We start from the raw sequence: 72,089 nt of genomic DNA, 5'->3' as shown, positions 1-72,089 counted from the left end.
CTTTGTTGCTTTGTCTTCCTTTATCTCCAGGTCAAAGGAATCATGCTGTATATTATAAGAGCAGCACTGCTTTCATTTTCTCAAAATCTATGCTCAGGCCATGCCTTAAAAAAAGACGAATTTATCTTGTGACTCTCTGCTCTGTGACATGTTATATAATTTGATGTATATTTATATCTCTTCATTGCAAAGAATGACAGTTCTCACCAAAAGAAAACAAGACATTCATTCTCATTTGTTTGGGGATCCAAGATGTATCTTAGCAAACAATTTCCCTGCACTGTTTGCTTCAAGATTGAGAACAGAAAATATAGATCTGAGATGGAGAATATGACAAAGCATGTGGCACTGGAGCTAATCTGTTATAATAAAGGTTGGCCCATGCTAGGCTGTGCCTGAAATTGCCATGCATTTATGCTTTTCTGATGTGTTAAGAAGCAAGTATACAACCACTCTAAATTGATATTTGGCAGGTTTGTTAATATGCAGACCTTTGCAACATAATCAAGAGGGGGCTTAGGAAGTATTGCAATAATAAATTTCTTAGAACAGATGTTCCTTAGATTTTCTGTGTCATTTCAGCAATCAGTCCTTCTGACTTCTTAACCTTTAACTAAAGTTACACGTTTACCTTTGGTTGTGAGAAAGAAAAGGAACTGATAAGAATTTTATAAAATGGGTTTGATTTGTTCAGAAGTCAGTGAATCTATACCAATGAAAAAAGTTGCCCCTAAATTTACTGTGAGGAGGAATAAAGATTAAAAAATGTGCAAAACAGTAAAATCATTGGGTCTTATATTGTGAATTCTCCAAGTTCTTGTCTCAAGCTCTTCTTGCAAAGTATTAAGTCAAAGGTGTTAATCTAATCTTCCTAAAGCATATTGCCCCCCATACATTTTTTATTCAGATTTGGTTGTGGCCTCACAGATGGATTAGATGTGGAATTCATGTCACCTAATTTTAATCATCTAAAATTATGGTATATACACCAAACTAGTCATCAAGACTGTCTTTATAACTGATAGAGAAGACCTCTCCTAAAGGGGAACTTACCTTGCATGCCTTACATATATTAGGTATTTATCTTAGCACAGGATGAGTCATATCTGAAGTTGTCACACTTCCTGTGGCTTAGTAGCAGAAGAACTACAAGGTCAGTTTTGGCATTAATCCTAGCTGCAGGCTTTGTCCACAGAAAGAAAACATGTTCCGTTTGCTTGGGTTCTAACCTCAACTGGGTTTAAAGTCCTTTCTGCCCATAGACTTCCTTGGTGAATAAACGTAAACCTAGGTCTTTGAAGATGTGAGCATTACATACCTGAATGCTTTTGAGAAAGTAAGCATTATTTTCCTTGTGCTCTTACAAAGCATAATTTGTTCTCTTCCTCCCACCCTAAACTGAAATTCAATAGATTAAATATTGAGAGATGGTTAGATACTGTCACTGCATCTCTACTAGAAAATTAAACAATACCAGGAAATGTTTTAACTGTAATGCCAGGTGGCATGATCTGGCTATATCCATAAGGTTAAACTCTCTTCCCCTCTCAAACAGTGTGGCCAAACTGCCTGTTGAAAGGGTCCTCAGCCTGTGTTAACAGCCAACATGCACTGAGAGTTATTTGAGTTACAGCTAGTTGGCCCTGGCCATAACCACACTAGAGATGATTTGAACATCATGGAAAATCACATTTCCATGTCAAGAACATTCCTGGCATTTTTTAATTTTACTACTATCATTGTTGTCTGTGGATATGGAGGACATGTAAGTACTTTAATAAGGGCATCTTGATTATACTTGCCTTGGCAAGTAGAGCTGTGTGAACCTCTTATTAGCAAAATAAAACTTTGAAGATGATGTAGATATGGCTGAAATTGTTTCTTCAGTCTTTGCTGTGGCACTGGGAGTCATTAGGAAAGACTCTGCAGTCTGGAAGCCTTTCCACAATACAGTGTGAAGAGAGTCTATAAAACAGTGGAAGAGTTAGTTAGCAGGAAGATGCAGTGTTTGTCCTTCCATCACATCAGGGTGGTGAGACACCAGTGGCAAAGAAAGAGGAGACAATAGAAAAACAGTGGAAAATTGTAGCGTTTGTAGGCCTCTGCCCCTCTTCAGCTTAGAAGAACTAGGAGGGGACAAGAGCTGGACCACAGCCATTCCTGAGGGGCTGCAGTGATGATGCTCGGAAGATGCCAAGCCGTTATGGAAACGATGTGGAGTCTGCATGCCATGCTGAGTTGGGCCAATGTGGACTGTATTCCTTTTAGCCTTTGCTATTTCCCCGTAAATGTATGTATCAGCAAACTTAGGATGGGAGATAAGTTAATTGGATGGTTTCCTGTAACACTTCCAGAGGAAAACATGGTAGCTATTTGTTAATGATGCTAAGAGAAAAAAGATGCATGTGGGAAAGGGCAGTGGGAACTAGTTCACATCTGTCCCTTCCTCAGAAGGTGTTTAAGGCACCCCAAGGGCATAGGAGTATAGACATGCCTGAAGTCTTTCAGTGTGTCTTACCAGATTTTTCAAGGTTTCACTCTGAATGAACCTGAAATGCAATCAAAACTTGTTTGCAATCAAAACTTACAAGAAGCCCTGCCAGCAGCCAGAGCTGCTTCAAACAAACAAAGCCAGTTTATAGGCTCATAAATATCAAATGCAGTGCTTCAAAAACTGTATCAAGCAGCCCCAAATGCCATTGTGGCAGCTGAGCAAAGATTAAGAGAGTAATGCAGGGGGAAAAAAAATCCAAACACCTGGGTTTGTGGGGAAGCAAAACCAGAAAACAATATAAGCATAAGCATAGTTTGTGAATAGTACATTCAAGAACGTATACAATTTACCTCACAGCTGGATTTCTTTATTCTGAGAGAATGAAGTGGATCCCTAAGAATAAAGCTCCTTAGAGCTGACAGAACAGAGGAAGCAGCCAATGCATTAGGGTGTCAATAAATACTTATCCCAAGAATGAATACATTTGTCACAGGCTCAGTGCTTATTTTCAGTCTTGTTAATAACACAAGCAATATGCCTTTTGTTGGCTGTGTAGCAGAGCTGAAAAAAGAGCAGATGATGCATCAAGGCACTTGAAATCGATATTCAAGGTAAGAGGGGTAGAGGAATGGTTGGCTTGTGCCTATTGTTGAGTATTGCTGTGGGCATGGTTATTCGATAAGAAAAAGTGTAAGTACTTTCTTATACCGCCGTTTGATACGGCTGTCTCCCAGGCTACCCCTGCTCTCCCAGAGAGGAGGGTGTAGCAGATTTCGCTTCTCTGACTGCGACTGCTGTTGCTCCAGTGCGACTTGATCCCAGAGGTGGTGGACTTGGGTATCAGAAGCTAAGAAGAGCCTTCTTTCTCTGTCATGACCAACATGAATTATAGTTACCTGGCTACTTCCATACCTAGTGGCTTTCACATCACAATTTCTGTGGGTAGAAATGTTACAGGCTCATCTAGGAAAAATTTAGAACCTGGAGAGGATACTAGCCAAAATTTCATGAAATGATTTTCACTGGTTTTATTATCTGTGATTCAGTGTAGTTCACAGTCTCAATATCAGTCCATCCCTCTTCAAATAAACACTTTCCCCATCACATTTAAAATGCAAAAGTAAGGGAAGGGACAGAGAATTGGCATGAACTAAGAATGTGAAATCTTTGGGATTTGGATTTATTTGAACTCAGGTTAATTTTAAGATGCGTTGTGCTTGGGTTTGTAATACAAGGCTGAACTGAGGTTGGAGTTCAAAGATTTGATTGGATTCTGGTTGATTTCCCTGAATAGTTCTCGCACATTTTTGTGTTTTATTTGCACACTAACAACACTTGTCCCTGTTCAGGAGCCATGCCAGAACCATGGAGTAGACTTTCGATCTTGGCTTTCAGTTAAATTCCTGTTAATCCTCAAATCTGAACAAGTTCAGATCTGAAGTCTGGGCTTTCAAATAGTTATTTCTCTGTAGGTATATATATTTTTAAAAATTACTCTTAGAAGGGAATGTGCCTACATTTGTTGACATTTATGATACTCTTACACTTGAGTCATTCACTTTATTGGGAATCGACACTGTATCCTGACACACTGGGAATTGTACTGAAATAGGTTAACTTTGGAGACAGGGTGTCTGAAGAAGAGCAAGGCAGAAGCCATGTCCTGTTTTGCAGAGACAGTGGAAGTTGCTTTCTGAATTACTTCCCCTGTTAAAGTTCTTCAGTCTGGTGAGATCCATGGGTGCCATAAACTAAAGTATACTACACTCAGAGTAGCTTTGCTGTAGTCTATGGGTCTGTTTGGTATGAGTAAAGGCAAGTGACTGATTTTGTGTAACTCATAGGCAATTATAGCAGTGAAGGTAAGAATGGGACTGTAAATAATCAAAGTAAATGAGAAGGCAGATGCTCTTGGGCTTTTCTCACCTAACATCGCAGAAGTGAAGGGCAAGGGTAAAGCAGTTTGCACTACTTGAGGAAACTTATTAACTTATTCATTGAGAAGCAAAAGCAAGCGAAAGGGCACCTTCCACATCAGTATTTGAAGCAGGTTGTAATAGCATTTTTAATGAGGATGAGACATAGGCAGAAAGAAGGGTTCATCTTTCAGGAGAAATCATCAAGCAAGATTGCATGGCTCATCGCATACTGCAGAGACAGTCTGTCAGGCAGGGAGGTAAGTTAGCGTGACTCCTGGCAGAGATGCAGCCACCGAGCCAGGCACAGCTCTTTGTCACTGCCCTGCATGTCATTGCCTCCTTTTAATGAGTTGATCTGAGCAGGAGGCAATGTTTGCCCATGTAAAGTAGGACTGCTATTTTGGGCAGTACTTAGACTCTACCCTGGGTCACATAGTTGTGTCCTAGTCCAGCTTGCCAGCTCTGATGTGGTCCTGCCAATGACTTGCAGTGTGATCCAAGAGAGCTTTGGCATCCTGTTTGAGTTCAGAGCTGTCTGTAAAATGGGGAGAATATATTTACCCATTGTACAGTCACTCATGTTATTAAAATAGCTAAATATTGATAATGGCTCTATTTATGGCAAAATAACACATAATTTCCTGATAATTTCCTAGTAAGTATCAGTTCCTGTCTTAGTGATTTTAAACTTCACTAGTGTGAATCTGCGTTTGAAAATGTTTGCTTTCTTGTGAGAGTCAGACTTGAGCAAGGGTCGGGGTTTGGCTCAGAAGCTTTTTATTGCCACATATATAGACAAGAAGGGATGTTTGGAGAGAGGGAGAGGGGGAGATTGCTGGTGAAGAAGATAATTGTCAATACATCATATCAAGTGGGTGGTTCAGAGGTTCCTAACTGTGGTCTGTCAGTCACTGGTGGGTTTCAAGGCTGCTACAGATGCCTAAAAAAACCATATTACTTATATATATTGCTTATATTTTTTCAAGTAAATTTGATACTACAGCTTCACAGTGATCTGTGAGAAGTTTGCTCTGGGCAGTGAGCAATTCTGAAGCATGACTGTAGTCCGTTGTTACAGAACTGGCCCCTTGTTTAAATATATCCGGTCTTCTGCAGCCACTCCTTCAAATGATGGAGCAGAAGGTAAAAGAATTACTGGAATGAACATTAAGGAGATAATGTGCTTAAAAGAGACATTTCTTCTAAACAGTACACAATTAAGATTTTCCCCAAAGTGCAAGGATTTTCATCTCTTGTTTTCTTCCAGTCTGATTTAATTGTGGATGATTTATGTATTCAAATGCCCAATTCTTAAATGTTTTATTAAAACTAAATACGTGGCTCTTGTAATACCTTATGAAGAACAGCTCAGCTGGTTAATTAAATGCACTCTTAAGAAGCATCCAGGGAATGTTTTGGATTTGCAAAGCATTTGTCCCAAAATAATGAAAGAAGGAATTGGACAAAGTAATGAACTCGTGTTGCATGGGAATTTGGATTCTGGATTCTGCAGTTTAATGTTTTGCTTGTCCTTGTAAGATGAATGGAAATGCTTGCTATCAAACCCTTCCTCAGTTTTATGGAACAGAGTGGGGATTGCTTGCTCCGGTCCATGTATCGGCTAGGGGAGAGATGCAGTGGGGCAATGGAGTGAATGCAATCCAGGACATGGCCGGAGATGGTACATGACGATAATCTTATGGGAAGGAACTAAAAGATCTTGCCTGGTCTGACAGCAAAAGGAAGGCTGAAGGGAGATATGATGGTCAGTCAGTATTTCAGGTTTAGAGGAGGAGCTAAATGCAGGAATGGAGATGAGTTGCTTAAGCTAAAGGGCAAACATTGGCATTAAAACAAATGGGTCTGAATGACTGTGAGTGCATTTAATCTGGAAATAAGAAGAAAGTTTATAATCATGCGAGAAAGAAAGGTCTGGAACTGGCTCTTAATAAGAATAATAGCGGCCAAAAACATCCAATTATTTTTTAAAATGGGAAATTATGAGAGGGATTATAGGGTGTGAGCAGTTAGGAACTGAGGGACTGGATTTGACGTGTGAGGAGGTCACTGCTGACTCAGTGTTTCTTTGTGGTGGCCAATTAACTCTGTTTAGCGTTTTAAATGGTTGAGCTGGAGACAGAAGGATATCTGGGACGTGGGGGGCCAGTCAATCAAACACCTGTGTGCAGACAGTTTAGGCAACTGTTTAAGATGTTGTGACTTTGAAACTATCCTAATTCATACCTGTTGAGAATCTGGCTGTAAATATCACACTGAGATAATGAAAATATAAGGCATCCCACTCTGGAAGTCTGACCTGTGAAGCCCCCAGTGCAAGGAGTTCCCTGGCATTGAAGGCTGTGATTATATAGCTTGGCTAACACTGAGTGAGGATGCCAGAATTGGGCCAAAAGCAATTACGGCCAGCAAAAGGCACAGTTCATCCATAGACTTTGTTAAGAAAAAAATAACACGTTTCTTCTTTCTTTACACCCTAGAAGAAAACCTGCTGCTTGAAAATCAGTGGCTATTTGCCAACCTTCTTCCTGAATTTTATTTGTCTATTGTTATCCTGTCTTAAAACTGAGGGTTTTCCTTTTAGAAAATAGTTTGGCTGCTTGCATTTGCTGAAGAAAAATCCTGAGAGAAATAGCAGCTTTTTCAACTTAGCTTAATTGCCTAGTGAATAAATACATTGCACAGAAATTCCCTTGTCTTTCCATTTCTTTTGAATTTTGTAGAAAAAACGAAAAACATCGGTAGGCCACGATCATGCAGATAAAACTTTGTTAGTTGTTATTAGTGTGTGCTAGCAACATAATGGGAATCATTCATGAGTGCTGGAAACCATTGCACAGACCTGTGATTTTATGGAATACAATTTCATAAACATATTTAAGTTACAGTACAAAGTCACACTAAGTCAAAGATTTAATAGTGTTCCTTGTTTAACTTTTTAGGTATCAGACTTCGTTGTTTTGTTTTAAAACTTTTGCACGAAACTTAAAGCACCTTTAAAAAAAGTAAAATAATCAGTGTATTAAAGAAGTACAATTTCTTGTTTTTGCGTTCTCCATGATAAAACACCTGCTGTTACTCAGCTACCCCAGCACGGCTTGTTCATTCTTGTTCTATTTCTTTGCCTTTTTTCCCCAGCTACATTATGCAACAGTCAAGTATCTAACAAATAAGGTGGCCGCTTCAGGGTACATGAGTAAATTAAAATTTTGTGGCCTGCCTTTGTATCTGTCATTACTTTAAGCTTTTCACTGATAGTTCACATACGTCATAGGAAGAGATTTGTTCAACTTGCCATTCATGTAAAACTTACCGATATTGTGCATTTCAGGATTACAGGCATTCATCATTTCCTGTACACCTTAAGCAAAGATAATGGAACATTGCTAAGGAGTGTTGATTCTGCAGTGAACTTTCCAGCTCACATTAAGTCAGATTAGCCCATGCAGTTTCACCAGATTTCAATCTGGATTTCTTGCATAATGAAGAAATTGCTCAATGAAATAAACCAGTGCTGTATGTATATATGGATGTACATGCCCACATTCATTTCTGATTTAGTTCCACTGACTTCTTTCGACTCATGCCATAGATGAATTTGGCATGTTCAGTGTAGCCTATCTCCATTTTCCATATTAATTTTAATGGAATAGCCACAATATCTTGCTTTGTCTTCTTGCATTATAATTATGCACTCAAAGAATAAAATACAGAATTGCAAGGATAAACAACAAACATTTGCATGTGTATGTATCCTTTGTACACAGAAAATGTTGACATTTCATTGTGTTTGCTTGAGGATAATTTTATAATATGTGAATAACAACAGGATCTCATTCTTTAATTAAGCGTCTAGTTTTTTGTATGAAATGATGTAAAAATATGTTTAAATCTTTATTGGAGGACAAACTTAGATCTGCAGATCTGAGCAAATTTAGAATCAGAAGAGGAAAATCATGTTAATATTTAGATCTTAACTAATGTCTTTTTCTGGGGAAAAAACATGAAGAGTTGCTGAACAGTTCTATTCATTTTTCTCCCTTAAAGTCAAATACATAGTGTTGGCAAATCAGTGACACCCTGTGAGTGCTGGAAAGTAGAGTTTTTTGTAGAAAGAGAGAACATGGAGAACAGCAAGGAAGCTTCCCACCGCAGCCTCTTCGGGTTGCCTCAAGCCAAGGCCTAGGGCTGAGCTCTGTGCGCAGCCTTGCCTTTTTTGAATCATCACCCGTGCTGATAACATTGTAGACTCTTTTTTCACAGGAGCAAATGGAAGGCCATGAATAATCTGGCCGGTTTGCTATAGGCTTCAGATCAATACTGGAGTCAGACGGACTGACTATACCGGTCTAAAGGGAATTGCGCTTTCACAGCTGTAGGACAGCAACAGCTATCGCATAGCCATTGTTTTCATTCACAAGCTGGATAATGGTCCATTAATACTGTCCATTTCCTCAAAAAACTATTTTGTGAACTTAATTTCCTCAGATTCATTCTAGGACCACATGAACCGGTTTCGCTGCAGCAGCTTGCCAGCAGGTCAGGCTCCACTGCCAGTCTCTGGGGCCCGGGTCTCTGTCAGTGCTGTCTAGGTCCCAGCTCTTACGAAGTGATGCAAATTGCACCCTGTCAGCACAGTACATTCATTAGCTTTATTACCTTCTTCGTACAAATTGTATTAGTTGTTCATTTAGTTTTTCTTCTATGGAATTAATAAAAAATACTAAATAGTAAAAGCCCAAGGTAGGGCATGAGCATAAGGAAGCAAATTTAATTTTTTATGAGAGCTTAGAGTTATGGCATCCTCCTATCCTGTCTTCTGAGAAAAGGGGAATAGTATGGCATGACTTATCACAGAGAAACCAGGGTAGCGTCACACTTCTCCCGAGAGGAACCTGACGTGGTTTGTGCAATACTGTGTTCAAAACCAACCACCGGTTTATTTCCAGCACCTCACCTGATGACTGAATGAATAACCGTCGCACGAACAAAGAGTGCACTGTTTGCTTTATAGGCAACTCGGCTTCAGGCACTTGGGAAATAACGAAAGGTAACACCTAATAGCAATGTTAAATGGATATGACAAGCTAAAGGTTTTGAGCAGTGTGCAAGAAGGAAAAACCACTGGATTGCACATCATTCCCTGTATAGAGTTGAATGCTGTTTGATAGTGATGATTCATGAGACCTCAGAGCTGAGAGGCTGACACTTACGCAGAGTTTCTGTGCGCCAGTTAAACGTGGCATGAGTATTTTCTCCCTCCCTCTTCTCTCTGCTGCTTGTGTCTGGCCTGTTCCTGGTTTGCTTCATTCTAGCAGTTTGCATTTTACATCATGTCATGGCCTCCGCTTCATGTACTGCTTGTAATGACATACAGACTCCATTTGTATCGCACTACTTTTTCTCTCTCTTTAAACAAATACTTACATAGCTACTCCTACTGCATCTTACTGTTTTACTGAGTGAGCTTATTACTGACATCTTGCTGATCCTCCAGAGTCTTCCTTTCAGCAAGTCTTTCTCCTTTCTCCATTTTCTTCATGCAGAGTATCACAGTGCTCTTTCCCATTCCTTCCTCCATTCTAACTTCTAAAAATAATCAGCTGTAAAAGTAGCTATTGAGCTTTGCTGTTACCAGCACAGTCAGATTAATAGTGGTGAATATACTGTACTTCACTAAAAGGGTGCCTTAAATTGTTCGACACATCTCCCAGGACAATCAGGGAGTTCTGAGAAACCCCAGGGTTTCCTGTTACTCCTTCCACAGTGCTGTGGGTCTGCATTGATTTTTCCAGTAGTCTGTGCCAAACAGGAACAATTTAGCTCATAGGGAGGTAATAAAATAATCTTTACAAGCATTGAATATAGTGAAGCAGGTCAGAAATAAGATTTGTGTTTGTGGGAGAGAGAGGTCCTGGTAGCTGAATCTTTTTCAGTGAAATTCTAAATACAAAAAAAAATAATTCTCATTATTTTGATTTGGAACCCCTGAATGATTTCATTTTGGTATATCAGCAGCTTTCATTTCAAGAAGGTACAATTTATCATTTTAATATGGTTAAAACATTTCAACTTTTTTCTTTGCATATTTATTATTTTCAGTGGAATACAACACAGCCTAGTATGAATTGTAACAATGAAGTCAACATGACATGTTTTTAACATTATCAGAATGAAATTGTTTCCACTTCTAGAATGATTTGAGAAGGTTGAGGTGATTTTTCTCAACTTCTTCCTATGAAACATCTCATTGAAATCACCCCATTCTTATGAAAAATTTCAGAATACTGGTGTTTTTTCTTTTTTTTTTTTTCCCTTGAAAATGGTTGTATTCAATTCTGGAGATTTTCCAAGGAATCCAGTTTTTGAAGTGTAGCTTCTCAGGTCCCAGGCTATGCTATTTTTTTCCTCTGGCGCAATGTTAATCTTGAATTAGGTGCATATACCATCATAATCTTTTTGCTCCCCGGCCTTACTTCAGGAAAAGGTACATAGAAAAATAGCATGCATGACCTGGGCCTATACCATCGGCACTCCGGTGGCTGTGCTGTGTTACAGTGTGTGAGTATCCCGTCTGTTACTTTTTATTGGTGTATTGTAAAGAGGCCAGTGCATCAAAACTGCCACTAAGTGGAGAGTTTGCGTTCTGTTCCAGAGCTGCTTTTTCTTTTCCCTATGTTTGTGAAGGGTCAGCGCTTCTAAAAATAATTGCACGACATTTTAAAATGGAGACTGATAAGTGAAAAGCATTCAGGTGAACAATTAATTTTCTGTGAAAGTATGAACAGAGGAACATCTTCAGACATTAAATAATAAGAGCAATAAATCCTTCTGTTTGCTCAAGATATGGTTAAGGCTTGTTTTATTGACAGTGATAGCAGTATTATTGCAGGATTCCTGTGACTTTCCTCTTTGGGTGCTCCCTGAGTTGTATTCATTCCCCTGCTGTCATAAAAGTATATTTATATAGCAGAAAACTGCACTGCCTATGTCAGTGTAGTTGTTCACGGTCAGGTACAGTGTGACTTTGTGGGACTGGAAAGGAGCAGTGGAGTCAGTCAAAAACTCTAGAAGTCTCACTGTGAAGAAGGAACAGAGCATTAATCAATTTTCTGGATTTTCTTTTTAATGCCAGTAGAAGCTTCTCTCTGAATACCATGCCTAGAAAATTGTGTATCAAGGTCTCCAAAAAAAAAAAAAAAAAAAGTGCAGCATAAACATCTTCACTGTATCTCAAAGCTTATTAAGAAGGGTTGAGAGTGTCCAGTCAGCATGGGTGAGCCAATGCAGCTGCCTTCTGGATGCTTCAGAAACTCATGAGAAAAAAAGTAGCATGGAGGAGTAGGTGCTCTGCAGAGATTTTTCTATGGATTATTGGTCTCAGTATAGTTCTTGGCTCATGTCCCCCATATGTCAGCTAATTCTGCTTTGGGAGTAGTATTTGCTAGGCTCCCTTCATAGAAACAATATTTTTTTTACAAGCAACTTTTGTTTTCCATTAAAAGGAAGCATTACGTTTGCAATTATGTTGCATAGCCTTAGACGCAATCGCAGCTACGCTTATTTAAAGAATTTTAAAACATGGTTGAAAAAGTATACTGTTGTTTGATTTATTATGAATCACGTGCTATTGGAGTGCACTAAATAGCTGAACTTCTCGTGTAAAATGAAATAATTTTGCAATTTTTGTCAGGAATGGAAGCTATCAAGAGACAAGACACATGTGAAAGGCAACTCTCCTAGAAACAAATAGGCAGTATTACTGGCATGTTTTTTCCATTTGAATACAAAATCCCTCTATAGTGCGAAGCCTTTACAGATCAACTTAGCTGTTGAAATGAATAACTAAAATCATTTTACCCCTCTTTAGTCTATATCAATCAACTGATTACATAAAACAGCTGATATCAAGTGCACCATAGTCTAGATGCCAAATGTGCCCCTGAAGAGCAGAGCTTCAGCTGGTATGTGTAGATGTGATTACATTTAATTCACTGAATATGCGTAATTTTATTTTAACAGAGGCCTGGTGCAAGCATCTGTAAGCAAACTGGAGCAAGCAGAAGAGGCAGAAAATTGTCATTACCTTTTCTTCCATGAGACACTTTCCAACAGTATTGCTATATATGAAACCTATGAAGCCACCTACTGGTAAGTTTTCTATAACGACCTTATCCGTGCTATTCTCATCCTGTCAAAGTCTTACCAAAATGCTTGGAGAAGTTTTAAAAAGTCTTTTACACTTGTGAGTGTTATTAACATATGCAAGTAGCAAGTTTGTGAAGGACATGATCCATCTAGGATTTCTTTAAAACTCATGTCCCTTCCTTGCTGAAGGGTGAACTCCTGCAGAATACTTCTGAAGAAAAAGGAGTTATGTTCAAGTCAAATTTTTCCACAGCTTGTTCATGTCCTGCTGAGTTAGGTGGAAGTGATTCATGAATTGCTGCTGGTGTATGACAGTAAAGTCTATTACACTGCTCCATGGTAGGATAATGCGAATAATGACAATGATTGATAGAATTCATGGATGGCTTTTTATCAGAGCACCTCTGTGCATTTTGCAAATGTTTCACCAAGCCTCACAGTGAATTGGTTACATATGAACAAGCTGTGATAAAAGGTAGGGGACACAGGAGATTGGCAACATGACTCAAAATGGCCCTCAGGAGCCTGAACTCCCTGTCATCGGTTCCAAAGTCTCTAGCCAGTTCTGCAAGAGTTGATGGGAAGTTTCCCATACCTTCATAACTGAGGTGGTACTGACTCTGATTACATGAAGAAGCTTGTCCTTAGCCATATTACTCAAAGTTTGGATGTAAAAAAGTGTGTATATGTGTGTGCAAGTATGCATATAACCTGATGTGAAGTCATGCGTGGGCTTTTTGGTTTCATTCTAGGGTAATTCATTAATCAACTGAAGATTAATAATTAGCCTGGAGAACAGACACCTCCTGCAGAAATCCAGTCAAATTTAATTTTTCTGATCAACATAACACGCACAGCAGTCTTTTAAAAATAGTGCTAGAAACAAAACCTTCTTACTTGAAAACCATTGTCTTACCTAGAAAATAAACAAAAGTAATGATGTCAGCACTCGCTCAGTTTATCAAGCAGCTGCTTCTGGAATAGATATTTTATTGATGAAATTTATATATGTCGAACCCAAGTAAAGAAAGTTCAACTGATACAAAATGAAGTAGTTCCATGGAAATCCACTGAAATACATCCATTAATGGCAGATGGATGTCTCGGTGTTTAGAAGGTATAGATAACAAGATATTCTGTTCTTTCCCTGTCATGTATGAACCTAACCAATCAGCTAAACAGTGTAATGACTCTTTCTGCTGAATTCTCTTCTTTACCCATCTTTTTGTCCTGTAATGCTTGGCCTGTGATTCTGAAGGGGAATTTCGTCAAAGGGAATGTTACATGACAAGTCTGCTTGAAAGGTATATTTCTGTATTTGAAAAAAATTTTTTTGAATTACATTTGTCAATCGGTGGGAGAATTTATGCTCTGCCTTAATCTAACCAGTTCTTGAGGTACTTGGAAAGTGGTTGTTGATGTCGGGCTGGTGTTCTTGAAAGAAAGACTAACAGCGCTTTGTACAGGCCGGCGCTGGCTTGCTGCCAAAGCCAATACAGCCCTATTACCGCAGCATTCTTCACAGATTAATTAGCTCTGTCAAGAAGCAAGCGTCACACTGTGCTAACATGGCTACCCTTGTTCTGCAACTTAAACTAACTCATTTAGACATGACTTAGGTATCTTTAGATATCAGCAGTATCTTTATCCTTGGAATGCTTCTAGGTGAAATGACTCATTCTGTAGTGCTAATCATTTCTGGCAAGTTATGGCCAGTGTTAATCAGTAACACATAACAGATGCACTGCAATGGTATCATCTTGCTCTTACTTGCATCCACCTGTTTAGAGGAAAGCAGGTGACCTGTAAAGTCAGTTCCCAGCTCTGTCACTGCACATATGGAACATTGCTCTGAGCTGCTCGTTCCTGAACTAGAGTGTGTTCAGCAGTAGTGTAACTCTTTCTGTCTCTGGAGATTTTAACAAAAAGCAGGCTAAGTGCTAAGCAACTAATTAAAAAGAGATGTCGTTGTTCTAGAACTGCTCTCTTGTCCCTGACAACTGAAATACTGCGGTGTTGGGTATATACTTGTCAACTTGCATGGTATATGCTGAGTGTTGAGTCACTTTGTCCTTTCTTAGATTTTCATATTTCAGTCTTTCTATTATCAGCAGGACCATAACAATCTTTTTAATATTTGGCTTCAGAATTAAATTAATTTTGGACACAAGTGCTGTGGAAACCAAAGGCATGTGGGGACTGTTTATTTGTGTCTGCTCCCTGCACGGTGAAGCTTGTTGATGAAGTATTTCTGTGTATTTCTGTGTGTGTACCAAGTTTGTAATGCTGTAACAGAGAAGACAGAGCAACGTATGTGCAGGGGAGAAAGAGCAGAGCACTAGGCAAAGCACATACAGGCAGTGAACTCTGATGATAAAATGGTAACTGCTAATTGGATATAATGAGGGAAATGCCTAAGGGAAGATACCCTCACCAAACAAGTAAGTTGAGAGGCCAATCCTTGTTGGCAGGGAAGTTCTGAGTATATTAATACTCATGTAAAATAGCTGTAGGGAAATGAATCATACGACTGAAGGTTGTTTGAAAATGTCCTGTCACTGGGTGTGCTACTCTGAGACAGCTTCGTGCGCTGCACAGTGAGCTGAATTCATTTCAAGTTAGTAAAGTGAGAGGAAATTTTAGAATAATCATCACTATATAATGACCTACATGACAATGGGTAGGTTAAAAATAAGAAACACATTTTTGTGTTTCAGGGAAATGAGAGTGGCCTTCCTCTGGGAATCAGAAAAAAATTGAATGTGAGGAAAAGAATTTCCAATTTTAGATCTGATTCTCCTCTCCTCTTGCAACCTTGTGCCGTCATTAACACCATTGCAAAGGAGTGTAAAGTGCTATCGTTCAGATTTGGTAGCGTTACTGCTCATCCTCGGATTTCCCTGGAGTAAAGGAGTCTGCCCAGGTCAGCGTAACAGACTCAAAGTCTGACCTTTCTGGGTTTAGAATTGTTCCTAATATCCCCATTTTGGAGGAGGAGCAGCAAGAACCACTGTCGTGAGGATCACAGCTTCACAGCTGACTGAGAGCTGGTGCATGATGGAGAACTCGATTCCTGGGGTTTCCGTAACGCTATTTCTAGAGATCATTAAAAATATTTGCAAGCAAAACTGCTTATGAGTTGGAAAATAAAAATGACAGTTCCCAGGATATTCCGCATTATCTCTGTCCCAGTGAACAATAGGGGCATGTACTGTTTTCCCAAACAGCTGATGTTGGAAACTTTGAGAGAAGTAGGAGTACATGGAGTTACAAGGAGTCGGGTTTTCTTCTGCTCATGTCTTCCAAATTCTTTGTGTGCAGTCAGGGAAAGTGAGGAAGAAAGAATGTGAGAACCAGAGAAAGAGAGGATGTCTGCGCCTTCCGATTGTGTGGCTTGTCTAGACCGGGCCGACAGATTCCCCAGCCTGCAGGCTGAGGGGGTGAGAATGAAGGATGGGATTTTTCTGCTACTAACTGGGTGCTCATGTCAAATCCCAACTGTGATTGCTGAGAATATTAGATTAATATCATTTCATTGCAATATTTTTCAAATCAGAACTTTTGCAACTAATGTGCTTATCCACAGCAGTGAGTTGGATTTGTCACTTCCTGCCATTCTATTCGTATGAATGGGCATCCTTTCGAAACGAGGCTGTAGTCTTCAATATACAATTAAATATTATTCTGGGCATTGAAATAATAGAGAAGTTTTCTACTACCATTCACTGAGTGATTTTTACTTATTTCATGAGCTGAGGCAGGAGAGGGCAACTGGGACTCCATCTTTTGTGAAGTCTCTTTTTGAACAGATGTCACGTAATCTGGTAAATTTAAGAAATTTTTTCCCCCACCAGAAATGGCAGCTGGAAGGGAAAGAATAGCACTCTTTAAGGTTGTGGTGCTTTTTGCCTCAGGTATTGCTTCTACAGCATTGAGAGGTGGCCGGCGTGCTGAATAAGGAAGCTTTGCTTTGTTTACTTGAAAAGCTGTTAAATAACTGCAGAACTTAACAGTAATGAAAGACTGAGGATCAAAATGCTCCAGAAGGATTTACATCAGTGAACCTGAAGAATCTGGCCCAAAGCTTTAAAAATGCTTCCCTAATTAGTAAAAATATTGTTAAAAGTCTTCAAGCTATAAATGCATACCTTTCCTTTTGAGCTATGGCATCAGCTTTCACAGTAGCATAAATAATTCTCCTCCCTGGGTTTTTACTGCGTTCCCCTTTTCTGGTTTTCAAAGGCCACTGGCCATTCCCCCCAGCCTTTGTTACTGATGGAGACTGATCATGTTTCTTCCTTATCCTTAGCCTCGTGACACTGAGCATGCTTAACCTGTGAACCTCGGCTATTCTGGCTAGATGGCAATTTTGCTGAAGTTGTCATTAAGGTGTCACAGTAGATTGTAACCCAGCTAATTCGTACCCTGCCACCTTAGCTATTGCAAGCGGAGGGAGGCTCCTTGCCATAACGGCTGTCACTGTCAGGGGAAAGGTGCCACTTGCGTACTAAGATGTAGAAAGGGGTTGTCCCATAGCTTCTCATTTCCTCATATTTTAGTTTTCTGTTTGGGAATGTTGATTTTACCTAATCATAATCCCTTAAGTTCTAGCTTGTGTCCAGCTTTTGTCCAGACGTACCTAAAACTTTGGGTAATTCCATCGAACGCTTATTTCGTATAACCTGCCAAGGGCAGCTGTTCCTTAATGACCCTCAGTAAATGTTTGAAGTGTGCTTCTGACGTGTCATCTAGGGGAACCGTGTCCTTCAAGAAAGGAACTTAAAATCCGGAGTTACATCAGGAAAACTTCAGACTCAGCAAGGTTTACATCTGATACCTTCAAGTACCTATCTCGTCCCTGCCTGACCACGAGCCTGTGATGTAATTTATTTGTGACTAACACAATTACACACATTTGTGATTAACACAATTTAATTGTGACTAACACAAATGAGAGAGAAAGCCAGTGAGAGAAAAGGTTTCTCTCGGTCAAATTGTGAACAAGCTAAATTGCACCTAAAATATTTGCCAGGCTAATGTTTTCACGAATAATTATAATTAGCCCCACTAACGTCTGTGGATATTTGGTCACTAACTTTAAAGGGACCACATTTTCACCCTGCGTCTGCCAGAGACCTTTTAAACTAACATTACATTTAATCTGTTTATCAGATACCAATCCTGGGAAAGGCATATGTGTAATAACGTGTCTGCAGTTGATTTCCTCCAGAAAAAACAATTTTCCCTGAATCCATATGGCTTTTAGCAAAATGCATTGTTAGCTGAATTGCTGTATACAGTGACAATGAAAACACATGCTACAAGTTGTCATCTGTAATCATCACTGTTTCAACTGCCTGTCTGCTCCTGGCTCATATGCTGAAAGAAGGAAAGGGGAAAAAAAAGCACATGCTCTCTTGCTGTAACCTTAAAAGGACAGGATCCTGCCATCTAGCAATCACAAGAACTTGACTGCTGTTCAACTGTAAACGATATTTTTGAAAGTTCAAATTTACTAATGTGTAAGTGAAAAAAATCCATACAATTTGCAAAACAGCAAAATAATTGAAATAAATCTCTCTTCAGGGAAGATGATGAAGTTAAATTAATCTATTAATTTATATTTTCCAAAATGAGTACATCATGTTGAATTTTTAATCTGTATTAAGAGAGATTTATCCTAAATGGGAATTTTGATGTATTGACTTAAGAAAAGGAAGTTATCAAGAAAAAAATGGTTATCCATTGCTAGTCCCTGTTCTCTTTTTCCCTCCCTTTTCTATGAGCAGCTCTTCTTTCTTGTGCCATTTTATGGTAGCCCATCATAGGCACTCTCCCCAAAGGAGCTATAAATGCTCTACTTGTCCTAGCCGACGCAGCCCCCATCACTCTGAGGAGAATGACTGCAGTTCTGTCGCTCTGATTTGCTGGTGACACATTTGCAGAGGTGAGTTGGACCTGCGGGATACAGGAACAAGGATTGTGTTGGGTACCCTCCCATATCAAAGTTAAGTCAGTCTGTAAGTCATGCAGTTATACCTATGTATATCATAGATATATAATATGCTACACTTTCCCTCAGGAAAATTACAGGAAGAGATTGGGTATTTTATAATACACATATGAAAAAGATTATTTTCAATTCTGTTTACCAGTTTGCAGATAATCCCAAATCCAATTCATATCTTAGCTCTTTTATATCATGCAGTGTAAACATATTAATCAAAATAAATACATTTATGCTGCAAGGCCATGTTTTTAGTGGTGTATAGCTTCGCTATATTTAAAGTGTTTGGGCAAACATTTGTCATGCTGAATGATTGACTCAGGAAATTATTTTCTTAATAGTTTGGCCATTTCTAACAATGAAGTTAAGAAAAAATACTGTTGTTTCTTCTTTGCATCAGACAACATTTCTGAATGTATTTACTGAGAAGTTGGAGTGCTTTCAATCAATTTTATTAATCAGAATATTTGTTGCGGCGGTGGACAGATGTGTTTACCCTCTTGTTTTTGGCAGGTTCCAAGTATCTAAAAGAAGTCTGATCTCCTACATGCTGAGCAGGGGCCAGTACAGTTGGACAGTAGAGTGGTTTGAACATTCCCCTTGGACTGAGTGTATCTTAATCGCCTGTAACTCCTGAACGGTGACTGGGTAGGGTGTGCCATATCCCCAGAGCAGAACAGATTTTTTTTTCGAGGTGAAACAGGACTTATAACTATTTTTCTTTGCTAATCTGGCCACCGTACTGGCTGATAGGCACACAGCTTCTCTGATTGGACTTTTACCTTTAATTTTGTGTCAATTCTTCCCCAGTAAAGCGGAGACAATACTGTCATTTCATCTTATGTCCATTAAAGCTGAAATTCATAGAGTTCATTTCTGAATATAGCTAACTGCCTGATAATTTTGAGGGGGATTTACACCAGGAGCTGGGAGCCCATCTATCTTTTAGGCACTTACTTCACTTACTACACGTCAAAAACAGATCAAAAATATCGTAGTGAGACCAGCACAAACAAGCTGTGGAGGGAAGCAAGAATTCTGCATTCGATGCAGTTGAGCTCAGGACTGTGCCCACCTATCTAATGACAGACACAAGAAGAGAAATTCAGGGTTCGTCTGTTCTTGTGCATGGAATGAAGCAAAGTCTTTCAGAAAATAGTGAGTGATCATGTCATTAAACACTATATCGTAAACTGTGTGAATCAGTTAGTGAAATGCTCCTCATTGCCTTGTGTTGCCGTACTTGACTCTACAGCTTTTACCTTTACAGCCTTACATTGCTGATTTTTTTTGGCCTTTGTTTCTGTGTTGACATGCTATAAATAGTAAAATGTCCCTCTTCACTGATAAATTGAAATATTATATGCCACAATGTTTAATATGCACTTGTCATAATTTCTCAGGAAAATCAAAGAGTAAATGTTTTCATGATAACACATATTTATGCATTTCCTTTATATCTAGGTCTTTATCAGTTCACCAGAATTGAGTTTTCTCTGCTTCTGAAAGCCTCTATAGTGTACAACAAATCCTTTAGTTACTTAATATGTAAGGAATTTTTCAAAGATAAGAATGAATAAGTCTTCAGGTTTTTGCTGATAAACAGTGCATTGGCTATAGTGTAAACAGAAGTATTTTTTAAGCTTTTTGAGCTACCAGGCATAGTTCAACAAAGTCTCTGCAAAGTAAGTGATATTAGCTGAGGCTCTTTGAAGAAGTCTGTGTGCAGCACTCAGAGCCAAATCTTCCACCAGCTTCATCAAGCTTGTTCCTTGCTTGTATTGCTGTAAATGAAAGCAATTATGGTCTACCAGCACTTCATGAGAAGACTATCGTTTTCTGGTTTGATCCAGAGTGCCAACTGTTGACTCATTTTCATAGGTGGACACTCTGATCTCTTCCACTGACTTCAGTGAAGTTACTCGAGATTCCTGTTAATGTGGTTTGATGTCTCATCCCCTGCCAGCGAAGCCAGTGGAAAGACACTGACTGCAGTCTGGATAACACACTCAGGACAAATTGGTTTCCTCTTTCCATGGGACTGTGCAAGAAAACAAAACCTTTGTGGCTAAATATTAGGGTAGCAGTATTGAATCAAAGTCTTTCAAATTCTTCTTTCATTTTTGTGCAACATTTATTTTCCTGTATTCTGAAACTGGAGGCAGAAAATGTAGTCCATTCTTTGTGAGAAGGTTTTAAAGTTATATTCTGAGTCTAAACACTTAAATCTCTTTGTGTTCAAAGTTAGATACTTTGTTTTCAGTGTCTCAGTCTTTCCATGGGAGTTTTAGGTATAAAAACACTACATGTTTGCACTCTTCATCATTTTGGAGTTTTTTCCTGTAGCACAAATAAGAAAAAGCTAAGTCTGCCACCAGAAGCGACCACAATTTGGCATGAGATTTAGCAAATTTAGGCCCTCTAGTGCAGTATCGCTAGTTTATGTAAGACAGATCTGTGTGCAGGTAAGTAATATACCATGTGTCATACAAGTGATCCATGCTAACTGCTGTAGCAAAGCAGGCATATTTTAAGGTGCGGAATTAGTAATGCACACAGGCCGGGCCATGATAAATAAATAGTACAACTGCAGTAATGCCACAGCAGTACTGTAGCAATTCATTGGCACAGATGGACTTAGATGTAAATTACTGTAACAGTTAATTTATAGAATACTGCACATAGCAGGATTAAGTATAGGCTATGCTTTTGAAATTAGTATGCAAGTAAAATTAGTGAAACAGTGTATTTGAGAGCAGTTACAAATGTATTTTTTAGGGAAAAACAAACAAACTCATACTTACCTGGGATGGCAGTTTTTTGATTTCACAGATTTCTGTTTTATCAGTTAAGGTTGAAAGTTTAGAGGGCATGAGCAGACAAATGCACCAGGTCTGTATCTTTGTCTTCTGTCTGCCTCTGATTGTAGTGGTCATCTTAATAAATGAGTGTTGTTATCGCTGTAGGAAGGATTTTGGTGAGTCTGTGAGTCTCTGTATCAGTTATCTGAGAGTGACTAATTTGGAGGTTGAACTGTACCACATTATAATTCACTGAACTAACCAAAATTAATGAGCCAACAGTATTCTTTGACTATAGCCTGCTCTACCAGAGGGAAAAAAATGAAAGTAGGAAGGTTATAATTTAACAAATACATTTTCAGTACTTCTAGTAACACTGAAAAGAGTTTTTGCTCTCATAGTTGCTGTTTTTGTGATGCATTTTGCTGCCAGGTTCAGACCTGCACATCAGCAAAACTTTGGATGGAAGAAATTCTCCTTGTTTTGGCTTGCCTGGGGCTGGGGAATTGCACACGCTTGGGATGTTTCCCTGACTCTGAGAAGGAAGTGGATTTTAGCAAATCTATTGTTCTCTGTGAATAAAGCCAGGTAAATAAGTAAACCGGTGGCTTTAATCATGCAGAAAGAATTCTGACTAACAAGGAAGTTGTGCCTTAGGAAAAAGTAAAGGAACTTCCAAGGTGCTTTATTTACAAGGCAATTGAATGGTGAAATAAATGCTAATAGCCACGACTGGAAAGTATTCAGAACCACTGCTGTCCCTTTTGTCGGTCAGATCAGTAGATTCCCGGATCCATGACAGCATAGCAGGATTTGGCCAACTGAAAGTCATGAAGTAATAAAATGTTGATATCTGGCACAGGGAAAAGGCCTTGCTGGGCAGGAGTTAGACAAGAAAGAGGCAAACTTTCCTTTTAATTGAATGGAGGGCTACATATATATCAAAATAGCACAGTTCCTCTTACAGCAATAATAGAACCACAGGTAAAACAAGAAGAAAAGAGGAATTACTTATCTGTACTGTGTATAGCTAACCTCCTGCCCTTCTTACTAAGACTTTTCTAGGTGCTGTGCAAAGACAGGACTGAATGACTGTGTTTCCCCAAGATAGTTTATAAACTATGTAGGTAATTGTATAGGACTGTCTACAGGCTGAGGGTATTCTCTTCTCTCTCAGATCATAAATTAAAAGTTTGTGTTAATCATGAAGAAAGGTACTGAACAAAAGATGAATTCTGATTTCAGTTACATTAGTGCAAATCTAGGCAAATTTTGGCATTATCTAAAGTGTTTGGCCTGGGGATATTCCTAAGGGGACAGTTAGGACATACATACACAGCCTGACCACAAACCAGGGTGTGCGGTCGGCCTGTTTCCATGGGAGGGAAATCGGTGTGCATGGGCCAGAAGGGAACCATGGTTCGCTGTCTTTCAGTGTCTGATCTGGACAGCTGGGGACAAGAATCTCACACCATTTTGCAGTGTATAGCTGCCACTCAGCATTGCCAAAGTCTCTACTGGTTTCGTTGTCAGCTCTGTTTCTGTTAGGGCAATGTGAGCGGAGCAGTATGTGCTATAAGGTCATTTGCTCTTCTAGTTAGGAGAATTTAAATAGCAGAATTGACTTAATAGGAGGAATTCTTCTCTTTTCTGTGTAAAACCATCTTAATATTCTTTGGATTAACCATCTGTGCTTTAGGTTCAACCTGTCCAGTGTGAATTCCAGAGCAAATTATACTGCATGGTAAAATTGAAACAGAAGGTGAAAAAATGACCTGATCCTCAGCTTGTCACAATTGCAGAATCTCAGCAGGTCTAAGTAAGTGTAAACCCCCAAACAAGGGCCATTTTATACCAGCTGAAAATTCGGACTCATGTAGCCTTTTATAATTACAATGGTGTGTTGCTTTCCCACAAGGATTCATTTTGTGTCCTCCCTCAGATACATGGTTTTAACAAGACTATTGTTTAGTGCACCTTTACTAATCATGGTGCATTGTGCTGCAGTGCCTCCCACGTTGTATTAAACTGATGAATTGGACTGTGCTTCACCTTCTTCTTTTTCTTTTATGTGGTAACTGTTAATCCTTTTTAGTCTTGACTGTAGCCTCGGGGAGGCCTGCCTTTGCAGTATGTCCTTGCTTTTGGCTTAGTTTGCAGTTCCTTCACTAGGCACTCTTGCTTTTCAAGTAGGGCAAGCAAGATATGTACAACAGGTTACAACACTGCCTGGACTTTTATTCTCTGCCTAATTTGGTTACAAGTTGGCTTTGCACCAGCACGCATGGATCACAGCTCCCCACTCAGTCTTTGGCTCTGTAGCTGGCAATTGGTCAAGGAGAGTTAAATCAGGTTTTCTCAATGGCTCTGGTCTTAGTTTGAAATTGTTTATGTCCACAGCTATAATGTCTTAATTAAATTTTCAGCGAGTTATTCCATCTTTCATGAACCTGCTGTTTCATTAGCTCAGCTGCTAATGAGGCGGTATTTTACCCATCTTCTGCTTAATACTAAACTACATGTGATGTTCCCAGGTTATATTTTTTCCAAGGGCTACAGTATCACTGAGGCTTTGAATTTATTTTGCCTTCCTGAACTCACTGGCTGGGTTTGGGGATTTTCATGCCTTCTCTCTGCCATATGTAGTGATACTAAGCCTCAATGAATTCCTTCTGATGACCTCAGCAGCTCACACTACTATTACGTGTTAAACATTTGCAGCCGCCTTGCTAGATTTTATAGCGTTTCGTAACCTGTTCATTGGACTTTTTCTAAGAATTTATGATAGTTTTTAAATCTCTCAGTCATATTTTGGAAGATATTTAGATATCTTCCTCCTACTAAGGATATCTTTTGATGAAATACATCTAGTAAAACTTTAACCAGTAATGATGACAGTTAGCTTCCATGGTATTATATCTTCATAGCTTGGATGCAATGATGTCTGTAATAGTAAATCTCTCCTTTCCTTTTATTTATTTTTCAGAATTCTAAAATAATTTCAGTCAAAACTTCAAATAAAACCTTAGTAATTGTTTCTAGTGAGACTCTCCACCATTTACCATTCAGGTTTCTGTTGCATTCATCACAAAATATTGTCCAAAGTCCCTACAGTTTTATTCAGTTTTTCAAGTCAGTATCACTTTTCTAGAAATGTACATTCCTTAAAAAAAAAAAAAAAAAGAAATATCATTTTAACAATGAATAGTTGAACAGGGGCAGAAGAAAAGGGTGCTTAGGAAGAACAGTTATTAGATTAATTTATTGATGAATTTTCTTCATTTAGTACATCATATTGATTTCATTCTGGTAAATCCAAAAATTCTCTAAGAATTAAGTGTCTGCCATTAGTTATTCCTCTTAAATGGTGTCCTGTGATTCAACTTGGCATTGCTAAGCCACCTTTTGAAGCTGGCCTTTGTAATATAATTGCACCTGCGCTGTATCTTCTTCCTGCTTTCCAGAAACTAGTATAAAATAAATTAAACAGTGACTCTCTGATTAGATGAAAACCTTGTCTGCAGTCATTGATACTTCTTGTGAACTGCTTCCCAACTTTGTATGAGGAAGAATTGCAAAAGAGCCTTGGATTTACTATCCTACTCTGCCACATTTTAACTGAAAGGAACTGTCTTGGGATTTGGTGTTTTGGGCAGCCTTTGAGGCAGCAAAAATTGAGGGGCTGAATTCTTTCAGTCACATGAAGTAATTTAACACAGAACTGAAATGGCCTTCCATATTCTCATTACTGGCTCTAACCATGCTCCTGTTGTAGCGAAAGGGGCTCTTGTTTCAGTATTTTGTGTTTTAAGAGAATGTGGTGAGTACTACTTTGCTGTTTGAAAGAAAAAGGGTAGCTACCTCCTTTCAGCAGATGCTCCATTCATGTGAGGAGAGAAACCTCAGAATGAAGAGTCAGAGAACAGAGAATTTTAAGACATGACTGCTTAGACACAGATTTTTAGTTGACTGGTTCTAAGCATCTGCATGTTGCTTATACTGTCAGTACCCAACTCTCTACTGGAGACGGTGACTCTTCTGGTCCTCCCTCTGAGATGCCTAACTCATGCCATGCACTCTGTTGAGGATCTGAACTTGTGGTTTGGGCTTCGACACTGGGATGTCGCAACATCTACCTTTCATGTGCAGAAATATTTCTTTGGAACTGGCCTCTAATATTTGGGTTGACCATGAGTTTGCTTAGGTTGGTATTATTCAACATGAAAATCTGATTTAGCAAAGATTCAAGCCTACTTAGTAAATGCCTTCTTGGCTTATTACTGGAACAACTGTAGCAGCTATCAGTGATATCTGAGCATGCTCTAAAACAGTTAAAAATGAACAGAGAGTTACTTAGGTGCTGGAATAAATAAAACACAAGATGGATGGAAGAGGAGAAGGGAAACTTTGCATTCAAACTTTCAAGCACTGCATTGTTAAGGTCTATGCCATTCATTGAAAGAGTTGTATAATATTAGATTCAGGTTAAAAAAGCTCTCTTTTTGTTTGCCTCAGGTCAAAACAAAACAAGAACACCCTAGAATACAAATAATTTTTTTCTTTATATAATATGAAGTGGTCCAGAAATAGGAAATCCATTAATTCAGTTGTGCTTTGATTTCTACATGGCATGGAAAGAATGCCCAGCACCATCAGTCACAGAAATGGAAAGAAAGTACAAGGTTACTAAAGAAAACTTCAGAAAGAAAAGGTTACTGCCTTACTAAAGAAAACATAATTACTTAACTACCTATCTAGATTATATGTAGCCTTTCAGAAATTTAACAAGTTGTCTTGCTATGATTAAAACTTAGTAGTATTTCAGTAGGAAGTTATCTAAGAGGATTGAGAGGCTGCAATTAAATGATCAGAAAGACTTTGTTTAGCATTTGTGAGAAAACAGGAGACATTAGTTAATACAAAAGCAACAACAACAAAAAATCCCAGGGTAAAATACTTTGAGGCATTTAGAAATGATGTGAAAAAAATAGATGCAATGTTTTTCATTCATAGGAATTGGTAAATTTAAAGGCTAATTATTTTTTTATAATGTAATTAGAGCTGCTGGATAATAGTTGTATTATTATGGTTAGCCTGAATTCAAAGAATGGAAATGCTAAAATCATTGCTTGGAAAGTATTTGACTGTTTAGGTTTCCCTTTATTTACAAGTTTTGAAAGAGCAGGCTTTCCCAGGAATGTTGTATTTAAAAGTTTAAGAGCTTTTTCAAGCTGTTTCTAGACTATGGGAACTGGTAGTGCTTCCAAATACCTCAGCCCTGGAGTGTGCCTCAGCATGTCTTGACTCTGGGCCAGGAGGAGACTTAGGCCTGCATGATCCTTGCACAAACCCTTTTATGTCATGGCTTCTGTAAAAGGACAGCTGGGTGTCTGCCTGAGGGAGAGAGCATGTTGTGTGTGCTCTGGCAGGCGTCTGACCCCTTGTATTAGGGAAGCAGGAGTCCAGTGTACGTAGGTCTCAATGCAGACACTCTATGCTGGGCACCAATCCATTGGACAACTTTGCCGTACACCAACTCCACTGAACTACCTGATAGTGCAGCACAGCAAAGCAAGTACAAAAAAAAAATGTACGTGCCTATGTTTGAGTGCTTAAAGCATTTTGGTCCAGATTCTTAGACCACCATAGCTTCTAATTACATTTTGCTTTCAGTGCATGTTAGGCATCTAAATATGAGCTAGCTCCAATGAAGAGCTTTGGTGCCAGTAAGTTAGAGCTGGAGTGCACGTTTTAAGAGCTTGCTCCACAGTGAAGAATGCAGAGGCCAGGTGCCTGGGCTACATTTTCAGTGCAGATAAGCATGGATGTCTCAGAACAGATTTGAAAAAACTTCCTGTTGAAGAGGGAACTGCCTACAAATAGCCTGCCAAGAATACCGAGCCCAAGGCTTTGTCAGATGTAGCTTTTCTGTACATATCTAATGATTGTTTACTGGAAGTCCTGGAAGGTGGACCTAGAACTAGCCTTGCCTGCATTGCCATTAGGCAAAGAGCAAGCTCGGTTCTGCCTGTTACGGACAGCCACAGACAGTCGCACTCCTTCGTGCGTGTGTGCCGCAGCTTCAGCTGGAGGAGTAAGGGTGCCTGTGTTGCCCATTATCGCTGTCCGCCGCTAACTGGGCGGGAAGACCTTGAACTCCTTCAGCCTAAGACAAGTCTTCTTGCAAGACTGCCCTATCAAAGAAGAAGATGTCGTTCCTTCTTCTAGACATGTTTAAAAAAGAAAGTAATTTTGTGAATGCAGTGAGCACACCAGTGCATTGATGAGAGGTGCATCTGAGCCAGGTGACTTCCCCAAGGAATTTGCTTTTTGCCTGCTCTTGGGTGTAGGCACTGCTGCACCTCAAATCTGAATTAGGAGGGCTGGGTGTACAGTTTCTCAAAATGGGACAGATGCTCATAAAAACAAAACTGCAGGGTATAAAGAACTTTACTAGCCTCACGACAAGTGCTTTGAGAACTTAGCCTGCATAGGTTCCATCTTGTGGGCTTAATTTCTTATCTCTTCCTTTTTAATTTGGCCCCAGATATTGATATGGAATTTTTTTTAAATGTGTGCACAAAAGAAAATTCTAGCCTATAACTTGAAAGAAACAATTAAGTACAAAATCGAGATCTTTTCATGTTAACTTGATGTGTTAGGATAAAATGATAGTTTTCTGATCATTCTGAGTTGCACTTTGTCCCATTATTTGCCTTCTTCAGCATATATTTTATAGTTCATCTCCTTGAAAGTGTGCCTTTAATAATTTGGAAAAAGCGACATGTAGATTTGTGTTTATAGATAGCAACCACAACCAAAACATTTTTAGCTGATACATTATCAGCATTTTTATGATGAATTATTATTTTCTTAGCCAGCAATAATAATGTTAACATCCTGAAAATGAAATCACTTTTCCTATAGCTCAGGAAATGAAGGGGAAAGGGACTCTGTTCTCATGGCCTGGAAAGATCCTATCGTAGTAGGCTAAGGCAAGAATTTGGAATACCTTTGGCATGATTTTAGAGAATTAGAGCCAGGAAGTAGACTGTTCAGTGGAGGTGAATAGAAGTGAAAGGAAGTAAGGAAAATCTGCTTTATCTGAGAGAGATTGTGGGTTTTCTACTGATTTAATTAACTTGTTAAAGTAATATGTTATCTATTACGGATGGCACTTTGTGTGGTTCAGCTGATGCAAACAGGGATTCAAAGAAACAATGGATTTTGGAATTCCTTAAATATGCCTGACTTTCTTTCACAGCTAGGGATGGATAAAATGTGATTAATGTATACATACAGACACACAGACACGCAGACACGCACACAGATATATACGTATATAAAGCTTCAGCATCTTCCCCCATTTTCACACGTTTCTTTTTACCTATTCCCTGAAATAAAAAATGCCTCAAAAGGGAGTATTTCTGACTAGGAAATACCAGAAAACTCTTGCAAATCTTTGCTTTCAAGAGTGCTGCTCAATATTTCTACCAAATGCAGCTTCCAAACCTTTTGTGTTGAGTCAGGATATAGCCAATAAACTGGTTTGCTTGGTCATCAATACATGTTACATTTTGTTCAAAATAAAGTAGACAGTAGAAAAAAAAGGTAAAAACGTTTTCTGTTTTATAGTTTATCTTATGTCTATTCTGTCTAAAACATTTATTGGATAAATAGGTACATTTTTTCCTCTCATTTGATGTTCTGGGATGTTCTATTTTCCAGTTTTTCAGAAGAATAATTTACATGGGTACATGAGTGGTTTGATCACTGAAAGTCAAAGACCTTTTTGAGCTTTCTCACTTGATATGGGTGGCTGATAGACCATTGCTACTAGCTCAAAGACAACATAGCACTGAATTGCTCACTGGCCTGCTTTCCTTTTAGGTCTGAGCACATCTTAGGTATGCTCTGGCCTTTGTTCAGAAGTTCGTAACCTTGTGGCAGAGGCCAAATAGGTTTGGATTGCCCCTGAACGCAGAGCGCTTTGAATCTAGGACTTTTAACTTCTTATGTGACTTTTCCAGCAAGAAGAAATTATGCAAAAAAGTGAGACCCATCTCTGGCTCCAGCTGTGTTTTGACTGCGTCTGGCAGTTAAGTGCTGTTGGAGCATATTAGCCATTCTCTGAACACACTTTCAGAACTGGATGCCTGTGGCAACCTAGGTGTGAAGACACTGTGAGTTGCAAACAGCTTTAGTCGCCTACATGTTCATCTCAGCCTAAGTGGTGACAACTTTAGCTGAAGTCAGGGGTAAAACTGTAGATGCCTAAATAAGTTTTCACCTCAAATCTAGCTCCTTTTTGAGATAGACAAGCTGTATTCTCTTGTATTCAAATGCTTGATTCCACCCAAGGTACACTTTCAAGGAATCAAAGGTCTACTTTAGACCTTGCTGTAAGTGCTGTGCAGATACAGGCACCTAGTTTACAGCTGATAACTCCACTAGTGTTATAGTCACGTTGTGAAGTGTGGACTTTGAGTCAGTGCATATGGCAAGGTGAAGATGTTATAACCATAGTCAGGCATAGCTCTAAGATGCCCTGCTAAACCCATGCCTGACCATAGGGCCCTCCTGTCCCTTCTCTTCCTGGCTCTGCTGTGAGTCATTTATCTAGGAGGGGAGGGGAAGAGAAAAAAAGTTTTCCTGTTTTTATCCAGCTCCAGAATCAGCTTAGTTAAAGGATGAGGCTGTGATTTAACAGGATTTTGTCTTGAGTGGTGATACTGGCCTCTTCACAGTCAGTCCTCCTGTTCTTTACACTTGGTCTTGTCCTTGTGCCAAAGTGCCTTCCCCACCCCTAAGTGGTACTTCCAAACCTGTTGTGAATGGGCTCAGAGACCTGGTTCACAGAACAGCTATGCAAACAAGTTGGCAGAGTTCAGGGGGTCCTGCATCTGCTTTTGAAATTGTAATCAACTTTCACAGTGTGGGATCATGGCTTGTCTTCTGAGGCACTTTCCATGTTGATTGTCAAGGAGCTAAAAGATTATATGCTTTGCTTCAGAAATAGAAGTCTTTCTACAGAAAAGGGGCTTTATCAGTTGAATAACTGGAGAGACAAAAGCAACTCCTCATGTTTCTTTAAATTGTTAAGATTTAAGAGACTGGGGAATATACTCTCCCATTCCCATGTTGTAAAACCGTGAAGAGGTTCTGGTTACAAATGGATACCTGTTGTCATTCTGAATAGCTATTGGTATCAGGCCTTCCCTCTCCAAATCTATCCCACCCTCCTCAATTTATCAATTCCACCTTCCTTAAATAGCTTTAATAACACAAGTTTTCAGGCACTTGCGTATCCCTAAGCAGGATACTCTTCTCCATTGTATCAAGTATAAGGTCTTGGTTTTTCTTTCCCCCCTTTCCTGCTTTCCACTGGCTCTCGTGCTGTGTCAAGCTGTTGGCTCTGGGCTTTCAGTCCACCTCTGATGCCAGTTTCCCTTGCTCACTTATTGTATTTTCATATATGAACCTTCATGCTCCAGATAACCCCCCCTTTAACATTGGCAGACGAGCTCCTTATCATCTCTGGAATCGCTCCTTCAGCGTTCTGTGTTCTTCAGCAAGGAAAACTGCGCTGCCTAAAAACTTGTGCACAGGAGGCGAGGAGCGGACTGCTTATTGTGCTGACCACTGTTATCTCATTGCTTCCTGGCACTCTTCCCTCTGAACCTCTCTCTTATCTTCTGTATTCTGCAGTGACTGTCAGCACCCTGAGACAGGACACACTGTTCTGTTTTTGCACGGGGTGAAAAAGAGCTGATATGAGGAGAAATGCTGAAGAACTGGGACTACGCTAGACTGTGATAATTTAAGCAATAAGTACAGGGATGATCTTAGTAGATCTGGTCCAGCTTTTATACCATTTGCACTGAATGCTAGCTCAAGAGACTGAGTGCTTGGGATTTTTATAGAGACACAGGCCATAGTAATGTACCAGTGAAGATGATCAATTAATTGCTTTGATGCTAAGTGTGAATATCCTTGCTGCACTGGTGTGCAGAATAAACCTGCAGCTCTGATATTTCAGACTAATTTACAGCTTTCTGGCAGAAATAATATTATATACTTAGGGACTCAATATGTTCTCATTTTGTGGCATGTACAGAAAGGAATGAAATGTTTGTGAACCAGATTTTAAAACCATTACTATCTATTTTCATTCTAGCAAACTTTTGAACATATAATTGTTACAAACTCTCCACATCCTGTAGGATCAACATTTAGTAAAGACAAAGTAGCTAAGGGTTTTAAGGTGGGCTATTGAAGCTAGGGCAACTTGAAAAGTATGTACAACAGAAAATTGCTGATTCTGAATCTCTAAACCTTCTGGCTTGTGCTCTAACCACTATCCTTGCCCCTTATGACTACCATTCAAAGAGAATTGCTCTGATACTTAGTATGGATTTGTTTTCCAAAAGGTTAATATTTTGCTTTCAAAGTGGAATTAGCTTATATTAAATGCTCAGCCTTAAGCTTGAACTATACCAAATATGTGAAATACATTTCTGTAAATCAGTTACTTATGGTTTGAGTCTGATATAATGCTGGATGAACACATTGACTAAATAATTGAACATTTGAATTGCCATTCTACAGGAGATTTTCAAATCCTATGCGTGTGATAATGTTGATATCTAAGCAGTTGTAATTCTCTGTTTATTTTCTGAAGCTCATGAGAAATAGTTTGAATCATGGATGAGGGTGTTGACTCGAATGTGCTGGCGTGTTTGGGATGAGAGATGTCATTGGCAGCCCAGCTGCTGTGCTGCCCTATTCCTGGAGGGATCGTGCCCCACAGCACAGCTGCTGAGTGGGAGGAGAAGCAGCTCCTGAACTGCCGCAGGTTGCACCTAGCAGGTTAAAGTACTAAGCAAGCTGAGGCCGTTCAGCCATTGCTACATATCCCATTCAGCTGTTCAGCTGCGACAGCTTTAAGGAGAAGAGGAGAAGCAGGGAGCCGAGGCTGTGGCTGCGTTGGCTGGGCACCGTCATGCACGGCTTGGCAGCCCAAGTGTTGGCCCAGCAGGGCTTCTCAGCGCCGCAGCTGTGGTAGCTCTGCAGCAATGGATGTACTGCTCTCAATTTCATTTTTAACTCTGGATTCAGATTTAGACAAAAACATCAAGTGACATGTACCTGAAACAGCCACACATCACCTGAGTGGAACGATGGGATAGCCCTTGGTTTTCTTCTGAGAGCAGAGCAAATCAGAACATGATAGACTTATTCCAGATGATTAAATCGTAGTAGATCTAATTTCTGTGGAGGTCTGGTGTACCACCACAGTCTCAAGATGAGCTCAAGTTCAGCATCACTCTGCTCAGAAATCATGTGGTTTCAACACTTTACACTTTACACAAAAATCTGCTGAAAACATCAGTTATGCTCCATTGAGCACTTTGAGGCAAAACATGGGAGACAAAGCTTTACTGTTCATTGAAGAAAGATCACTTGTCTCTTTAAAAACGAGCATTGTCAATAAAAATAATTTACAAACAAGAAATCCGGTGAGATGTGGTTTCTTAGCTAAGCGTTCAGCTAGATTATGGAATGTAAAGGATATCTGCCAGCTAAAGCCAGCAAAGGGTCATATATTACCCACAATTTCTTAAAATAAATACCTATGTGATTTTAATGGAACCATTAAAAGTCAGAGTGGAATTTTAACACCAGTAATATTACCCCTTTATTTCTTAAAATGATGGAGTGTAGCCTAGAACAAACTAAGCTTTGCAGCTCAGGTTTTCACTAGAATCTAGAGATGTAGTTACCTAAATCCATCTGAAATCCTTTGGGATCTGAAGATTTTAATCACTTCAGGTTTCTTTGAAAATGACAGTCTAAGACTTCTGGATTATAATATCGTGTCTATGACTGTTTTGTTTTTTTCCAGCAGAGCAGTTAGGAGATAACAAAGGTGAATTGGGTAGTCATTTGTATGAAATGAAATGAGTGCATTGCAGATCTATCATTCCCATGACATTAATTAAGGCCTAAAGACTTTGGCCTGTCACTAAATTCCTCCCCCTCATGAATTTACAACACACGGCAACCTAGAACTTTGACCTAAGACACAGGATTACTCGGACTATTTTCTATGGTTTTCTTTCTACCCGTTGCTTTATTCTCTTTCATATACTATGTCATTATCAGAGTAGACTGTATCTTTAGAATTAATTATCACCATCTGCTTGCTTATATTGTGGTCTAAATCTGTGAGCCCCATTTTCTTAACTATATTCAGAGTATGTGTAGGTACAGATATAGAAATTGCATATGCAAACATATTTGCAGATGAACAGTTGCACCAGAATTAATGCACCTGTGAACAGGTTTGAGGACTGGGCTCAGTGACTGTGCTCAAGTCCATCCTTTTAGTAATTATACAGAAGAGGGAGAAATAAACTGGATGGCAGCAGGATCAAATATTGGATTGGGTTTCTTCTGCCCTAAATTTCACACGTCTGAGCACAAGAGAATTGCCTATAGGGACAATACTTGCATGGCAGATGCTACACAAAATCTCCCATTTCCCTGTAGTCAATACAGTGGGGAAGGCTTGAGACCAGAGGCCTTGGGGAGACTGTCTTTACATTCAGGTACAGATCTGTGGCATTTACCTCCTGGGATCACTAAGAGATTTTTGCAGATTAAATTTATCTTGGCATCTCTACAATGAGTTGCTTCTTGCCTGAATATAGGACCAAAATTTTGGCAGCAGTAGTTGCAAAGTTCAAACTATCACAAAGTGGTGTGAAACAATGAGTGAGAATGTATTACGCACATGTTCATGTACGTTAGAGATGTTCATGTACATTAGAGATGATCTTTTTTGTTGTTGTTGGATTTGATTTTCTTACATATCCGTCACAACTACCATGCGAAAACAGATTCTGATAATTACTAAACTTACACTTTTCTTTATGCTAATGCTTTTCATCTTATAGGCATTAGTTGTTAGCACTGCATATAGTAAATGTTCTTGTTTTAAATATCAGTATTTATTCTTGTCTGTATAAATATATTTCTACATGCTTGCCAGTCTAATAGATTTAGTGTTACATGATATATTTAAATTTTTAAGAAAGGATTTAAGCAATTAGTCCAGATTTCTTGGAGCTGAGATACCTAAAAAAAAAAAGAAAAGGCATCAGGGAAGTGTAATTGTTATGCTCTGAACATAACTGTATGCATTTAGTTTAATACCGGCAATGAGGACTATGTCACTGGTGAAAGAAGATCTCCAATTCCCAACTTAAATGAAATCAGTAGGAATATATACTTTAAAATAAAAATTTGGCAAAGAAGAAATAGATAGAAAAATAGTTAAGAACAGTCACTTTAAGCAGTGAGTATCCAAGTACTTTCCAAGTGGAAATTGAATGTTATGAATGATTACATTATTTTTTTCCAATCCACAGTCCAAATGCAGAATCAGTGACTTATGTATAGTACAGGGAAAAGAATACAGATAAACACAGAAGAGACTCACAAGCAGATCCATTTTCATTTTCTATGAAAAAAGAGAGGGTTTCTTTTCCTTCCACAATGCTGAATGCATAAATTAGAATCACACTGTTCCTTAGGAAAATGAGACCCCTGGATTTCAGTGGACCTACCTCATATAAGGTGGAAACAAATTTCAAACTGAAGATTTTTCAGTTTCACAGGTGTTTAGGTTTAGACATTTCTAATATTTCCCAGGCTGATTACAATTTTAGTCACAAATTCTAATCCACTTCATTTCATGATCTAGTTTAAATTCTGATTGATTGCTACTATGTTTTATCTCTTGCCTGCAAAGCTCTTCCACTCCTGGTCAGATAAAATCATTCTTTTTTGAAGAAAAAGCAGATATCCTAAAGAGATATCCCCTTCTAACTTTGCTCATATTTTCCGTCAGCTCAGCAATCCCTGGGTTTAATATGTTTGTCTTCAGTGTGTGTTTTGATGATTTCAAAGACTGATTTCCTTTTATTCTTTTTTTTCAGTCTTCTGTTCAGACCGTTATCTGTCAAAGGATACCAGGTTATTCTGATCTGAGATAACGTTAATTTGCACAGAGAGGTTTTGACTCTTCATTGGCCTTAATATACTAGTGAATTTGCTTCAGTTTTTGCTTTCAGTTTGGTTCAATTCCACCAGCAGTCTTGATACTCTCAGATGAAGCTTCATTTATGTCTTTAAATTGCTGGAAATCCATGACATATCTGTAATAGAAAATTTTCCATTCCTACTCAGAACTTTACTCTTTCAAACAGCTTATTTGCTTTCTTATAACAGGCAAAAAATCTCAAAAAACAAAAAACAGTTCTGTAAACAAGTTGAAGTAACATCATATTTGCATCAAGAATAGCAAATGACTATTAGAATGGTATTACATGTTCTTCCAGACTCGCAGTTCTTGTGATTTCCATATGAGAGATCACCAGGAAAAATCACCAGCAAAAACTTCGGTTATTTGGAAAAAAATTCTATCTCATTCAGCTAAAATTTTGGCACCAAATGCTTAAAGTAGGAAAAAAATTGACTTTTCTGTTACAGTATATGCGTCATATAAGTGTTCTCATAATGTGCAAAGTTTTTTTGAAAGGAAAAAGTGTCATTTCAAATTCTGCTATTTGTTATTAAAAAAATGACACCAGGAGGATGCCATCCCCTGCCCTACAGACAAGCAGCTTTCTTAAGAATTAATAATTATTCATTGTGCAGACTCCATATCAGCAGCTGGAACTACCTCATTTCACCTTACTTCTTTAAAGTAGCATTCATTGTGTGGATGGGTGCCAGATTCTGGCTCATTTTGATTCAAGGTTTATATAACAAAACTCATGTATTTTTTCCCATGGTTTTGCTTCCAGCCATTGAATTCCTTTCAGTGATACAGTCTTTGTCCTAGAAAATGTTCATTCTATTGCCTTTATATTATTTTAAAAACTAAATCCATTTACTCATTTTGTTTGAAGAGAAAGGGAAAGAAAGAGCCTCGTTTCTACGTGTTATTTCTTTCTGCCTTGAGATTTCTCTTCTCTATTAAGAAGAAAATAAAGTAGTAACGCGTTAGTGAAACTAATTTCAAGTACTTGGGAATATAGAATGGACTGAACTTCTAACTGAGCAAATGGGTGCTCTCTATCTTCCAGCGCCTGCCTCTGCCCCACTCTCCAGGCTGCTGCTCTGACTTTGATCAGCGCTCCAGTCTGCTATTCCAGTTGCCTGTGTCATGAGATCTATTAGTCAAAGCAAAAAACGAAAGTGGCTACAGTTTCCAATTCAATTGTAGAGACAGCTTTCTTTTTTTAAAAAAAAGTCTTTCCTCCAAATGCAACATAGCCGCGTTCTTACTTTAACCCTTCAAAGGCTGCAGATACAGACCGCTCCTCCTGGAAACCCTTCTGTGCGGCTGCACAGTGCCACTTCTGCTCCTGCCCTGTGTAAAGGGCAGCTCCTGGGTCCCTGACCTCAGTGCCTTCAGAGCCAGTTCCTGCTTCTTTCGCCTTTACTCAGGGCTGGAGGGAGTATTTTTCTGCAGGGCAATGCCAGCTCATGTCATATCGAGTGATGGCTCTCACCTTGTCCCCCTCCTTGCCTAAGCTCTAGTCACCTGTTCTCAGGCAGAAATATAAGGTGCAGAGACCACATCGTCCCCCCTGTTCTTCCCTAGCACTGCAGGAAGCAGCAGTGGAAAAGGTCTATTTGTAACTGAGCAGGAGAGCATATTCCCTGCCAAAACTACATCAGTCCTTAATCAAATCTGTAGCTTTTAGGCTGGAACTCACAAGAGCTTCAAGTCTTTTTGTGGCTGTCAGGAATGAATAGTGGAGGGAATGTTTTAAATTGGTTTTCTTTTCCTTTATGTGAAACGTTCAGATGCAAGTTTATTTCGATCCTCACTCAGTTTTGAGCCTGATTACATTTATAGAGTACTTTGCCCAGCTTTTTAATTTCAGGCTTAAAACCTTTGAAGTAGTTTTAGTGTAACCTAAGGTGCTTTAAAATGGCCTTAAATTTAAAAACATTTAAATAAAATACATTTAGAAAAACATATTCTCAGAAAATTATGACAAGTTTCCTTAACTGCATTTTATATTGCAACAACAACAAAAACACACTATGGCTGGAGTGAATGTAGCAATACTTATTTTAATACCTATTTTCTGTTTACACTGACAAGCACACCCTTATTAAGTGTCCTCTTTCAAAGACTGTACTCTCTGTCCTTACCTCTGTGTCATGACTATATCATATGACCAAGTAATTCTACATCTTCTGAAAATGTAAGATCAGGAAATCTTCATCCAAATATTTCTTGAGAAAATCTGCCTATGATGGAAAAGGAATGTCAGCACAGGAGGAACTGACAGTTCTACAGAGGTTAAGGGCTTTTCAGCCCTGTGTCATGGGATGATTCTGCTCTTTGAAGATATTAAGCCACTTTCTTTTCACTTTCTTTAAGTCCTGTTGTTTTCCCAATGTCTGTTTTCTTTCCTGAATTTCTTGAAGTTATTCTTGCAAGCCCCAAAAGCCTTGTTGGTCTGGAATATATTTATTTGGGAGAATGCAGAGTGAGGTTATTGCCATCTTCAGATAGTTGGGCATCCTCCAGCCTTGCAGTGACCTTGTCTTCATTACAGTCTTTGATCATCACAGAGCCGGTTTAAGTTACTACAGGCTAGTCATGAAAACTTTTGCTGACTCGTTTTCATGCTTACATGCCTGAAATTGCACCTACCCAAAGTCACACTGTGTTGGGTCTTGAAATATATACTCAATTTGCTCTGCGTGGGTTGAGCTGTTCAGTCAGAGCAGATGTGAAGCTTCAGTGAAAAATAATGCAGCTACTCAAAAAGTGCATCAGCAACTGATTCGTAAAGGTCCTGAGGTGGCCTACTCTTATTGATGAAGGGCTTTCTAAGGGAAATTGCAAAGCTAAAGCCACAGCGTGCAGAAAGCTGGATATTAACTTTATTTTCTTCAAGCTGTTGACCTAAAGTAGAAACCTGATAGGACGGACCTCTGGATGTACACATCCAGACCAGCCATCACTTGAACAGTGGTACTTAAAAAAAAGACTAGACCATACAATTACAAAATTCTGTCATTTTGCCCCTCCTCCCCCTTTTTTTTTGCTCTAGTCATGTGAAGTGTACAGTGGCATGGCACTTTAAGAAAGAAGATTATTATAGCTAGGATCTGAAGCTTATCTTTGATAGCCCATCCTTTCTTATCCCTTTTTCTTGTCTGAATTCACCATTGCAGTTCTCTCTGTTTACAGATATCATCTCTACTGTGTTGCTGTTAGTTCTCTTCATTTCTTACATTGTTCTAACTGGCCTAAAGACTTTGCTAGTTACCTTTTCCTTTTCTCCTGAGATAAATATCTAAAACAGGCAATGCCAGAGGGCAGTTAATCCTGTCTATTTGTCGACATTGCTATGCAGTAAGCTTCAATACCTGTTTTTGACCAGACACCTAACTTTAAGATGTCTGAGCCATTTTATATACCTGAACATGAGGGCATCAAGTTATGTTCTTTTGACTAGTTAAAAAATGTACCAGCAGCTGATTTATATACCTCCTGAAGTGGCTTATTTTAATTGGTGAAGAGATCTTTAATTTGAAATTACAGAGCCAAATCCTCAGTGAGTAGCAATCATGTAATGGCATTGATTGGAGTGAAATGAAATGAGTTTATTGCTGGTGAGGATGCAGCCGTGAATGAAACATATAAACCATTCATGTAGTTAAAAAAAAAAAAAAAAAGAATCTGTTAAAATCTTGTGTTAGACTGATGCAACTTCACAGAAATCATGCAGCATCAAATGCTAAATTCATTTAATGAAATGAAAAATCAGATTCTTCTGTTCCATATTTTTAATATATATTAAAACCCAGCTTGAATTTTTCTGCATTGATTCAGTCTCTTGGGAAAATTAATCTGTGAAGGAAATAAGATTAGAACAAAATTTAGAAAGAAGGATGTAAACACCCTAGGCTTAGTTTGGTAATTCTTTGCATGTTGAATAATTGTACACACCCATGCAAAGTACATGGAAATAAAATCTTTTCACATCAGGATGTGGAAGTATTTTACATCCATTTTGCATCTGTGAATGAGAGTTAAATGGTAAGAGCACTGGCAGCCCCTTTAACAATTCTGACGGCGTGTGGGAACGGCTCCTGGAAGGCGAGTAAGCTTGGTATGTCTCAGTTAGGCCAAATTTGACTCTGTTGTTAACTAGCTTAATAAGGGTAAAGTAGGTTAAGAGGAGGATATAATCTTAATTATCTAATCAAAGGAGAAGCTGAATTACTGGGTGCTTTCAGAGTGTCACCCCGTTTCAAGCCCAGGGTGCATGTAGCAGTCCAGCCGCAGAATGGGGGCTCCCGGCCTTGCTGCACAGGGCTGATCATCCTCCTGGGGGCACGTGTGGCGTGTGCGGGTGACGCACGGCACTCCTGGCCCTGAGAGAACACGTTCATTCTCTTGAGGTGAGAGAAGCTGAACTGCAACAGTTAAGAGAAACAAATGAGGCCTGCAGGGACATCGCCGCAGCCCCACTTCCACTCAGAGCCTCGGGGGGCTGAGGAGGATGCAAGTGTCTCACTCAAACAGGCTCCAGTACCAGCTGGGGCCACGGTGTCTTCCTGTGCTGAGGGAGCTACTACACTGGTGAGGGGGGGCTTAAATGCTAGGAGGAGGCAGGTGGTGGGAACGGGAGACTCGCTTCATGGATAGCAGAGCTTGCAACACCAGAGAAGACCATATAGTTTTTTATCTGTTGGTGCAAAGGCAGGAGACCTCACAAGGTTCCCTTAGATTGCTTTGAGGTGCAGGTAAAGAGCTCGTAGTATTGGTCCATGTTGGTACCATCAGCATGGGGAAGTGTGGGAGAAACAGTCTGTAGGCTAAGTGCAAGCTGCTAGGCAGGAGACTGGACTCATGACCTCTCTTCCCTGAAATCCTGCCAGATCCAGTGCAAGGCCTGGGAGGCAGGCGGAGATCCAGACTCTCAGGGTATGGATGACTCCATGGTGTAGGAAAGAGGGCTGCAGCTGTGTTAGGAACTGGTGAATGTTTTGAGACAAGAGAAACCTATACTGGAAAAATAGGCTTTACTTTAACCAAAACAGAGCCAGGCTGCTGGCACTGAAAATTAAAAAGAGCGTTGAGGATTATTTAACCTAGAAACAGAGGGAGAGCTGACAGGCATGGGGGAGCACTTGCTTCCATCTGATGCAATCTACAAAGAGGATGTGGCTAATGTTCAAGGCACCTCTGAAGAGGCCGGGGGGAAATAAACAGGTAATTGCAATAAGCAAAAAAGGCAAATCAGATTGCTTATGGTGCCAGTTGAGTGGCATGTGTGATATTGAGCAAGGCCAAAAATTACAAATGCTTCAGCATCAATAGTAGAAGCCTAAAAAATAAGAAAGGAAAATTGGTATACTTGGCATCAGTGGCAAACCTGATAGAATAGACATCTCAGAGGCTGGTTGAAGGGAGATAAACTTTAGGATACTATTTTCTTAGGATATAAACTTTATAGAAAATACGCTAGGATGTAAGGGTGGGGGAGTGGCACCAAAGGCACAGGAAGATAATTCAAAGTTCAACAGCATAAAATATTGTGGGAAAAAAGGACAATTATGGAATCCTTGTGGGTGAAATCCCATATTTTAATAATAAAAAAGTAGTATTAGGCTTATATTACCAACCCCCCTCATCAGGACAAGATAAGTGAAACTGAAGAAGCTGTAAAGTTAGGACAGGTAATAATCGTAGCAGATTTTAACTACCTACATATAGTTCAGTGCCTCACCAGGGTGAGATGTAGAGAGAACATTTGTGAACACAAATAACAGCTTCCTACATCAGCTCATCTCAGAACCCGCAGGAGAAGATGTTATTCTGGACTTGGCCTTGAGAGGTGCACAGGACCTTATTCAGGAGTTATTAGTGCATGAGCCACTCTGTAACAGTGATCACAATACAGTTGAGGTTACTGATCATATCATGATAGGAAAAAATAAATCCAGTTCTTTTTCAAGAAAAAACACTACATAAAAAAGAGGCAGTTAGTAAAAAAAAAAAAAAAGAAAGAAAGAAAATAAAAGAAGTCAGCAAAGAACCCTGTAAGGAATAGTTCAACAAGGAGGACCCTCCAGGATTCTGTGTTAGAAGCCCAGTTAAACTGTGTATTGCAATTCCAGAAAAAAACAAAGTCATCAAATAAAATCTCTGCATAGCTCAAGGGAAAAGCTATCACAGGAAATGATAGGAAATGGAAAAGGATACTGTCTTAGGAAAAGGAATGGTACCTAAAAAAATGTGATGCCTGCACAGAGGAGGAAAAAGGAAAGCTCATAAAACATGGCAGCTGAAAAATAAAGAAAAAGTTGAGAGGGGTAAAAAAGAATCTGAAGGATACCTTACAAAGGTGGCTAACTGTGCCAGAGAACTGGCGGTTTAGCAATTCCATCTTCCAAAAGGGCTCTAGGTGGGGTCAGATTCTGGGAACTACAGTCTGGTGAATCTGATCTCCATCTCTGACAAGACAGTAGAGTCTGTGATAAATAATAAGGTCACTGAGTACATGAATAAAGATGGTCTGTTGGGAAGGTTCATGTAAGGGGAAGTCCATCTCAGTGGTCTGCTGGCGATCTTGTAGTTCTAGTTAATGGGGGAGGGGGCGGGGTATCAGCAGACGTGCGGGTAAAAGGGATCGAGTGGTCTTAATACATTTGGATTTTCAAAAAGCTTTTGACAAGGTTTATAACCAAAGGCTCCCAAGAAACTAACCTGCTTTAAAGTTGAAGAAAAGGTTGTTTTGTGGATTGGAAGGTGAAGTATAGAAAGCAATTGGTAAGGCTTAATGGTCAGGGGGACAAGAGTTGATAGTGGGGTCACCCATGAATCAGTGCTGACATCAATTTTATTCAACATCTTCATCAATAATCTTGGAAAGGAAGTGAATTGTGAGATCTCCTTTTTCACAGATGATACTAAGCTATTTTGCGTAGTCAAATACCATGCTGGTGGTGAGCATCATCAGAAGGACCTCACTGAACTGAGTGAGTAGGAAAAAAAGTGGCAGATAAGCTTCAGTGCAGATAAATTTAAGCTGGAAAAAATAATACAAATCATGTTTACATGATGTTGAGCTCAGAAATGGCAGGTACAGCTCAGGAGAGAGATTTCAGAGTCATCATTGACAGCTGTCTGCAATTATCTGCTCAACAAAGAATGGTGTCATCAGAAAGAGTATTAAGGACAGAACAGAAAGTATCATTTAGCTACTATGTAAAACACTGATGTGCCCACACCTTGAGTACTGAGTGCAGTTCTGGTCTCTGTGTCTCAAAAAAGACATTTTTAGAGAAGGTATAGAGAAGGGCAACTACAAAAAAGGAGCCAAAGCAATTGCCTTACAAGGAGAGGCTAAGGAGCCTGGGACTCCTCATTTTGGAGAGGAGGAAATACAGTATGATCAAGGTTTGCAAAATCTTTATCATGATGAATAAGGTAAATGTGGAACTGTTCTTTGCCAAATCCTGCAGTGCTAGAATGAGGAAGCAGTCACTGAAACCAACAGAAGATAAGTTTAAATCAGATAATAGAAAGTACCTTTTTATATAGTGGGTAGAGAACTTCTGGAATTTGTTGCAACAGAAGGTTATAGAGACAGATAATATCAGCAGGTTCAAAAAGGCACTAAGCAAAGTCATGGGCAACAGGTCTGGAGACAGACACTGAAAAGGGGGAGGGACAGGGACGCTAATGTCACTAATACAAATACTATGGATTCTGGAAGTGCCTAAGGGGAGGTGACTGCAGCTAATCATAAGTACTCTCCCAAAACATCACCTCTATTGCCGCTGTTAGAGACAGAAACATGACTTAGATGGACTAATGGTCTGACCCTGTATTACATTTCTTCTGTCCCTTCCATTTTGTAAATTTACCCCAGTTTCAGGTGAAGGTTCTTTTAAAATATATTCTTGGTTTTTTTAAGATTTCTCTCCTTCTTTCCAATATCCACTTCAAACCTCCACTAATAGAAACTGAGCCAGGAACAGAGATTATTTCCACATAACGCAATCAAAAAGAGAAGTGGAATTCATCCGAAAGGCAGTGGAATGGAATGGGAGGGGAGGAAGAAAGCAACACCTCCCTTCTTACCTATTTTGGGAACATTAGTCAGGCTTTGCTGTTTTTTGCTCATGCTGTAAATATCCATGGTATTTAACACTATTTTCTGTACACTCAGTAGAATGCACTAAAAACCAAGGCTCCCTTTACTTACTACCTGTCCTCACCTCCTGCCACAGGTGGTGGTCAGGGGTCCAACCTCACCTTCTTACTGTGGGGAATTACTATTACTTTTTGACAGCCTGTCTCTTTGTGGCTGCTCAGCATAGATAAGTTTTAGTAGTTCCTCATTCAGTTGCCACAACAGCAGCAATAATAACAATACAAAGATCCGGAAATGTGAGGGGGCCCACCACTGCCAAGCTCAAGTATATTTTGAACCAAGCTTTCAAAAATAATAAGTCAGTTTAAAAAGTCATGAGATTTTTAGTAAAGGCAAATACGCTGCTGGCTCTTATGATTTGCCATTGAGGCATTAGCATCCAGTCAGGTTAGGTTTTTAAGCTGCTTTTCTACAATCCTGAAACATTAGGCACTTGCTTTATATGGAAAGTGAAGATTCTCGGGAAGTGGGGCTATAAAGAAAATGAAAAATACCTTGGGACATGGCAACAAAGATCTCTGCTATGTCGCACCTTAAAAGAGTAAGAGGTATCTCGTGAGTTCCTGCTCTCAGACAGCCAGAGACGAACTTAAAGTTTTTAAATAGGATTAGCTCTATTAATAGCCCTATCCATAGATCTGCAGGATAGCAGCAGGAAAGGAGACTGCACAGCTTGCATTTTTAGTTAGTTAGCCTCTCCTGGAGGATAAATACTCTAATATTTTCCTGCTTGCTCCAATACAAACCTGCACAAGCTTACTCCCAGCCTGGCTATATTTGCAAACCTTTAAGCTCTTCACTGTATTTGTGGTTTCTTTACATGCACACCTATGCCCAGTTCCCATGTTATATACTGTCTCTGTGAATAGTTTTCTTAAATCTCATGAGTTGTTTGGGTTCATACTGCAAGAAAAAATGCAAGGAAATAATTGTTGAAGTAGGGCAGACGGGCATGACCTTCATCTGCATGGGTACAGTTACCAACTTGCATATTAGCAAAGGGAATGTTGCAATTTTCCTTTCATTTCCTCAGTTTCGTAGGGATGCCAATGAAATAACTCATGATTTACAACAATGAAAGAGAATCATGACTTTTACGTTCTCCTCCATTTTCACTGAAACGCAGAATAGGATTTAAACAAGCACAGCCTTATTTCTTAACCACTGTCCACCCCCACCCCTGTGGCACAAGCACACACCGGGCACATTTATACATGCATAAAATCTCTCACATAATAAGGCCCTAGACAATTATTTACTATCTTTTTTGCTTCTAATAACGCACAATCTGCAGGAGAAGGAGAATAATGTTTTCTGGATGTGTACCTCCTTATCCGTGGTCACTGAGTGCCATTTGTGTGAAGCCTAAAGTTCCCAGGACAGATAAAAAACTAACGCCAAAACAAATATTGCTTACTCCTAACACTGAGTTCAGGAAGACTAAACAATGATTGGTGTTTATGAAAACTGCTTTCAGAAACCATTGGAAGAAATTAAGCTGCTTAAGATTTCATTCAAATGCTAAAATAAAAAGATATGAAGTGTGATTTTCCCTTGTCTTCTGCTGCTTAGGTTTTAATGAGTTGTACCACTGTGGAACAGCTAAAAGTGAGGGGAGAATTACAATTTTTGGCTTTACATGCTGTAAGGGAGAAGTTGCAGTTACACTTGACTTTGATATGAAAATATCCTTTGAATGTTCATTGCAGACATTGCCGCTTGTTAGGTAGGGTTTATAGATGCTGAGCTTATGAATAGCTGGTAAATTCTTTTATCTTGTATAATATCACCTCAGTGCTACAGTTTTCTCAATCGCATTTCCAAAATGAATCTCATTTGTCAGAAATACTATATTTTCCTGAGAAAAAAGATGCACTAGGAAGGAAGGGAGGGAACTAAGCATACTTATACCTAGTTTTATTGTAATTAGCATCAGGGACATTTACAGATAAAGCTTCCTGATACTTTTCAATTACTATCACACAAGACAGCTTCCATTCTGGGCTACCTTCTTGGAAATCTCCCAACAGAGATGTCTGAAAGATTAATCCAAAATAAGGTTGTTACTTTGTATGGCTATCTAAAGCGGGTTTTCCATGCACAAGGAGCTAAGCTGAAGAAATCACATGTGCATTTGTGGGGAAACAAACCACAGATGTGCAGGATGGGTATCATTAACAGAGTGCAGTACATGTGTGACAGGGAAGGACACAAAACAAACAGTACCATGGGGGCAGAAGGGCTAAGAAAGTCAAGATAAGAGCCAGCAGCAGATTCAAAGAGAGGAGGATATTCTAAGTCATACTTCAGGACGGTTCTCCTGAAAATGGTGGAGTTTGATGTGTATTCCCAGGACACAAGAAAAGAAGAAATTACAGTAGTTAGCATGAGAGAAGATGACAGCTTGGGCTGAAGTAACAGAAAGTCAGACAGGAGGAAAAAAAAAGATCAGTTTGGCACATAAAAATAGTCCCCTTTTATACTGGGCACTGGCTTTTATCCAGAGATGGCAAATAACTCAAACTTTACAAACTCATTACAACAATATTTATAGGTATTACTTGCTCATCTCTGATGCAAATGCATCAGTTGTGTAGTAGAAAAGCTTCAGCAGAAACTGGTAATAGCACATTGCAGGAGCATCAGCCATATTGTGACCAAATACTATGGGGAGTATAATCAGTTACTGATGTTATGACAAGAGAGATCAGATAGATCTCAAAAATATTGATAGATTCTGAAATTAACCTTTTCTCTAAGGATCGTTAGCTTAATTGTTATAATCCTCACACTGGTTGCTTTCTTATTTTGATGCTGTTTTAGGGAGGATTAAGTGCGCATGTGCATTTGTAAGTAAAATTGCATACTTTTGAAATACCAACTATGGAGATATTTTCTTTTATGTGTATCCTTTTCCTCTCATTCAGATATAATCACATGCAGTAATCACATGTACAGACAATTGCCATTTTTGACAATGTTTGCTGGAGATATGAGTGCTCAGGTAAGTGAAGAAATAACCAGAGCTAAGATCAGGCATTTGTTATTTCATTTACACTGGAAACATCTCAGTCCTTGTGCTTTGTTGGAAGGTTTTCCACATATAGAATTGATTCTTCTCTCAGATCAGCATATTCAGGAGAGGCTTCAGAAAGCCAATGGAGTTATGCAGATGTAAGTGAGAGGAAGAACAGGCCCAGCAGACTCCATGAGTCTGCTTAGACTCTAGCTAACAAACTTGCTAGATTTCTGTGAAATAAAAATGTCCAGTTCATGGGAAAATTGCAGCATCTCAACACTTGTTTTCATAGCAGATTAATATAATGGAAAGACGGTAGAACTTTTGGCTGAGAACTCTTTTGAGAATCTAACCATTACTGAATCAGTATGAGCAGCTGCATGCTGAAAACTTAAGAATCTGGCCCTTGTTTTGATACTCTATTGAGGTCTGAGAAGTTTGAAAAAATCTGCCTTAGGTGGTGGTTCTGAATGCTAAAAATATGAATTTATGTGTGCAATTCACGTCATTTCTGTATTTAACAGTACCGAGTGCAGCAATGCCACCATATGGTATAGTCCTCTTAGTATATCAGTATGAGAACACCAACAGGAGCTCCTGGAAGTACAGTGATCGTGAGTCAGTACATGGGTAACAGTGCCAGGCAGAGGTCCTCAGAGGGAGAGTGGGAAATGGCTGAGAGAAGTCACTAGTTTCTATCAGCCTTCCCCATTACTTTCAAGGCCCTATTTCATTTCTACCTATAGGACTCACCAGCAAGTTCACCTTCTGAACAAAGCATGAGATATTTTATTTCCAACTCAAAATAAAATAGTCCACCTGCAGCTGGGCAGGTAAGAAATGTATAAGATCGACTTCAGTTCGCACTGAGTTTTTTCTGCTTGGGCATTCTACCTCCAAGAGGAGAATACTCCCCAGTGCAAAGATGCACTGTCAGGCTGCAATCCTTGTCAAAGTGCATCCAAATTTTCCCCCAACTTTCAGCTTTTATGGATCATATTTGAAACATGTAGCAATTTTAAATCAAACTAAAAAAAAAAAGCCCTAAACCCAAACCTCATACAGGTTTTCCTTCATTGTTTATGCATCTTATCATTTCTAGAGAGATTTGAAAGAACATGGAGCTAGACTTTTTCCATTTTGTTCCTCAGAAGCTGCCCCAGTACTATTTGCACATGTAACTGTTCACAAGAGATGAGCCCAAGCCCAGACACAAAAATTCCCTAACTTCTTGGTATTCACAGACCAAATCAAAATTGCATTAACTCCGGTGTCCTGAACAGCTCTAGTTCGAGTATACGCTTATTTGTCCCTGCATTTTCAATTAGGTAGACCATTTTCTACAGTTCTTGTGAAGTATCATACACTTTCAGAATATATCTAAGAGTTACCTACACTTACAGTTTGTTTGCAAATGCTTTGGGATCGTCTGCACTGAAAGCTGATATGTTAATGTACTGTAACAGTTATTATGGACCTCTGCCAAAGTACATTAATGTCAATGAAAGACTCGCATTAACTTCAGTGAAATCCAGATCAAACCCTGTTTCCTTATTATTAGTGTATGTATGGACACAGATAAGTAAGCTGTTCTCACAAATATTTCCTGACCCATGTGTTGTCACAAGTGCCACGCCACTTGTTTGTGCTGAAAAGCATACATCAAGTAGCGTCTTAATAGCTTTGGCACAATGAAACGCTGGAATACTTTCTCACAGAGAAAAAGAGAAGCATTACTTATATCACTGGGGTTTCTATTCTCTGTTTAAAAAGTGTCAGGAGAGTAAAGATTCTTAAACATAGATGAGAAAAAGATTTCAAAGAATAAAATAAAAAAATTTGATTTCACATTTACTTCCTCCTCTTGAATTACCTGTTCCCTTTGTTTTAAACTGAGAGATCCAGGATGAAAATTTTCCTTTTAACAGCACACCACTCTGACTACATTTTATGTGAAAAAGCATTATTTTTAAAAAAAGATCTATGCCAAGAGCTTAACACATAACAGCAAAGCCATGGACTGATTCCAGGTCTGTTTCTAGAGACTTGCGTAAAATAAAGTTTTGGAAAGATTTCATCCTTGCTAATCCCAGTATCATTAACAGTGAATATTTTTCAAAAATCCCCTTTGTGTATATACCATGGCCTTACAAGTTTCTTTGATTTTTGGTAGACTGCATTCACCAGCAGTTAGTACAAAATCATCACAGAGAGAGAATAGATATTCTCATGGGCAGTTAATATTCATATATTTATATCTGGAATCTAGAGTTATTGCTCTATGATTCCATAACAGTCAAAGCAAGTATCAGTTTATACCTGTAATATTGCAGTAGCATTTATGACATTTTTTCTGGTACTGATTAATACAAACAGAATCAAAGGGAACTGATCAGTACTGTCTGATCCCTGCTGATTTTGCTAAGCCTCATCTAAGCCTTTTAAAGTTAATGGAAAGATTCCAGTTGACTTCAGTGAGTTGTAGGTCAGATCTTTTTAGGATACTTGTTCTTGAATAAACAAAAAAAGATGATGTAGTGCTATATCCCAGAAACTTCCAGTCTCACAATGCAGACAATACAGCATTCGTTGGAAAACCCAGTTTTTTTGTTCCATTTACCCATCTTCAGCAATGGGGAAACAGTTTTCCCTTCTGCTGCATTTCAATAATTCTGCTCTCCCAGAAAGGTTTTCATTTTGGACTGGACCAGCTACTGAGGTCAAGGAATAGGAACAAGACCATAAGCCCACCAGGAGTGCTCCAGAGTAGTTAAGTGATCAAACACAGGATAGAGTTAAGTGATCAAGCAATGGTTCACTAAGACTCAAAAAAAAAGAAAAAAAAAGAAAAAGAATATAAAAACAAAAGTGAAGCAATCATTTTAGTAAATGGTGTGATAGCCAGGGAAGCAGAGTTTCATTTGTGCCTTAAGAGTTATCTGGAAGCCTCTGGTTATGACTGGATCTGTGAAATGCTGGATCGTTTGGCAGTACAGACTTAGATGGAGGTGTTGGCATGCTATTTCAGTATTGTCAAAATCACTAGAGTACAGGATGCAATATTTATGCTGGCTATAGAAGGAAAGATGATGCCTACTGAAGCATAGTGACTGAGGCAAACTATAGCTATAGCTGTTATAAAGCCTCCTGTTGCAAAGTAACCTGCCTGCAGTTTTCAGACAGATTTAAAACTGGATAGTAAGTTTAAAGTCTTTATGGTAGATCTTTAGAAGTATGTATGGTCTTTGGAAGGTGAATCTTGATACAAGAAATGTGAGAAAAACATTACAGATGAAAGCCGAGTCTTTCAAGGAGACCTGAAAGGGTTAGGCATCCAGACCTCACGAAAGTTTCCTTAGTTGCTTTCATGAATTTGAAGAGACACCTAAATGGTATCTCTTCATTCAGAATGCACATGCACAGGGCGAGTTAAGAAAGAATCTGTCATTCATTTTAAGTATAACACAGCTGAAGAATTTACCATAGTCCTCGTTCTGTGTAGTGGTCACTGGTGTGGTGGTGATAGAGGACCTGTTTTTCCCTTAAAAGTGAAAGGCAGCAGTATGAAATCTGGATAGTCCCTACCCCATACTGCCAACTAGAATCCTGACAGGTCATAATTCTTCCATCCTACTGCTGTTTGCAAGGCTTGTTCTCTTCTTTAGTCCTTGCTACATAGAGATCACTTCACTGAACTGGTATTGACTGGATCCTCTAAAATTGGAGCTTTTCAGGTTAAAATGTCAAAAAGATTCTTACTTTTATACTTTGCAAACCTGGAGACTAGCTACTTAATTTTTTTAAAGTAACCTTGAGCTGGAAATATATGTCTCCCATAGTTCAACAATTAAAAAAAAATAGATTTTTAGTACCAAGTCAAAACCTCTGTTGCCACCCAACACTTCATTGATAAGTGCAATCTGAATGCTCAAACAGCTTTAAAAAGTTTTGGTGTTAACTTTCTAATCACAACTTGAACTGTCATCTATCACTTCAAAATCATAAAAAAATCATCAAGCTGATACTATCTCTATCATTTTCTATGACTAATGTAAAATAAATGCAATTTTGTGTCCAAATTTGTACTTCTGGGTGGCAAGGTCGTGCACAGATGTGGTACTAATAATCATGCAATTATTTTCTAAGGTTCAAGCAAGCTTAATAAGCCCAAAAAAGAAAAATTACATGTTGGAGATCACATATAGAAGGAGCTGCATGGAAAATTCAAAACGGACATCCAAGTTGTTAATCACTGGGCCAGGAATGGTTGTAAGCAGAACTAGGATGCTGTCTTGTTCAGAAGGGAGGATAAGAGCAGGAGGGCCTGATGCATCAGACCATGGAGAAGCGCAAGGAGGCTGGCACTGCTTTGGGAAGGGGCCTGTGTGAGCGGGTTGCTCGTGCCCCTCCTTGTCTAGCAGTCAGTGGGGCCGTTTCTTAAGAACAGTGGGAGTGCAAGGGACATGGCAGCGAGTTTTTGCTAGGCTTTTGAAACTAAGGAAAACGGACTCACTCTTTTTATTCGGTCATCAATAATTTGATTAAGATACATGTATGATGCCTTGAGACTATCCCTTTTTGCAGTGCCTAGTGGTTGCTAGAAAGGTCTGATACAGACCACAGAACTGTGAAATAAAACTTGGAGCTCTAGACAAATTGTGAATGAGTGCATTAAAATTCAAATGGCGTTTTCCTGGGAGCAACAGAGGGTTCAGTTAAAGTTTATTTTCTGAATGTCTTAACCTTCTTAAGATGGCTTAACTGCTAATGTTAAAAGTGGTGACTGAAGGCAGTTAGGCTCAGCTGGTGTCACACAGCTAGGTATAAAATGATTACTTAAATCTGTGCTTTAGTTTGGATGATTGAACCCAATAATTTATACTGCAGTACCCTAGATGCTACATGATCATTACGGATAAGCAATTTTAGAAGAGCTCTGAATGTCTGAATCTTGCAGTGATACACCATTACCACATAGCACAATCATATCTTGAAACTATCAGTGCCTCATAAGCTAAGTAATTAGTGACTGTCTAAGAAACAGAACTTCCCAGTTGTGTCGTTTCTGTAATTTCCTATATTTAATGGGTTAATGATATAAGTCAGAAGTCTAATTTGATTTTGAAGGATTTAAAAAAGTGTTTGCTTAACTTTATTGCATATTAATATCTTATTAGGTTTTGGAATATTTTATTCCCAATTTTTTATCATCTGAGAGTTTACTAATGTCATAAACACCAATGTTTATTCAACCTTCAGTCAGCACTGCCTTAGAGGATTAGAAAGCTGAATAAACCAAGCTATTATGCCTTTCATTATTATAGCTTTGAACCCAATGAGCTTGTCACAATCCAAAAAAGGGATAGCTGCTCCTTAGAAAGATTAAGCAGAGTTTGGATAAGGCATCTAGTTTGCAGATAGTCCTAAAGTATTGATTTAAAATATTAAATTCTTCTTCACAATCAAAAGAAGAAAACATAGAATCTATGTTTTCATGTCTGGAAAGAGATGGGCAAGCTTGTATGGATTCAGTTATTTGAGAATAGCTTTTAGAACTTGCTAAGCCAAATAGACTTGATTAGCAAAATAAACAGAGAGATAGATTTGTGTGTAAACATCAGAAACTGTTAAATGCAAAACAATTGTTGTTGCAAGGACTCTGAAGACAAGGAGGAGTGATGGGGCTGCTGGAAGTGATTTTAAAGTTTAGTGTGGTGTTTGGTGCTTCATGATACTGAGCACCTTGGCTTTGACCTAACAGAGCCCTTGAGAATATGCTGGTGCTTAAACACGTTACAGTATATTCAGTGAACTGATGGACAAGTCTGACTAAAAGAATTCATGTAGAGGACTGAAATTTTTCCACCAGAAGCTCAGGTACTGACTACCTCTCCTGCTAGAATAACGGTAGAAACTTTTGAAATGACACAACCAGTGTGTTTTATTACTTTGAAGAAGATGCCCATAAATTGGCCATTCATTACATATTTAGATAGGTAGATTTTTATATATAAAATATATATGTAAGATTTGAGTGATGGTATGATGACACTGAAACTGAACTTCAAATTTATGGTTCTTAATGCAAAAACCTCTAGACCTGGGGTAATAGGCATGCTTTTAATTGCCATGCTGCTAGCAGAGTCATCAACCTCTAAATGTGATCCACATCCCATTTTGCAAGGGTAGAGCATGATACTAAATGGTTCAAACTTATCCTCCTTTCTAAGATACATAAAACTTAAATCAGTGAATACACTGTCACTTCCAAAATGTTTTGGACCAGATCCCAAAAGCTTTCTTAAATGAATGTGCTGAGATGACCTCTGACTTTATTTTGTGTCACATAATAAATATGGGTCTTGTTGAATAGAAAGCCGCTTCTAGCTCTTTTGGGATGTTTTTTATGTGAAATTTCCTATGAGAATGTAATTTTCTCTGACCATTTTTTGTGGCAAAAAACATAGTGCTTCTTTTATTAGCTTATGTGATAGAGATAGAGTAAGAAGTTTTAACAAGCCACGGAGCTGAGGAAGCCATTATTAAAATATACAAGATAACAGTGACATGTTCCAAAATGTACCCTTGTTATCATTTGTTAAGTGATCAGAAGGACTAATATTTTCCTTCGAACACTGCTGATGTTATGTACTTTACAACTGTGATAAGGCTCTTTAGCTATTGTATGCACTGAAAACTGCATTGAAGAAAAATCCATTCTGGGTTGATTTTATATCCATGAAGACAAAAAAGTAATGATTTTAACTGTACCTTCCATTTGGTTATTCAAATTATGTTCGGCTATACCTTTGATTATTGATCAGGGCTAAATTATACACATCTGAAGAAATGTTTTTTGCTTGTTTTTGCAAGGAGCGTTTCTGTGAGCTTCCAAAGTATTTAATGTAGGAATAAATTTGGTAGGCTAGTCTGTGAGTAGTCTGATTTTCTTCAGAAGTGACCCCGTCTACTTAGGATGATTTGAAAGACAATCTCCTTGTCCCAAAGTGTTTACAAGATAAACATAATGGAGTAGATCAGATCAGTCTGATAACAATCATCACACTTGCTATAGAACTAATAATAGTGGCTTTGTATGTACAAATATTTCTTTTTAGAAGAAAAGGAAAAGGAGAGAAGTGGAAAGTGTTAGTATTTAATCCAAAAAATTCAGAAAAGCACTTGTGAATGTTTTTTTTAAAGAAGAAAAAACCCTTTCAAAATATTGAAGAGTTCCAATATTTTTCAATATTTTTGTAATTATTTTGGCATTTCATTAGGAACGTATGCATTCTCTTAGTTGAAATAAAGGTGCAGAAGAAGACTGAGACAGAAAGTCTCAGTCTGGAAACAGGCAAAAGCAAAGCAAAGAATTGAGGAGTGACACGTAGCTTTGGTGCAGAGGGGAACCTTTTGGAGGAGACGAAATGCACAAAGACTGTAAACCGGTGCAGGAGCTGCCCCTTCTGCACGGCAGATACCGCGGCTAATGCAGCAGGTTCCCTGATTACAGCTCCTAGGTGCTGCGACAGGGTAGATAACAACAGAAGTACCTTGCGGCTGTGGCGTCAGCACGACAGGAAAACCTCGGCGCCCGAGCTTGGAACAAAAACACAAAGATGCCAGTGAAAGGGCTGGGATGAGATTAAATAGTTGGAACAGCATGAAAGGAGGATAGTGAACCTGTATCCTGTTTTGCGCTAGAAGTCCTTTTCCACCTCTGCCGTTGCCTTTGCCTGGCCCATCAGCGGGAGACAGAGCGAGGAGCTGCCGGGGTGGCAAAGGTAGCTCTCAAAGCCCCGTCTCCAGAGTGTCGGTGCAGAACGTTCCTATTTCTGCTGGAATGAATGATCTCTTTAAACACAGTGTATACTGGCTTCCAAATACTGTATTTGCTTAGCAGCAGACCAGCTCCTTTATTTGATACAGTCCCTGGAATTAATACAAACTGTAAACACCTGTATCTGGACTTTCTTTCTGTGCTTTCCTGTAGTTATTTCTTTTATGACTTATTTTAGCTTTTTTTCCTTCGTATGTATATGTATATTAATATATAAGCTACAAAGTTCCAGCTAGAAAATTATCTTTTTTTTTCAGTGTCTAATCCAATTTACTCTTAATTACATGAATGTCTAGTCCCACCCTCTGACAACTGATACTTGAATGCATATGTTTTCCCTGATAAGTTGTGATTATTCATTTCCTTTCTACTGTGTAAAGGTGTTAACACAATATCTACATTGTCTAAGCATTTTGTGTGGTGTAGGAGCAACTGTCATTTTATTGATAATAACTTTACAGATTCTGTTTTTATAAATATGACATGAAAATAAGGGAAAAACTTTCCTAAGGAAAGCAAATAATACAGATTCCTAACTTAATCTTTGATTTAAGAGCTGATCCTATAAATATGGTCAACAAGAAAGTAGATCTGAGAAGAGAGCATTAATTCCATTTGATATAGGAGCTCAAGTTTTCTAAATTTGCTTTTGATTTGAAATTATGCCAGAAAGAAAAGAAAAGAAAAGAAAAAGTTCCCCAAACAATTAATTTGGAAGAAGATGAATCGTTTTTTAAGTAATATAAAAATGAAATGATGTCTGATAAGATGATGAAAACCTGTGATCTGTGGCTGAGGTACAAATGTAAGAGCTTGGCAGACAGCAAGTCCAAGGCGTGTGGGGCTCTGGTTCCCCGCTAGTCCACAGACCTGCCGAAAAGCTCGTGGTTCTCCGCTCCGGCAGTCTGCATGATGGGAGGTCACAGCGTTTCCGAGGATGTTCGGTTTTCCATTCAGTGTTTGATTGTCTGTGCTGGACACCCCTTCCTAAAGTGCTGGGCTGCCAGAGAGCCAGGTATGTGGCCTAGCAGGGCATCAGCCACTGCTCTCTCTTTGGAGGAAGTTTTGCCCAGTATTTCAGAATATGCTGAAAAATATTTAAGCATTAATTGATAAGCAGTTTCTGAGGGGAAAAGAAATCATCATAGCTTTTTTTCTGACCAGGGCTATAGGAAAGGGTGCTGCCAGATGAGTAGGAGGAAACTTAGGCTGAGGCACCAGAATCCATACTAGTCGATGGAACTTCCTGTCAAATGCAATAGGAATGACCAACTATTGGCTTAAATATTTAAGAGCTAGCGACATACCAGGACTTCTAGCTCACTTCCTCAGTAACCACTTTGCACCCACAGCAGCTCTCTCTTCCACACATGCAAACAAAACCTGAACAAATGCACATAGCTTAAACAAACCGTCTCCTGTTGGCTGGAAGTAAGGAGTGATTATTATTGGTAATTTAAGATTATTACGATCATTGTGGTATCAAATAGAGATGAGTCAGTAGATACTAGGATACTTATGAAGGCAAAATCAACAGATAAATAAACCAGATAGGAGGAAATGAAGGTTCAGATCTGGCTCTAGCGTATCCAACTGCAAGGCAGTTCACTTAAACTCAATAAACGTAAAAATGGTTGCAGCAGCTGACATGAATGGCAAATTTATCCCAAGAACTTTCTGGAGCGGTTTTGAATAACTTGGTGTTAGTCTTTTCAATTTCACACTCCCACTAGCTAGGAGAAGGTGACAATAATGGTGGTGTGATTTGACCCAGATTCATCTGGTATTCTCAGAAGAGATGAATTTACAAGAAAAGTGTATGGTTTACAAAATAGTGCTACAAATATTTTATTCAGTCTTAGAGTGCAATTTTTAATATACATATACATTCCATATTACTGCGATAGGCAGTAATTGATGTGTAAGTTTTCTTTTGAGTTCAGGCTCTCTTAAGATGAATAAGAGGGTTCATATGTCAAATGTTTCTTCATAAACTAGACTTCTTGGGGAGAGAATCATTTTTTTGTTTCAAATGTGAATAGTGTGGGTTTGGTTTAACGACAAGTCTATTAAGTATTTTTGCGATATAAATAATAAATTATAATGCAGTTCACATTTGGAAAACTCACTGTTCATCTGCTTCCACAAATGAGGTAAAGGGACTGTTTAAAGACTTAATTTTTGTATAACCTGATGGAAAAGTGTCATCCACAGCCTTATTAGCATGTAAGATGCCAAGCTGAAATAAATTTGATACAGTGCACTCAAGTTCTATATTTTCTCATGTTCTATATTTTGATACTTTAAAATGATTGAATTAGGGGAGGAGAGCTTTTCAGAATTGCTTTTTATTAAACATATCAAAAATCTACAAAAGAAGGCAAAATTACTTATATACAAGTTTCTGTAGATAAATTCAGAAATAAAATCTAACAGAATCTTGTAGCACAAAACCAACTGTTTCAGCTTCACTTTCTTCCTGTAATTGCTTGTTGTATCTTTACCCTTCCATCTCAAAGAGTTACTCTCACCATTTTTTCCCAGAAAGATTTGGTAATTGCCCTTTACATTTTGCACAATGGAAGTGCTACAGGCCTGAAGTAGCCATTTTACAGCTAACTTTTACTGACTGTGTCTCTTCTGCTAGTTGGTAAGTGTTATTAACATTTGATATTCTTTCTCCTGTTTTTTTAAGGAAAGAAAGTAGCTCATTTATACAGGCTCACCTTGACTCAGTAATACATACAATTTTGAATGATGTTCTTCTTCATGTTTGTGATGAGAAAATAGCCATCTACCCATCTATATGAAACGATTGAGTTTTACTGCGAAGTTCTGGAGAGGTGGATCTGCTTGATTAAAAATAGAACCTTCTGACATGACGCCTTTTTGTAAGAATGTTTCTAGCCTCTACAGAACTTTCCTCTTCTGAGTTTTTCATTTTAGTCAACGTATTCATCAGCCGGAAAGGCTGAGTGTAGTCATCTTACTACTTATTCATCAGCTGCTGCCAATGCAGCTCTAAACCGCTCAGGCATTCGGAGTAGATCGGGATGGATCCTGTTCTTCTCTGTGGTGTGCACTTTCCTCAGTCTGGTTACCCATGTGAAGGCTCTACAGGAGTTCAGCCACATCCTGAAAGTGCAGGGCTGGGCTGCAAGCTCCTCTTTGGCTGATGAGCAGACTCAGAGGGTTGTTGCACTCATTTCTCATAGCTAGTGTCCCATGCTTGCCTTCAGCTCCGCTGGGACAACGTAGCCCTGCTCAGGCTGTCTCTCCCTGTTTGTCCCACTGCTGAGGTAGCAGGCTCCCCATGTGATGTCCCCTTCTCTCTTTCCTCCTGCCCCAAGCAGCAGAGGAACAAGACGGGCGGCAGTTGCGGGATGGGGTGCCCAGGTAATGATCCTGGGGTGCTTACACCATCTTGGGGCCCTGAGCCACTTGGGGCAAACAGTGCTGGTGGGGTTCCTAGCCCTGGCCTGTTCCTCTCATCATTCAAAGCAACCACCTACTTTATCATACTTCAAGCTACCTGTGGAAGAGCATCATACCCATGCTACTATAATAGTAATAATTCTGGTTAAGCACTATTTAAGGAATACAAAATGTTAGTGGAGTTCCAGAAGAGAGAGGAGGCCTTCATATAGGTTTGTAACCTATATATTGTGTACAGATATTCTCTTGCGTACCTGCAGACAGTGTCTGTGTAGTGTGGCCAAAAAAAAAAAAAAAAAAAGACAAAATATGAATGAGTGGGAAGAAAATGAGATGAAACTATACAGTAGTTAATATTTGGAACAGGTATTTTGCAACCCTTCTTTGCAATTTTTCAACTCTAGTTATAAACATCATGTAGGAGAAAGGAAACCAGAATAGAAGAAATACTGACCTAAAGCTCACAGAAGCCACAACTGCCCCCCCCCAATGCGTCTGTCTGAGAATTATGTCATCAAGTACTGTCATATATAATCTGTGCAAATTATCTTGCTGAATATTTTATGTGCCAGTTCTATGTCTTCATGATAGAGGATTTGGATCTGTTTGCAAGTATGAGTGGAATTATCTTGAATCATTTTGGTTTAATGTGCTTTTTGTAGCACAGTGGTTAGTATACCCAATAGGAAGTTAGAGCTCTAAGTTTGAAGCTACTCTCTTCCTAATTTAGTGTAGATATGTGAGTTGAGTGCACCTCTCAGAAGGCTGTTATAATTGTCAGGCTTTGTTGAATGGGTCACCTTCAGACTCCTCAGCTGAGGCAAATCCTCCTTGAATGATGTGTTTATCTTTTTCTTGAGATAAGAGAAACTGTGACTGGTCTAGAGCCTCGTCTTTAGGAGATTCAGCAGGAAGGGTGTGTTGCTTTGGTTTCAAACTATGTAACAGTACTTAAGTATTTGAGATACTGCAGAGCTTCAAAGCATCTTACCTCAAAGTTTGCCTATAGCATAGCTGTTAGATCACTCTCCAGGGGCATCCTGAGCAGAGAGAGCAATGGAAGAGAGACCTCACCTCATTCCTTTCTGCAGGATGTGCCAGTCCCCTCACAGGATGCTTTCATGTCCCTCTGAGGTTAAATAGGTGTTTTCAGGTATTTCTGAACTAAAATCTTTGCAGAACCAGATTTCTTTGAAGTGAAAGAAATACAGATTCTTTTTTTTTTTTTTTTTTTTGATTCAGTGAGTGACAGAAGACTTATACTTCTGGCATGAAAGATAAGATGACTTTACCTACCTATTTCCTAAAACTAATAATTTTCCTAAACTCAAATGCAACAGAAGGAAGGAATTAAACTGAGTATCACAACAGAGGCAAATTTGATATCCTCACTTCCATTTTATACTAGTCACCATATAAACCTTTTCTGATGGTTGGAATTTTTGACATTTGAAATCGGCTTCATCTGGCTGAAGTTTTGACTGAAGCAGAAGAAATACTTTATTGAGCAAGAATCTGTACCTGTTAAAAAGACTCAAAATATCCCTGGACACTTATGTCCCTGCTTCACTCAACTTCTGAAATCAAAAGCAGTCTATTGAAAAAAGATCTCTAATAGCTCACATGCTCTTTTGTTAAGTTTTTGTGCAAGGCACATATGCTAGAATAGTTAATGAAACTGAGGACATCTTGTTTTCATATTTTTTATTGCTTAAATTTAGTGAAAGTGTATCTGGTTTTCTTCCACAGCAGTAACAATATTTGCTCTGAGTTTAACAAAAAAAAAAAAAAACAAGAAATAGCAGACTTGTGTTTTCTTTGGACAACATCAGACTGCTTTTACACATGGATAACTCTTCCTTTGTTATGGCTGAAGTGCCTCTTTTAAAAAAGTTGTGTATTGCTGACAGCAAAGAGCAAAATCTTACTGCTTGAAGCCAGTGGGAGTTCTACCTTTGACCAGAGTCAGAACTGTATCAGAGCATAAGCCGTGTGACTCCCGCAAGACTCTGTCAGGTCTGAAACTAGAATACTTGTTCAGGAATCTTTCGTTTCAGATCTCCTTCTGCTTGAACAAAATCAGAAAATCTTTTACTTCGTCTTAAGCAATAGTTCACTGAAGACTGGCTAGGCGTGCAGCTCTGATTCATTTTCTTGCTTCCAGCTAAATTTTGTTTTAAAAGTTACATTACAAATCAGTAGTGACAATACAGAGCCAATACATTTGTAGAATTTCTTTAAGTAAATGGTGACATATGTAAAGCATGATTACATATTTATGAGTTGGAGAGGAGGTTGTGCTGCAGAAGAGATTAAAAAGGATATGACTCATAAAAATCTACCAGGAAGGACTGCATTGTAAATGTCTGAGAAACTTGGTTATACTGAATAATATTAATATCACTATATGGGATGCATACTGTCTAAATCATGAACCTTCCATTCCTAGGCCTAATGCTTAATTATCAGCATTGGGGGGGAAAAAATTAAACCATTTTTTAAAAAAGTATCTTTTTGACCAGTGTGAGCTTATTCTTAAAGTCTTTTTTCAAAAAAATTTTTCCTTTGTAGTATTATATTGGGGATGGTTGGAGAAGAACTCTCTCACTTTCCATGACTTCCAGGATCAGAAAGGTAAAATAAAATATAAAACCATTTACTTTTTCCTACCAAAACAAACAGTCATTGAGCTTTTTTTTCAGCGTGAGAATATTCAATTCTTTTAAAATAGTTCTCATATTTGCAAGCAGCTGCAAAAATAGGAAGACACTACACTGTCTTGTCTTCCATGAGCCAGTCTTTTACAGATCACACCACCCAACCATAAAATCTGCAAATTAAATCTTTATGCTAAGTTTGTATCTGATCCTTTTGCTTTTGGTATTATCTTTGGCATCCTTAGCCTAGATGATGAGGAATTACATGGTGCGTGCAGGAAGGAAATAATCAATTCAGGTTGATTGGAACTGTGGTTGAACAGAGATGAGTAACATCTAGGGTCTATCAGAAGTTTCCAGAGTCGCAGAGTATGTTTTAGTTAGATACACACAGCAAGCAGATATATCTGAGTGGTACCATGTGGGGGTTTAGCATTCTGCAGGTGGTTGAATCTATTTTTTTTTCCTTCTTTTCATCACATGTAGACGCTCTTGTATATCTGACTCATTTATGCTGAATGGTGCCTGGAATGTATACTTAGCAAATGCTGCTGTGGGAATGTATTTTCAATAACAGAATACATATCTGTGATTTAAAAGTGCCAGAAAGCCTTCTGAGAAGAGGGGGAACAATGGGGCACACAGTGTGAGTGGGATATGAATGGACACTATTTAAAGGAAATTTTTACCATAGGTTAATGTACTTGGAAAGGCCGATAGTCTTCTGAGCAAAGAAATTACCTTTTCAGCTTCATAACTGCACTGTGTAAATTTGTAGCATCAAGAATTGTTTAACAACAGCTTATTTGGGCTAGAGGAAGGGAAAACTGCTTTAAGACTTTTCACGTCCCTGTACATCTGAAATTCCTACTGGACACTGTGGGTTGGAAATCTCCTCCAGTTCTGATTCTGCACATACAAACTTCACTGGAATCAGTCGGTTCTAGATGTTATCCCTCCAGATGAAGCATTCTCTGCTGTGAATAGATCTGAAACCTAGCATTATTTTTAGAGCTTGTAGGTAAGAAAAAGTGATGCGGTGAGCTGGGTGATGCATCCCTCTCAGTGTTTATTTTGATGGGACTTTGGCCTGCAAAAATCTGCAGGCTGGAAATATGGCAAATATATTTGATTAAACACTAATTTTTGTGCATTTTTCAGTAATTCAAACTCACATTTGCACAATGAAGAGCTTTTTAAGTTAGCTATATGTTAATGGTAGAGGAAAAAATAATTCACTGAATTCATCATAGAGCACATCTTTCATCCCAGGTTCTCTAAGTACTTTTCAAATTAAGCTTTCTGGCCCTCTTTTGAGTTAAGTGTCAGATAGGTGAACGGAGCATTTTATTTCAGCATTTCTGTGTGAAAAATCTTCACACAAAAGTGCTGATCCTGCAAAGAGGTCAATGGGGCTGCATGAGATGCAGGGCATCCAACTGCGCAGAGCTGGGTTAGGCCCGAATCCTGCAGACAAACGGGGCTTGGAAGCCAGCCCCTGCCACCGCGGTGCTGCGCCTCATCTCCTGGGCTGCTGCGGGCTAGTGGTGGGCGCACACTGCTTGCAACCGTGCCTGAGAACGGCTCTGCTGCTCCCGTTGTACCTCGAGCGTGTACGTGTGCCTCACCTGCTGTTTTATTGCTTTTCTGTCATCATAAAATTCAGGCAAGATTTTGCCTGATATCTTTAAAGTTGTTCTTTAGATACTGAATAATGTTATAACATCAGGTCTTTGCACTGGCAAAACATACATACGTATATACGCACATACATACATACTGGCAAAACATGCACATGTACATATATATGTGTGTGTGTGTATTCATATGTGTATATATATATGTGCAGTCTGATGTCCTGTTTTCTGTGAAAGGGTATTAGATACCATATTTTAGAAAAGGTCTTTTTGGTTATACCTGGAGAAAGAATTCTGAGTATTGCCAGATGTGCAGTTAGAGTCACAGTAATAAAAGCAGCTAGATTTGCAGGTGGTGGAGAGGAGACTATTTCTTAGTATAGTCTCAAGAAAACTGTAATTCTAAATCACCACCACATTTTTTTCTTGAGCTGTTAAGTCAAAGTTTGGGGCCATGTGGTCGATTAAGAGGAGAAACAGACGTATTCTTGTTTGCTTATCAAAACTGTAGGAAACCTGCTTTCCTGAATACAGGAGCTTTCAAACAGGAGAGGGTTTCTTTTTCGTAGTTCCGTGCTCCTTTTCAGGTACTGCTCAGCTCAAAAACTCCCTCACAGCTTTTCTCAAGGTCATTTTCTGGTACTCAGCCAGACTTGATTTTCTGCTGCTTCCCTCTCAACAGTCCGGCTGTTTGTCTCCTTTTTCTGAGGTGTTACGTGTTTATCACCAAACGTTGCTTTTAGTGAGTTCTCTCCAAGCCACATATGAACCTCTGTTCTGGTAAAGGTTATAATCCTTTCATCTGTCTGGTTCTGTAAGGGATTTCAGTTGCTTTTTACATTTATTGGTAAGGATAAGCAGCTGTTACACACATTTCAAAGAAGTTCAGCCTAAATGATAACAACACTTGAAATAGTTATGGTAATGTGAAATGTGACATATACCATGAAGTAAGTTGCATAGTGTTAGGATAAATATTTCATCCACTCTTGTTTAGGATAACTTGGGGAAGGTCATGGTGAATTAATGCAGCCGGCTCAAATTCATACTGATAAAACCTTTAACTCAAGCTGTGCATGCACATATATCTCCTATCTAGACATTTCATGGACAGAAGCTCTGGTAAGAGTGATTCACATGGCAGAAGGAGGAGAGGACAAATGACATGTCGGTTACAATCTCAGTGTTCGTGCAATCCATGAAATCTCCCTGGCATACAGCAACAGCAGATTACTGGACCAGATGTCATAGAAATGTTAATGTGTATCTTTAAAGTCAGATTTCATCTCCTCTCTTTTTGAAAAGAATCATATTTGGTTTCTGGTATTTTGGGAGGAAATACAGAGATATCCATGTCCCCGTAATAATCAGTCTGACTGCAAGAAGCATATCTTAAGCAATATACTAAAGATATTCTCAGTGTAGTACCACAGTAGTTGCTGTAGCTGCTTCTCCACACCATCTCCCATAGCAGTTAGCCACTTTAAACCTTTTAAGGATATAAACCAGATCAGTATTTAGTAGTTTGATTCAAGTTGATGGAGCCTATAAGGGCTGCTCCTGAATTTCCTAAAGATAGAAAATTTTAGAAATATTTTGTAAATAACAATTGTTCAGTTCACCACCTATGTAGAATTCATCCTTTGATCTACACTGGTGCAGTATTTTAAAATTCGTAAAGAATAAAACATATATCTTGCCAATAAGGAATGTTCCCTTTTGTTAAGCATACGTGTTAGATTAAATGCATCTCCTCATACGCTGCTTATCACCTTAGACAGAATTCATTCTGTCATAAGAGCAGATGGCTTGGTTTGATGGAATGTGTTTCATTCAAGGGAGAGGATTGAATAGTTTGACAAAATGCATTTTGTGGATGGATTAGACACAGGAGAGTGACTTGTGGTGTGTTGTCTATGGAAAACACCAATGAATTGATTTTAAGATGTTCAGTATAGAATGGAAAGGCTTAAAATGTGCACTTTATTGATCAAACAGATTGAGGGGCCTGACAAGAAGTAAAATGTGCACACAGAGCCCATTCTGTCAATGGGAATGTTTTTCATCTACCTGCATCCTCAACAAATTGTATTTTGTTATATACTTCATATGCTCCTGTTGGCACAATGCCACTTTCTCCCAATCTCTTTCCTCTGACAACAGAAAGCATTTGGTGAAATTTCTCGTTGTGTCAGGTTTCACAGGCAGCGCATAGCTCGGCTGCTCCTGTTCAGTACGTGCAGTTGACCTGAAGACAGCTCAGTGGTCAGAGCTCAGGCATTTGGGCATTTGGGTTCAAACCCCTGCTTTGTCCCAGTTTGACTCATTGATTTGGGCAAGTAACTTACAGTTACAGTCCCAGCAAAGTGGGTGGGTAGTGTTGAAATGCCTGACTCTGGTGGGCAGAAGAATTCGCAACCCTACAATGTCTGGCATGAATTAGACACCTAATAATAGTGTTCACAAAATCCCCCATGCTCAGTGGGGAAGAAAGTTAGCTAAAGAGTAATGAGAGCTTTTGGAGGCCAAGACACAGCTCTCATCCACAGAGATGTGCTTACTGATGCTTGGGATGACTTACCAGCATAGGTGCCTGTGTGAGGCCAGCCCTTTTCTCTCTGGGGGAAGGCAGTCTAGCAGCACAGTCATTTAATGCTTAGGTTGTAGGAAAATTTGGTTCATATTCACAGCATGAGAACCTGCTTTATTAGTGACCTTAAAGAGCTTTGCCCCTCTTCTCTAGAGCAGAGCTAGTCACGTTTCTTGGACTCCTGCAGATACTAAGGAAGTGTAGCAAGAGCATAAGCGACATGGATACAGCAGAGTTATCAGAAAACTATACAAAGAATTTCCAAAGGCTGAATGTTGCACAGCCCCTGTGCAGACCTAAGGTAAAAGAAGGATAAATGCTCCTTTCTTTCTTTACCTCTTCAGCAAATTATCTTTTGGGCAGTGCTTTATATATGTAACTTTTATAAGGAAAATCCCCACTTGGTTTTACCAAGAAAAATCCAAGTGATATGCAGAAAATTACTTTTTCCAGAATGAATGGATGGACATAATTGAACCACAGTCACAGACTGCATTTTACAGTAGGGTTGGTTTTAGGTGAATTCAATAACTCATAGATGGGATTGTTTCCAGATAGAGACTAGCATTGTCTAGGGTTTGAAATTAGACATGACTAGATTCTTGCAGACCCACTCACATAATACGTATGAGCCTATTGAAAGTTTAATTTGAGAAAAGTATGTTACTGGCATACGCAGAAGCTTTGAACTAGCAGACAGTCTATGGATTATTTTTCTGTTCCCTCTTTCAGACCTGTTATCATGCCTGTTTTGTACCAAACACTCTCATAAGAGTTCATAATGCTGCATAATAGGGCTAGGTTGAAGTGTTTATAAATTGTTAATGAATAATGTTAACTGACCAAAGTTAATAAAGATTCATTAAAATTCATAAAATAATTCATGTATATTTCATTACAGACTACAAACATAAAATGAGATACTTTTCCAAATATAGATGTTTCCTGAAACTTAAAATTAGGAATTTTCAGAAGCATTAATTAGTGGAAAGCTGAAGAAAAAGGTTATAATGAATGTACCTTATGAAGTATTTTGAATAACTCTTCTATATAAATTCATAAATTATTCAGTACAACCACTTATATAATATTTCTTAAAGGTAAAAGATGTGTCCTTTAGGGCCTAGGTGCCCTTTCCTTAAAGCGAAATAACTCTGCTACTTTACTGGAACCAAGTAACAGAAATAAATCAATTTTTTTCACTCACAGCAGGCATCTGTTACTTCCTAAAGGAAATATTCAAGGAACATATGGATGAAAGGATTTGGAATGGCATTGTTTCAGAAGAGAAGTGCATGAGACAGAATCAGGAAAAAAGAAAGTATCACATTCAACCAATAGACTGCTAGCTGCACGTCTTTATCTAAAAGGGAGCTTTTGGGTAAAGCACTGACTGAATGTGATGGGAACTATGAGCAAGCCTGCTTCTGAATGCAGAAGGAAGCCAGGCCTTATTGTCTGGGTAACAAAATTTGCTTGGACTTAATTCTTCATTCTTGGCCCCCACAGATAAGTCTCAGTACCGTGCTCAGTTCTGTTCAGGGATGCCAGAGGAGGGTAAAGGTTACTCACATGAATAAGAATTTCAGTACTGCACATATCAGATGCATAATGCTACTATAATAGCATAAAAAAGGCAGCAAAAACTAGGTATGTGACTCACTATTTGAAGCCAACACTTCATTTTGAAAGAAAGTCACCAACACTGATAAAGTGAGGATTTATGTTCTTTAAAAACTGAACTTGATCAGAATTCAAAAGTGCTAATTAAAAGATCATGTATTTTATATAGGCTGCAACCTCCCTGTTTTAGAGGAGTTCCAATTACTTTTCATTACTGAACGCTGTGAAAAAGGATGGAGGGAATGTCACAGCCATGATGCCTCGGGAACTTAATAGAGCCTGGGATTCATAGCGAGTTTCTGCGGGAATGGCTGCTCCTGAAAAGAAGAGTGTGGTTTGTTCTTTCCCTAGGAGCTGTCAAACCACATCAGGAAAAATACAGTTCTCATTCATCTGCACCTTTTGTGGGAAGGATTATGACGTCTGCAATTTCTGCCCTTCTTTAGATGCATTGCCGCCTTCCTTTGAACGGAGGTGAGAGGAGCCAAGGAGCTGCTCCTTACTCTGCTCCTTCTCCTCTGTGCGCCTTGGTGGCCTGGATGAATCTGTTCTGAAACTGAAAGTGAGATACTAAACTTCCATAGCTCAGGGCAATTTTGCCAGGCTACTGATAAATTACTTATTATCAGGAAAATAATTATGAGGAAAAAGCTAGACTCCAATGGAATGAAGATGCTTCTTCCACGTGGGTATCAGTGAGATGTAGTCCAGACTGCTTTTGTGCACCCAGCTTGCGGGTTAGAAGTATCCAGTCTCTTTAATAATGCAAGTAATTCTTCATTTTCAGTCCAGGGCATATTGCTAACAACCTCTAATGTTATTGCTCAGAGGGCCCCTCCCAAAATGTGACTTTTTTTCCCCTGTCTGGAATAGACTGCATCATGGCTTGTGCATTTGTTTTCATAGTAGCTTCACTCTGCTGAGCTGCAAGGGAAGGGAGCTGGCAAGCACTTGGATGGCTCACATCAGGCTGAGTGTCCTCAAGATAGTGGGTGTGCTACTTTGAGGATGGTCAAGATTTCCTGGCAGCTGAGAGCAGAGAAACTGTTGGTCAAGGGAAGTTACAAGATACATGTGAGGAAAAGGTTTCAGTTAACAGAATAATACTTTGTTTTTCTATTTCAAAGTGTTTTACAAAGGCTGTCAGTGTCTTAATTTTACCAAAGTCACAGAGAAGTGAACTGAAGCCAATGAAAAGAAGCAATGACAAAGCTAGGATTAAAACATGAGTCTCCAAAATCTCAGCCTTGCACTTTATCTCCTGACTACACTGCCTTACTTTGGCTCATGGTCAGTTTAAGGAAGTCTCAGACAACAGACTGTGGAAGGATTTCCTGCATTCCTGTGCTTCGTCAGCTGCAGCCTTGAATGACTTTAGATTGTTTTCCTGTGGGTAGTTTGGGGATCTTCTTCTCCAGAGTCATAGTAAATGTTTCCTAGTTTCTTTCCTTGGAGCATATATTTTTTTTTTTCATGTTAACATCAGAGTATTTAGGCTAAAGGCTGTAAACATGCTTTGCTGTTTGTTTAATTATTCTTTATTTCTTTGTATGTGTATTATCTGTATTTTTGTTAAGATTTCACTCACCTTGTTGATTTACTATTGTTAACAGAACATTTTTTACAGAAGGGAAAGCTTAGACCTACCGCTGAGACTATTACCTTCATTTGCATATTGAAAGCCTTGGCAATGTCTGGGAGAACAACTGGATGTGCTCTGAGATATTTGGATAGATATTTAACATTCCTTCAAGTGCTATGACATCTGTGTGCTGAGCAAAAATGAACTTAAGGGGATGTTTGGGTTTAAGAGTCCAGTCTAACTGCAGTAGCAAGAATCATGTCATCTAATGACACGAACTGTCAGAGACATAATCGATAAAAAGAAGGACATTTTTAAAAGAAGGAGATTTTTATCTGTCCTGTCTGGATAGCCTTCTGATTCCCTGTTCTCCTGGTAATACTACACAGGGTGCAATCAAAGTAAAGCTTGATGTCATCTGCGAGTCTCCTCTTTGCACAGTGTGATACAAGTGTCAGGCTTATCTTGTGAGTTAGGAAGTTTTGCTGTTAAGAATGTGGTTTTGTAAACTACCATCGCCTATTCAGGCTCGTCCCAAGGGGAGACTTTCTCTAGTGCTACAAAGACCTCCACAAAGGCTGGCTACCTAATAGAAAATACTTATTAATGGGAGGGTCAGCATAAGAAGGCTCTCCTTCAAGATTTGGGTGAATGTCTAAGCATTCAGGTCTCATTCTGTTTTGAAACAAGCAAGTCATTTCAAACATTTTAAATTTACTACCTAAGGTCCACCCCTTACTTATCTGTCTGCTTTGAAGAGAGACCCCTAGCTACTGATGACTCTTAAGTTATGGCAATCGCTACAAAAATAATTTTCTTTACCTGGGAACTGATCAGAGCTATATTCTGGTGGTCATTCCAGCCTTCTGTACTTGTAGAATCCAGAGGGAGAGAGTGAGCAGTGAGGAAGTGTTTCCAACTTGTGGTTTCTCAAGTCATTCTGTGTGTCCACTCAAATTGTCTTATATTATGAGTATACAGCCTGTATCTGCAGCACATCTCCAGCTGGCTGTATGAATATATGGAACATCATCCTATCTAATGGGAACACCAGGAGATGAGAGTGAGGAAGGAGGAAAATCCTTCATTTTTTCAAAGCAAATTGTAGGAGAGTCAGCAGATTTGTTTGATTTTGCACTGTTTCGTACCTGATCAGAAGAGAAGGAATGTTTTAGAATGATATTGTTGGAAATAAAGCTTAGGTGATTGAGACGATCAAGAGAGATATGTGTGTATACATGAAAGAGATGTAATATCTTATTAATTGATGTGATACACTGACATATGAATGAACCTATCTGGACAATCAGTGTATATTAAGAAGAGGTTGCACCAGTGAGGAAATCAGTTTGAGCTAAGTTCTTTTTGGAGGGAGAGTGAAAGGGAAAATTGACATTCCAGGAGCAAAGAAAGAAGACAGAAGTGATAAAGAAGGAATTTTAAAGAGATTGGATTTGTAGGAGGAATAAAAGATGCAGTCTTGTGAAACCTCAGAAAACTCAGAAAAAGGCTAGGACAGGTGAAGAAAAGAGATAGATAGGCCTAGTAGAAGTAGAGGCCTGTTTTAGGTTTGGTACAAATCAAAGTATGAGAAAGTCAGCCGAGTTGTACAGACTGCAGAGCCCAGGAGACAAGCTACGAGCTGTGGGGGGAAGATCATTGGATATCATCAGCCCAAAGGATCATAGCATGAGGAAAAAGATGCAGAGGGATTCTTACTGGTTTATTTGTGCTACAAAGTTCTATACAAAAGTGTATGAATCCTGTGCACAGTTGATATGCTATACCTACCCATGCTTCACAAAAAGTAGATTAAATACCAGAAGCTCATGCTCTCAGTATTGAGTTCTGGGGAAAAGTGAGTTTAACCTGCTGAAAATTTTCAGCAGGGGGAGTGAGAACAAAACTAGGTCTAGAGGTCTAAATTGTGGGTCTCAAACTTAACAAACTGCCCTAGTGGTAGATCAGGACATATACCAGGAAAGAAATAGTGTTTGAGCCAACTAAGATGCATGGAAAAATCATTCATGGACCAAAGAATTTAAATGCATTGAATTTTAAACTTTTTGCTGAGTACTCAGAAGTGTGTAATACAAACTTAACTGTCATCCTTCACAAACTGAGTGAGCACGTATGCTGGCAGTGCTAGCTGATATCTAGGATTTTCTGCAAGAGGGACTACTTATATCAGTATATTATTGCATTTGAAATGATATGTTACTCCACATACCACATACCACTGAGATATGGATTAGATTGCTGATTTACATCATTTATTAAGAAAATAACAGTAAAAGAACATTTCTACCAGAATGAATGTCTTCCATGCACCCCTCCTCCTCTGTTGGCAGACCTACAGTTTGGCAGCATTTAAGTCATTTTATGTGTATCACAGAGTCACAGGATAGTTGGGGTTGGAAGAGACCTCTGGAGATCATCTGGTCCACCATCTGATATTTCTCTTAATATTGCATACTACCAATAAATTGAAATTTTTTGAGTCATACCCATGATTCCTTTTATATATCTCCCTCAAATCTTTTTTAAAGTATGTTTTCCAGCATGTTCAGTTTTAGATGATACTTAAAACTGCAAAGTAATCAGCAATCGCATTAAGTTCCGATTTTGTTTCTCTGAATGATGGAGGTGTCTCTTTTGTTCCAAATTCTTTATCCTTAGTCATTTTTAATGTGTCTTCTCTTGCACTGGCTTTTCCATCTCTCTTCAAATTTTCATCATTACAAAAATAATGATTTAAAACATATATATATATATACCAGAACAGAATGAGCTAAAAAAAAATTAGGGCTCAGCTGAGTAAGTACCTCTTTAACTGTAGTGTAAGCCATTTCTTTCTTTAAAAAAGTAATCCATTCTCTATGCTTTTCCCATTTTCTAATTTGCTTTGGTGTTTTTCCAGATCACACATCCTTTGTTCAAAAGTACTATAATTTCTAAAAAAAAGACCTCTGAGTGTCATCATTGTCTAGCTGTTCACTAGTTTGTTATTTTGGTTTAACTTGGGATAGACTGATCTGAGATGATCCTCTCTAGTTAGAGGCATAAGCTGTCCCTTACCAAATAATACATGTTAAAATGTTATATAGCATTCATCCCACATGAGTGCTTTCAGCATCCAGTCAACAGTTGGAATCATGCTCATTCCTTTGATCCTTCTTAAACTTTTGAGCTGTATTAGGCATCCACCATTCCTCTTGTGTGGCTTCTGTCTGTGTTGAACTCTCCATATTTGCCAAAGTTTTTCCTACTTCCCCTGCTACTTACATCAAAATGATGAAGTATTATTCATCTAGATCTGCTGTCTTGTCAACTTTTATTACATCTAGTTGCCACTTTATACCATCTTGTAATCATAAAATCTTAGTGCATTTTACTCTTTTCCCCAGAAGATTCTGCTCCAGTCTTCAGATATCTTTGCATCTTTGTCTTAGAGCTAAAAAAGAAAAACAAAGGAAGGAAGACAAAGATGCATTTACAATCAGAGTGATATATGTGTTTTGTTTTTCTTATGATTTCCTGACTCAGTTTACACCAGACTTTCCACCCAAGATTAAGGGTAGTTGAAAATTGACTACTGACATTGCTTAAGTGAGATGTTTTATTTATTTATTTACATTTTAGAAAAAATCCGCCTTCTCTCTAGTTGGGGTATTGCTGTTGAAAAGATGACATCTTACAGAGGAAAGCCCAGGGACCTCACTGCTACAAAATCTCATCTCTTAAGAGAAGAGACGGTGAAGTGGCTTAGAAAGAAGATTCCATCTAGATAGAAAAGAAGCAAAGATGAATGAGGCATGAGTCAAGGTGTGGACTGAGAACAAGATTTGCCATTAAAAAATTCATATTATGGACCTGCCTTGCTGCAGGATTGGGAGAACAAATCCATCTTGCTGCCTGTGGGAAGCCTGACTCTTTCTATTGGCTCTAAATAGCATAATCAAAAAAAGAAATGCTGCCAGCACTGCAGCCATTACAGCATCATAGTTTTCCATTACAATTCATAGAACTGCAGATATCTACAAAGAACAGG

The sequence above is a fragment of the Apteryx rowi genome, unplaced genomic scaffold, assembly GCF_003343035.1.
Source record: "Apteryx rowi isolate R43461 unplaced genomic scaffold, aptRow1 scaffold_272, whole genome shotgun sequence".
NCBI classification, from domain to species: Eukaryota; Metazoa; Chordata; class Aves; order Apterygiformes; family Apterygidae; genus Apteryx; species Apteryx rowi.
Note: the sequence above shows the minus strand (reverse complement) of the source record.